At 45.4% G+C, this 72,089-nt stretch overlaps 2 protein-coding genes across 2 annotated transcripts; both read left to right on the top strand.

The window, feature by feature from the left end:
* The first annotated feature begins 30,270 nt into the window (after nucleotides 1–30,270).
* On the top strand, nucleotides 30,271–32,172 carry LOC125549567 (uncharacterized). The gene is made up of 2 exons (XM_048712948.2): nucleotides 30,271–30,464; nucleotides 31,106–32,172. The coding sequence occupies exons 1-2, from the start codon at nucleotides 30,399–30,401 to the stop codon at nucleotides 32,105–32,107; spliced, it is 1,068 nt and encodes a 355-aa protein (XP_048568905.1). The 5' UTR covers nucleotides 30,271–30,398; the 3' UTR covers nucleotides 32,108–32,172.
* A 19,357-nt stretch (nucleotides 32,173–51,529) lies between these two features.
* LOC147982539 (uncharacterized) lies at nucleotides 51,530–53,520 on the top strand. Its single transcript, XM_087545715.1, has 2 exons — nucleotides 51,530–51,734; nucleotides 52,376–53,520. Exons 1-2 carry the CDS (start codon nucleotides 51,669–51,671, stop codon nucleotides 53,375–53,377), a joined length of 1,068 nt encoding a protein of 355 aa, XP_087401841.1. The 5' UTR covers nucleotides 51,530–51,668; the 3' UTR covers nucleotides 53,378–53,520.
* Nucleotides 53,521–72,089: the final 18,569 nt, after the last annotated feature.

The raw sequence follows: 72,089 nt of genomic DNA, 5'->3' as shown, positions 1-72,089 counted from the left end.
TAGCCTTCCATGACTACACCGAATTACCACCCCACGCCGCCCAAAGTAGCTCCCAGGTCGGTGAAGCTAACGGAGCCGTCATGTTCAAAGCCTGCGTTGGCGAATCCTGAGATGAAAGACAAGTGCATGTTAGAGAAGCCGACGAAAGAGAAGGGCACGTCGGAGAAGCCGGCGAATCAAAAGATGAAAGCGAACGGCAATCGAGCCGGTCGCCATCGAGAGAATCCTCCGGTAACGATCGAGATCCTTGTATTGTGTATACACCCTCCTTCCCAAGTCTGCATGCAATTCCATTATTTACGGCACACTTCTTTTTGATCTCGTTTAGTTACAGCCATAACGAACTATCCCTATTTTACCGAAGGGAGATTGGTGTGTCTAGAAAGGCTTTCACGAATCTTAGCATAAAATCAATGACATAGGACTTAGATAAGCAATACTTAGAGCACATCTACATGTGCTTTAGCAAAACTTAAGGGAGATCATGGATACCTTCCTCTCTTAGTTTTTAGTCGTGAATGCCTCTCTCTGTAATGAAAATTGCGCTAATTTTCGTGCTGGAAAGTTCTACGTGCAACGATATGGAAAGGAAGGACTAGTAATTCAACTTTTTTTAAACCAGCAACCGAATCAACAAAATAATCGTAGTACTCCTAAATGCCTGATCAAATGCGCAGTAGAGAGAATACAAAGTAGTTTTGTACGTAAGTTGCACGCCTCACTTATTTGGCATTGAGATCATCAAATGTATGTACTATATTAAATTTTAGGTTGACGAGAAATAAAGGAGAAAACTAAAGAGAAAGATGGACAGTAGGATCACATGTTACATTCCTAGTATGGTGATTATCTATAAACTATTGATCTTGTGATCATGTATGCAATTATTTTCGTAAGCGTGACGCCTGAAACTTTAGTAGTGTACATAGAACAAAGTCTGCTCTTTCTACTAAAAATCTATACTATTATCAGTCAATTTGTGGACAGAGATAGCTTGTTTTTCTATGTCTGGTGTTCATTATATGGCCTAGAAGCTCTATAATTTCATGCAGCAATGTAGAGCACAATTTTGATATTGGCATAGATTACATCTAGTCTGTTCTATGCGTGTATAAATGAATACCATACAGAATCTAATCACACTATTTGTACATTCAGGGAACTCAGGTTGCTTCATTGTTGCAATACGAGAAGTTCATAAAAGATTTAAACGCACAGCAACTGACGTACATCAAGTTCATTGGACAGGGTGAACTTCTCAAGACTCCTGGCATGAGAATGAGACGTCTACTGTGCCAGGATTTCGCTTATTCATATGATGCAGAGCAGGATGCCTTTATAATTAATGGGAGACCATGTAGGATCACACTAAAACATGTGGAGCATATAACAGGCCTGCCCTGCATGGGGAAGAATCACGTCTCTTCAAATCACAACGATACTTTGGAGTTGTGGAAGGAACTGAAAGACCCCAATGACACAAAAGTAACTTTGAAAGGATTGCTAGCCAAGATGAAAGGCAACAGCACACCTAATTTTGTCAGGCCATTTGTCTTGTACACCATAGGCAAATATGTCTGCCCGACAACATAGCAGTATGTGGACAGCAGATACCTTGGGATTGTTAGAAATGTTGAGACAATAAAGAGCACCAATTTTGGACAGCTTACACTTGACCATCTTATGACTAGCGTCAGGAAATTTGTAAATGGTGGAGCAAATTTTCTAAGCTGTTTTTGTTGTAATGCAGACGTGGTACTATGAGAAGTGGAGGGTGCACCAATTGGACTCTACCATCTCGTATGCATCAAGGTTAAGGCCGCTGATCCAAAACTGGAGTGACGAGAAGGCACAGAAGGTTGACAACATAATCAACAAAAATTATATAGGGGTTGGAGAGGTAAAGTGTTGGTACTATGTGCCTGGATTATCTACCATATGTTTTGAATGATACTAACGACACTAACATATAGTATGTCGATGACCTGCTGCGGCCTTTCAATCCGCCACCAGTTGGGACGCCGGTCAAACCAAAGACTGGTGGTCAGGTAAATGATGAACATCAGACGCAAATATATATTGTAACTTTGCAAGTACAATCGAAGTCATATGCTTCTAACTGCTTGTAATTTGCAGGATAAGGCACTCATGGGCCGTGTATTGGCTGATTTGAAAGAAGTTGCCTCCATTGTGCGGGAAGCCAGTGCACAACAATTTGATAGGATGAGCACCCTTGAAAAAAATGGACGAGTGCCTTAGGCGTACACTTGCGAACGGCGGATGCACGGATGACCTCATCAAAGAATTCAATGTAAGTATACCATTATGAGTTTCTATAAATATTTTTACTATCAATACTCTCCACACTAACACATTTGTTTTAAAGAACCACCGCTATGGAATATTTGATGTTGATCGCCCAGGAGTAGAGGACATACAGCTATCTGACCTGGGAGTACCTGCGGACCCAATGGAGGTCCCAGGAGAGAATACTACTCACCAACAAAAACAAAAAAAAGACACGGAGGTCATTGCCAAAGGCATTTCTGCTAAGGGAATACAAAAAGATAACATGGATGCCCCCATGAAGAACGTAGCTGAAGATTTGCAGCCTGCTCCTAGTTTGCAATCGCGAAAGCATTCAGAAACCACCACAAGCCTTGAAGCTTTCATGGTGATACACATTTCACATCTAACTGATTTTGTTTTAAGTTAATGAAGATTCGTAGCTAACAAGTGCTTTATTTCGAATCACAGGATCCTCTGAATTTGAGGCACAATGAGAATGTGTGAAAGGCTGAAGAAAGAAGAGATCAAGATGATGAAGATGTCAGTATTGAGGTGGGGGAGAGGCAGGTACCAAAAGAAAACACCGGTCTGCCAAGGCTAAGGCAATAAGGTAGCCGGAAGAGACACATGTCTTCCCAGTTGATGAGGACAACTATGATGATTCTTTAGCAAAGTAGCGACAAGATAGCGTGGTTGATTCCATGCTACCAACTCATACAAACATTCGGAAAAGAGTGGCATCTTCATTATTGTGCAATGAAGATTATGTTCTATATGATAGTGATAAGAAGAGAAAGAGAAATAGGACTCCATCGGAGTCTACCAACGATTCCAAGGACACAAAGAATACAAAGAGGAAAAACTGTGCAAGCATTTTTTAAGATACAGACACAGGTGCTTCGAGGCTGGAGACCGACCTTGACAAGTTTCGACAGAATCACGTGGCCGAAATTGTCAACACCTCAGATCTTGATAAACAATTGGTGGTAATTGATGACATTGTTCTGCTACAGAAGTATTTGCAATGCCTTGCCATGACAGATGGAGTTTTAGATGAAAAATGGTTGGGTGACGAAGTAAGATATTTGCCAAATTATTTTATCAATTTTCTTTTGCACAGTACAATTAACTTGAATTTTGTTTTAGTTGGTTGATGCTGTGATTCAGATCGTGCGTCATGATCATCCTGAGGACATAAGGGACGGGCAACTGGTTTACATTGAGAAGGTGGCCGGCGTCGCTATGCTCAAAAGAGATGGTAAGGTAGAGAACTGCCACGAGGCCGCTTTGGCGGGCAGTCATGGAACAACAAAAGGAGACAACTACCTCAGACATGATCTGGTACCATCTAACCATGACATAAACACATTTATTTTTGTAATCATTATGCATGTTGATGTAATCATCTTTGCTGTCCATGTTTTTCTACCTACGAACATGGCGAACACCCACTGGTTCCTTGTGGTCGTAAACCCCAGAAGGAGGGAGATTCAGATTCTTGATTCACTTTTCAGCTACGTAGTAACACAAGTGGTTCACCTGGTGAGATTTTAAACGTCTTTCAATATAACACATCATTTAGCATCATACCTAACCTTGAACCGTGAGCAACTTCTCATACCATGGACTTTGGCAGATACGTGGGGTGGAAGCACATCTGAGAGCATCGCTGCGAATCAATGGACCACAAAGCCATGCATGGCAAGACATTAACGTGACCCAATGGACAGTAAAGCATGTTCCTGTGCCAAGACAAGATGACAAGTCAGTCAACAGTATTAGCTTCTCAATATGTTTTGAATTTTTAATACGTGAAATGGTGCTAACAGAATTAATTGTTGTAGTTCTTCTTGTGCACTCTACATGTGAAGAACATCGAATTCTTTACGGGAGAAGATCTTACTCTGCGTTATGACCAAGTACGTAGAGTAACACCTAAAATTCTGTCAATTTTGTAAACATATGGAACGATACTAACATATCCTCCCATGCAGGCATACATTGACAATTATAGAAGAGAGCTGCATGTTGCCCTTGTTACTTCGCCCTACAACAAATTGAAGTCCATGAAAAGGCTCAAGACGTACATTGCTAGCCTATCGGATGCAGCTGCGATTGAAGATCATGAAGATGCAAGCAGTTAGTCTAGCAGTGGTTGATTCTCAAATCTGGAGTGTACACTTGGTTATGAAGCGGTAGAGTAGGGTGTGGTTTGGTTTTAGTCCCGAAGAAGGTTTCCTAGCCATGTTCATAGTCCAGTGCGGATTAATCAAGTTGTAATATTTCACAGTACTGGTTCCAAATACTATTCTTGAAATAAATTTGGTCTGCATGGGAGACGCTGAAACATATATTTGCTTTTTACAACCAGAACTTTTGAAGCTTTTTTTAACATTGCTAGTTCGAAGTTTCAGAAAAATTTCAGTTAGTGCTGAAATATTTTGGCTAAAAGGCAAATATTGCAGTGAGTGCTTAAATGAATGAAGTTCGGTTATTGCATCGAAATCTCACCGAAGTGAAAACCATGGTGTCGTGCCATCTTGAGCAGCAACAGAAATGATTCAGCGTTATTAACAAAATTTGGTCTCACAGATACGAGGAAAAAAGGTATGATTTTGAACATGCAAGATCGGATGGGCAATAAAATAACTTCACAAGAGAGCCAAATACTATTCTTGAAGAAGGTTTCCTAGCCATGTTCATAGTCCAGTGCGGATTAGTCAAGTTGTAATATTTCATAGTACTGGTTCCAAATACTATTCTTGAAATAAATTTGGTCTGCATGTGAGACGCTGAAACATATATTTGCTTTTTTCAACCAGAACTTTTGAAGCTTAGGAAGGTTAACTAAATTCTTAAATTTATATTTAAGTGTCGTCAGAGTCTGGACAAGATTCCGAACAATTACATCGCTAGTTAGAAGTTTCAGAATTTTTTAAACATCGCTAGGTAGAAGTTTCAGAATTCTTTTAACATCGCTAGTTAGAAGTTTCAGAAAAATTTCAACAGTGCTGAAATATTTTGGCATTGCTAGTTAGAAGGTTTAGATTTTTTTAACATTGCTAGTTAGAAGTTTCAGAAAAAATTTCAGCGAGTGTCGAAATATTTTGGCCGAAATTCAGTGAGGCTGAAATATTTTGGCTGATTTTCAAAGAAACGGGAACGATATCTTTTTGATGATCGTGATTCTCAGGAGACCTAAGTGTTGTTATGCAACTTACCTTGGTTTTTTTAAAACCATAACTTACCTTTGCTAAACTCACCACACCCCCCCCCCTAATATTCAACCAGGTGGGTCCCCTCCCTTGATTTCCTCCAACCAAAGAAATCTATACGTAGATATATGTCTGGGTTGTTACGATCCCTATAAATAGGGATCCTTTGAAACCTCATAGATCATAGTTTGTCCTTCTACGCCGCCCAAACCAGCAAGACAGAAGGACGGAGCAACCCAGGAATCCAGCAAGACCGAACGACGGAGCCAAACATGGATCCTCTGGTAACTCCCCATGATCTCAGCCGCTGCTATTTTTCGTGCCACGATCTTCCTCGCATGATCTCTTGCTGCGACCCCACTCGTTATTTGCATATTCATGTAACTCCGCACGTTTTTAAACAAATTAAGTTGGGGGTGTTAGGGGAGGGCGCTAGGATTTGTTTCCTACCAGATTGGCAGTTCATTGATTAATTCCAGGCTAAATCTTAGCGTATGGTCTTGTCGATGCCAATTAGTGCAGCGGGCGCTTGCCTTCTTTTTTCCTTCCGCGTGAGTCATGGAAGGCATCGATGGCCCATGTTTTAATTCCATACTACTGACCATGATTAGCGCCTAGAGTTGAGGAGAGCATGGTTGGATAGTTTTTATTTTCCAATGTTTATTTTATTTCAGATAAGTGCCTTGCAATGGAGATTACCTTAGATGACCGTTCAAACATAACCAAGCTGAATCACATGATAGTACTTGCACATACATGGAACTCAGGATGCTTGTACCTCATGCAGTAGCGTAGAGCACAATTTTTGTGTTGGTATATATAAGTTGTATTCGTCTGTATGAGTGTTTAAATTGTATACCATGCTGAATCTAATCACACTTGCACATCCATTGAACCCAGGATGCTTCTTTGCCGCCGTATGAGGAGTTCATAAACGGATTAAACACGCAGCAAAGATATACATCCAGTTGATAGGAATGGGTGGACTTCTCAAGACACCTAGCATCAAATTAGACGTGTACTCTGCCTGGCCATCGCTAATTCATATGATGCAGAGCAGGATGCCTTTATCATCAATGGGAGACCATGTAGGATCACACTAGAAGATGTAGCGCATATAACAGGCATGCCCTGCCATGGGAAGAAGCACGTCCCTTCAAATCTTGATGATAATATGGAGTTGTGGAAGAAACTGAAAGACCGTAATCACACCAAAATAACTTTCAAAGGATTGCTAGCCAAGATGAAAGTCGACAACACACCAAATTTTGTCAGGCCATTTGTGTTGTACACCATAGGCAAATATGTATGCCGAACAAAAGAGGAGTATGTGGATAAAAAATATATTGGGGTTGTTAGAAACGTTGAGACGATAAAGGGCACAAATCTTGGACAGCTAACGCTTGACTATCTTATGGGTAGCGTGAAGAATTTTGTAAATGGTGAGGCAATTCTGGAGGGGAATCTACCACTGCTACAGGTAATTCGTAGTAGTACAATTATCATTTACCTAACATACATTACATAATGTACGGAAATGTTTGTAAATTGCTTTTGTTGTCATGCAGAGATGGTACTATGAGAAGTTCAGAGTGCACCAATTGGACTCTAGCATCTCGTATGAATCAAGGTTAAGGCCACTGATCCAGAACTGGAGCGAGGAGAAGGCAAAAAAGGTTGACAATATAATCCAGAATAATTATCTGGGAGTTGGAGAGGTAAAATGTCAGTACATTGCCTGGATTATGTAACATATATATTTTCTAAATCATACTAACGACACTAAACTGCAGTATGTTGAGGACCTAATGAGGCCTTTCATTCCAGCACGAGATGGTACGCTGGCCAAACCGAAGACTGGCGCTCAGGTAAATGAGTTACATAAGGCACAAATATATATTGTAACATTCCAACTAGTATGAAGTTATATGATTCTAACTGTTTCAAAGTCTCAGATTAAGGTACTCGTCGGACGTGTATTGACTGATTTGCAAGAAGTTGCCTCCCTCGTGCGGGAGTCCGGTACAGAAAAAAACCATAGGATGTGCACCCTTGAAAAGAAAATGGATGAGTGCCTTAGGCGTACCCATACAAATGGCAAGCTCAAGGAGGACCTCATCAAAGAATTGAAGGTAAGGCTAGAATTATGAGATTAGTCTATATAATTGGAAATTTACGTGTACAAGTTTTTTTCTAATTTAGTTTACTATCAAAACACCCCAGACTAACATGTATTTTTTTTAAACACAATGGAATATTTCCAGGAGTGGACGACATACATCTATCTGACCTCGGGGCACCTTCACACCCAATGGAGGCCTCTGTTGAGAATGCTGAGCAGGCTTCTGACCAGGGGAAACAAAAGGATATCACGGAGGTCGATGCTAAGCACGATTGTAAGCAGGGAATAAAAAATGATGACATGGAGCCCCCCATGAAGAACCTTGATGAAGATTTTGACGTACGCATGTTAACTTAATTATGAAACAATCATTGTCGTTTCAGAAATAACATTTGATCTTCCACGTACAGGATGAAGCATTCGAAAGAGCTGCTGCAAATATCAAACAGGATCTCAGTGGTATTCATAAGCTTTTGAAAGAGGTGGATGATATCCAGGGAGCTCCTAGTTTTGATAACCAAATGCATTCCAAAGCCACCACAAGCCTTGAAGATTTCCAGGTGATGCACATTTTACCTATAATTGAGCAAGAATCTACTAAAGGCTAACACACGGTTTATTTCGTCTGACAGAATCCGTTCAACAGACGGAGTAAGCAGCACTCTGTGAAGGCTACGGGATCGCGAGATCCTGAAGAGCCCCGTGCCTTCACAGATGATGACAATCATGATGAATCCTTTGAAAAGCAGCAACAAGTAAGTGTGGTTGGATCGACGCCACCAAATCATGGGGGCGAAAAGAAAAGGGTGGTATTGCAATTATTTAAGGATGACGAGTATGCTTCGTACGACACTGAGAAGAAAAAAAGGGAAAAAAAGACTCCATCAGAGTGTACAAATGATTCCGAGGACACGAACAGTAAAAAGAGGAAAATCGGCTCTAGCAACTTAAAAAAGAGGTCAAAAGTTCCTGAAACCCAGAGGGACCAGCTAGACGTGGTTCGACAGGATTTCATGGCGTCACTGATGAACACTACAAATCGTGAAAAACAAATGGTTTTAGTTGATGACATTGTCGTGCTATCAAAGCATTTGCAATGCCTCACCCATAAAGATGAATCTGAAGATGGCGTATGGTTGGGTGACGAAGTAAGATAGTATTTCACAAATTTGTTTATGAAGTTTCATTTTTGTACAATATAATTAACTTGATTATTGTTATAGGTGGTTGATGCTGCGATCCAGCTCATGCGTAATGATCAACCAATTGACACAAGGGACGGCCAACTGGTTTACATTGAGAGGGTGGCCGGCGTCGCTAAGCTCGAAAGGGATGGTAGGATAGAGGAGTGCTACGAGGACGCTTTGGCAGGCATTCCTGGAACAACACAAGGAACCACCTACCTGAAACATGATATGGTATATTAAGCTGACGTAGAACAGATTTTTTTTATTACTATGCACGTTGATCTAATTATCTGTGCACTCCAGGTTTTCCTACCTATGAAAAGTTTATACACCCACTGGTTCCTTGTGGTCGTAAACCCCATAAGGAAGGAGATTCAGGTTCTTGATTCACTTTTCCACTGTATGATACCCAAAGAAGTAAATATCATGGTGAGAATTTCAACATATTTAATTATAAGAAAGGATTTAACATCGTATGTAAGTATTAGTCGTAGGCAACTTCTCATCCCATTGGGCTTGCAGGTACGTGGGATGGAAGCACATCTGAGAGCAGCGATGCGAGTCAATGGGATTGAAACAATGCATGGGAAGACATTAACGTGACGCAATGGCCAGTACGGAATATTAATGTGCCAAAATCCGACGAGACGTCAGTCAACAATATTAGCTTTTGTTTTTGTTTTAGATTGTTAATATCTGAAATGCTGATCTAACAACATAAAATGTTGCAGTTCTTGTAGTGCATTGTACATGATGAAGAACATCGAATTATTTATGGGAGTAAAACTAAGGTTGCAATATGACGAAGTACGTAAAGTAACACCTAAAATTTTGTCATTTTCTGAAACATATGGAACGATACTAACATATCCTAGCATGCAGGCCTACATCGACAAATTCAGAAGAGAGCTACCTGTTGTGCTTGTCGATTCACCCTACAACAAAATGAACTACGGGACTAGGTTCAGGCAGTACCATGCTAGGAAATCAGATGCAGCTGCGGTTAAAGACGACGAGGATGCAAGCAGTTAGTCCAGCATTGTGGTTCATTCTTACATGTGGAGTGTACACTTGGCCATAAAGCGATAGAGTAAGGTGTGGTTGGGTTTTAGTCCCGAAGAAGGTTTCCTAGCCATGTTATTAGTCCATTGCACATGAGTCAAGTTGTAAAACTTTAATAATATTGGTTACTATATTTTGCTTGAAATAAATTTGGTCTCTACGGGATCTCGTAGAAATCTATATTTGCTTTTTACTACCATGTGACAATAATGGTGCCTGGGGCAACCCTAGAAGAATAATGGATTATGATATGTCTATTTTCATATGAGAGAAAAATTTATTAAAGCATGAGCATAGCCTCACAACAGAAGTCAAAAATACTGCCTGATTCAACACGCAATCCCAGGTATGTCTCGTAGGCAGGCCGCAAAGCCAAAAAAATAGAGCATAGGATAACAAGAGTAAAAGCACGTACCATAGGGGGCCTCTGCAGGTGCTGCAACGCTGAATTGAAGCGATCACCTTCAGGAGCACAGTGTTGTGGACATGGTACATCCATCCTGCCTCAGGGAATCACATAGCATGTTCTGTCATAGCCCTGCAAAACAGAGGAAAAATTACTACTTGTATTAACCTTGTCAAGTGTGTGCATGTAACAAATGTTGGACATAACTAAACACGGAAGAATGAAATGCAACATATGGAAGAATGGAATGCTCATTCCTTTCTCTCTGCTTTTTGCGAGGACCATTACTCTCCCTTTAACAAGGCTAAAACATCATTATAAGACTTAACAGCAATCTTGAAAAGGTGGATATGCCATGTGAATCTAATTTTTCATATAAAGCACATGCCAAGTCTGTTGATCCCAGTCCAGCAATTGCACAAGAAGAAGCGAGCATCATAAATATTGAGCAACATAAGCTATGAATTGTTTATAGTACATTCCAAAATTAATAGCTTATCATCTCCATTGATCTCCAAATCTCACCTATCAGCCAAATTGAAAGAATACATGTTGAATGCAACGATTGAACGTTCGTAGATCAAGCAGTCGGGGGTGGACGAATGGGGCTGGCCATCGAGGCCGGCGGCCGGCTTCATCTAGTCCCGTAGAACATGGTCCATACCCAACCACCTTGCCATCGGACGTGATGCATGGCCAGATAGAAGCTGCAGCCATGGCTGAGAAATGATATGTAGAGGACGTAAACAACCAATTGGGGTGTGGGAAAGAGGTTGCCTATAACCTTGTGGCTATAGGCACCCGCATGGAGAACTGGGAGGTGGGATGGCGCCGACTCTTCGCCGGCGGCCGCCGCGGGGAGGGCAGTGGGCCTCCTCTCGTGTTCGTTGAAAATGCGATGCGAGATCGCGAGGGAATTGGGGTGGAGGAAGGGAAGGGTCGCGACGCGCGGCTAGATCTTGCCGGCGATGAGGGAGGGAGGGGTCGCGACGAGTGGCTAGATCCTGCCGGCGACGAGGGAGGGAGGGGCCGCGACGAGCGGCTAGATCCTGCCGGCGAGGATCAAAACCGTAGCGGTGGCGAGGCATAAACCCTAGCGAACGGGATAAATATCGAACCGAAAATAGCCCTCAAATTCATACCGAGAATACCCTCGAAATATTTGGGAGGGAAAAACAGATCAGTTCGAAATATTTTTTCTCCCGAAAATGCCCCTCGGGGTCTGATATAATACACGTGACATCAGTGTATTGCATCGGATCTGGACCGTCGATTTTGCTCCGACGGACGGTCCATATCGTCCGGATGCACTGTAAAATGACTCTTAATAACTACATGTTGGGATTAGAAAATCTTACTTATAATTACTCGCTCCATCCATAAATGGATCTTATTTATAGATATGAGCATAACTTATGGAACACAACCTAATTTGCCATTACCTTCCTCATGCACATGCTAGTATGGTAAGGTATTTCAATTGCCAAAGATTATCTGATTATGAGATAAAAGGATGGATAAATCTGGCAGATCAACATATTTGGGCAGTGCAATTTCTTGGTGAGATGTTGTGATTATCGATTAATGTTCTGAGCCCTGAATGAGCACGGTGTAGTACATAATGTACCAGGCGCCAAACTGTGGATACTACAAGAATGGACAGTGACCCAACTTAATTATATTTTCTTTTTTTGTCAGTTTTTGTAAAACTCCTTTTGCAACGCAAGTCTACAAATGGACTCAATGTGAAACAAAGGGAATATATATATGGAAAACTCCAACCTAAGCTATCTTCTTATTTGTCATATTTCAAGACTTCCAAATGCCTTCACTCTTCTTCTTCCTTTCTACATACTCTTTAAGATCTCCTGAGGGCAACTCCAACGAGGGTCATCAAGTCGCTTGCAAATGTCCAGACACTTAAAGCAATCTCACATAGGTCAGTGAATTAGTATGGACCGGTCCGGACGTATGAAAACCCCAAATCGTAAGCTAACTTGGGGGGGGGGGGGGGGTTTAACTGATCCACTATTAGTTGGAACACATCTTCCCACAACCCATGTGTCCCACTCACCTCTTTTTTTTCGCTTGGTCCTCCTGGCCCACTGTTAGTCATAGCCCGTTGTCCGGATTTGGTAACTATGGTTGGATGGCTGGCACCTGCCCGTTGTCCATGGACATGTCCAGAAGTGTCTGCCTACATTGGGTGTCGTTCGTTTGGAGATCCCCGTTTGAGTTGCCCTAATATATGATTCTTCAATTAGCTTAAACTAATTCAGGTGCATGTTCCCTTATTTCAATCCCATATATGTGGCACATTATAAAAAAATTTCGGATTGTAAATAGGTCTACTTTCCTAAGAGTTTAACACGGTAGCTAAGTTGAGGAACAACCCTGAGTGGACATTAGTCTAGTGTGTACTGTGCTTTCAAGCAGTAAGTGCATAGTAATATATTGTATCATGGAAGGTGATCGATGTAATACGTCCACGTGCATTAGTTAGTTAACTGTTAACGCAAAAAAAAATTGAAGAGAGAGAAAACTAATTTTTGTCTCGTATTCATGGTGACTGTTTCATGTGATGGACCGCTATGAAGAATGCAAGAAGTCACTAACGTACACAAGCTGCAGTACCTATGTGTCCGGGTATGTACAGTGCCTGCAACTACCATAGCATGGACGAACAATTATACTTGCAAACCACCCGGCTTCAAATAAACACTTATTTCTTCACGTGGACAATCAACCCTCGAGTAACAGAAGAAGAAGTCTCTGCACACGAGCATGGACACAACCAAGAACACTGTCGTGCATATCGAACAAGGAATCAGACCCAATTACACGTCACTTTCTATCTCGATTTGAAATTGGAGACAAAAAACTTTTGTGCATACTGGAGGGGGGGGGGGGGGGGGGGAGGTCTGGTCCACCTGATCCACTGTTAGTTGGACCAGATCTTCCCACAAACCATGTGCCCTGCTCACCTTTTTTTTCACTTGGTCCTCCTGTCCCACTGTTAGTCATAGCCCGCTGTCCGGATTTTGTGACTATGGTTGGATGGCCGGCACCTGCCCGTTGTCCATGAACATGTCCAGACGTGTCTGCCAACATTTGGTGTCGTTCGTTTTGAGATTCCCCTTGGAGTTCCCCTGATATATGATTCTTCAACTTAAACTAAGTCAGGTGCATGTTCCCTTATTTCAATCACATATATGTGGCACATAATAACTTTTATGTTTTGCACCATAAATAAGTCTACTTTTCCTAAGAGTTTAACACGGTAACTAACTTGATAAACAACCCTGAGTGGACATTTTTTTTGAGGGACATTACTGTAGTGTGAACTGTGTAGTACTCCAGCTGTCAAGAAGTACGTACATATAGTAATACTCCCTCCGTTCCTAAATATAAGTCTTTATAGAGATTTCACTATAGATCACATACGGATGTATCTAAATGCATTTTAGAGTATAGATTCACTCATTTTGCTCCGTATGTGGTCCATAGTGGAATCTCTCTAAAGACTTATATTTAGGAATGGAGGGAGTATATTGTATAATGGAAGGTGATAGTTGGTTAAACGTTAACGCAAAGAAAATTGAAGAAAGAGAAAACTAATTTTTGTCTCGTATTCATGGTGACTGTTTCATGTCAAGGACCGCTATGAAGAATGCAAGAAGTCACTAACGTACACACGCTTCAGTACCTATAAGTCCGGGTATGTACAGTACCTGCAACTGTCATGGCATGGACGAACAATGACACGTCCAAACCACCTGGCTTCAAATAAACACTTATTTCTGCATGTGGACAATCAACCCTCGAGTAACAGAAGAAGAGGTCTCTGCACACCAGCATGCAAGAACACTGTCGTGCATATTGAACAAGGAATCAGACTCAATTGCACATCACATTCTATCTCGATTTGAAATTGGAGAGAAAAAACTCATTGCCCAACACAACTACCTCAACTGGTGGTTATAGTTTAATTTGTTACCATGTGCATTATGTGGTGAGCAATAAAAGTTCAAAATATTATGAAAAGGTAGTTTAATTTGTCTCTTAGATTTTCAAATTATATTAACCTAACATCTAGTAGTCAACAGATTTAGGGTTTGACCCTATTCATATCAGTAAGGTTGATAACATGCTTCATGGGGAATGCTCCTCCACCAAAGGGGCATACTCTGCCTTCTCGACCCAGCCGGTTGAACCAGTTCTGTAGATCATATGGGCCTCGCGTGTGCCAGCCAAAGTCAGGATATTCAGATGGTTCTTCTACTTAAACCGCCTTAACACCAAATCGAACATACACCGGAAGACCCTTCAAGACAATTTGACCTGCCCTCGGTGCTCTGCTGCCGAGGAAGACCGCCTGCACCTATTTTTCTCCTGCACCCAGCGTGCAATATTTGGGCCGCCATTGGCTTCACACCCTCGAGCTCACCCTTCGTGGACATCTTGTACCAGGCACACCGCCGGCTGCCTGCGTCACAACGTTTGTTGTGCTCATCGTTCTCTGGAAGGTATGGGACATTCATAATGCAAGTTCAGACAGTTTGACAATACGGCTTCCGAAGTCACCGAAAACATCGATGACGGCTTAAGCCTCTGGCCTCACGAACTGCGGTCTGCCGTGTAGAACGATAGAGAGAGAAAGATTGGCAGAATATGATGGATATTATATTGACCCTCACGGGAAAGTATAGATAGGAGTACAGACTTGGAGGGCAAGAAGGATCTCCTAGAGATATAAGGTAGGAGACCGATTACAAATCCTAAACTATCAAATACATGTAAACGCACTATATCTCTAACATCCATCTGCAATTGTAGTGGTAGCATCGTGAACAATAGGAACGTCGTAGATGGTCAGACTGGAGAGAAAACAAAGTATAAACCAGTGGGCTAACATCTCCCCTTTGTAGGAACGAGAACGTCATGGACAGTGTTGCGTCACGGTAGCTTGGACTGTAGAGGAAGCTCGTGACGTGCTCGGGCGAGGTGGTAGCCCTTTCTGTCAATGTTGAGGTAGCCGATAGCATGGGGCGGTAGCCTCGATTGAGGTAGCCGCGCGAGTGGTCGGCGTGGTCAATGTCGTGGTCGAGAGCCGGTGTCGAGGTAACCACACATGTAGCCGCAAGCATGCTACCTATTGAGCATGCATTGGTTTTCCCTTGAAGAGCAAAGGGTGATGCAACAAAGTAGCGTAAGTATTTTCTTAGTTTTTGAGAACCAATGTATCAATTCAGTAGGATACTACACGCAAGTCACCTAGTACCTGCACAAACAAACAAAAACCTCGCAACCAACGCGATAAAGGGGTTGTCAATCCCTTCACGGTCACTTACGAAAGTGAGATCTGATAGAGATAATAATATCAATATTTTTAGTATTTTTGTTGTATAGATTAAAAAGTAAAGATTGCAAAATAAACGACGACAGGAATAGCTAGTTGACGGGAAAATAATATGATATAAAGTAGACCCGGGGGCCATAGGATTCACTAGTGGCTTATTTCAAGATAGCATATATTACGGTGGGTTAACAAATTACTACCGAGCAATTGATAGAAAAGCGCATAGTTATGATAATATCTAGGCAACAATACAAGACGTGTCGGTTCCCTTTCTGTCACTGGGATCGAGCACCGCAAGATTGAACCCAAAGCTAAGCACTTCTCCCATTGCAAGAAATATCAATCTAGTAGGCCAAACCAAACTGATAATTCGAAGAGAGTTGCAAAGATATCAAATCATGCATATAAGAATTCATAGAAGAATCAAATATTGTTCATAGATAATCATAATCATAAACCCACAATTCATCGAATCTCGGAAAACACACCGCAAAAAGAATTACATCGAATAGATCTCCAAGAACATCGAGGAGAGCTTTGTATTGAGATCCAAAGATAGAGAAGAAGCCATCTAGCTAATAACTATAGACCCGAAGGTATGTGGTAAACTACTCACACATCATCGGAGAGGCTATGGTGTTGATGTAGAAGCCCATCGTGATGGAATCCCCCTCTGGCAGATCGCCGGAAAAGGTCCCAAGATGGGATCTCATGGGTACAGAAGGTTGCAGTAGTGGAAAAGTGGTTTCGTGGCTCCCCTGGATGTTTTCAGGGTATAAGAGTATATATAGGTGAAAGAAGTAGGTCGGTGGAGTTGCGTGGGGCCCACGAGGGTGGGGGACCCGCCTGGCCCCCTGGGCGCGCCGCCCTACCTCGTGGCCACCCCGTTGCTTCCTTGACGTCCACTCCAAGTCTCCTGGATTGCGTTTATTCCAGAAAATATTCTCGCAAAAGTTTCATTCCGTTTAGATTCCATTTGATATTCCTTTTCTGCGAAACACTGAAATAGGCAAAAAAACAGCAATTTGCACTGGGCTTTCGGTTAATAGGTTAGTCCCAAGAATAATATAAAAGTGCATAATAAAGCCCATAAACATCCAAAACAGATAATATAATAGCATGGAACAATCAAAAATTATAGATACGTTGGAGACATATCAAGCATCCCCAAGCTTAATTCCTGCTCGTCCTCGAGTAGGTAAATGATAAAAACAGGATTTTTGATGTGGAATGCTAGCTAACATAATTTTAAATGTATTTCTCTTTATTGTGGCATGAATGTTTAGATCCGAAAGATTCTAGACAGAAGTTTAATATTTGCATAAAAATAATAATACTTCAAGCAATGCTAACCAAGCAATCATGTCTTATCAAAATAACATAGCCAAATAAAGCATATCCCTACAAAATCATATAGTTTGGCCATGCTTCATATTCGTCACACAAAATGCTCCCATCATGCACAACACCAATGACAAGCCAAACAATTGTTTCATACTTTAGTATTTTCAAACTCTTTCAACTTTCACGCAATATATGAGCGCGAGCCATGGATATAGCACTATGGGTGCAATAGAATATGATGATGAAGGTTGTGTGAGAAGATAAAAAGGGAGAAGGTCTCACATTGACACGGCTAATCAATGGACTATGAAGATGCCCATCAATTGATGTCAATGCAAGGAGTAGCGATTGCCATGCAATGGATGCACTAGAGCTATAAATATATGAAAGCTCAACAAAAGTAACTAAGTGGGTGTTCATCCAACTTGCTTGCTCACGAAGACCTAGGGCATTTGAGGAGTCCCATTGTTGGAATATACAAGCCAAGTTCTATAATGATAAATTCCCACTAATATATGAAAGTGACAACATAAGAGACTCTCTATCATGAAGATCATGGTGCTACTTTGAAGCACATGTGTGGAAAAAGGATAGTAACATTGCCCCTTCTCTCTTTTTCTCTCATTTTTTTGGGCCTCCCTTTTTTATGGTCTTTCTCTTTTTTTTCGAAGAACTTTCCTCACATGGGACAATGCCCTAATAATGAAAATCATCACACTTTTATTTACTTTACAACTCAAGAATTACAACTCAATACTTAGAACAAAATATGACTCTATATGAATGGCTCCAGCGGTGTACCGGGATATGCAATGAATCAAGAGTGACATGTATGAAAGAATGATGAAGGTGGCTTTGCCACAAATACGATGTCAACTACATGATCATGCAAGGCAATATGACAATGATGAAGCGTGGCATAATAAACAGAACAGTGGAAAGTTGCATGGCAATATATCTCGGAATGGCTATGGAAATGCCATAATAGGTACGTATGGTGGCTGTTTTGAGGAAGATATAAGGATGCTTATGTGTTATAGAGTGTATCATATCACGGGGTTTGGATGCACAGGGAAGTTTGCACCAACTCTCGAGATGAGAAAGGGCAATGCACGGTACCGAAGAGGCTAGCAATGATGGAAGGTTGAGAGTGCGTATAATCCATGGACTCAACATTAGTCATAAAGAACTCACATACTTATTGCAAAAATCTACAAGTCATCAAAACCAAGCACTACGCGCATGCTCCTAGGGGGATAGATTGGCAGGAAAAGACCGTCGCTCGTCCCCGACCGCCACTCATCAGGAAAGCAATCAAAGAACACCTCATGCTTCAAATTTGTCACATAATGTTTACCATATGTGCATGCTACGGGACTTGCCAACTTCAACACAAGTATTTCTCCATTCCATAATTACTCAACTAGCACAACTCTAATATTACCACCTTTATATCGATATCTCAAAACAACTATCAAGAATCAAACTTCTCATAACATTTAATGCACTCTATATGAAAGTTTTTATTATACCCATCCCGGATGTCTATCAGATTAGGACTAATTTCATAACCAAAGCAAATTGCCATGCTGTTCTAAAAGACTCTCAAAATAATATAAGTGAAGCATGAGAGATCAATAATTTCTATAAAATAAAACCACCACCGTGCTCTAAAAAGATATAAGCGAAGTACTAGAGCAAAGTTATTTAGCTCAAAAGATATAAGTGAAGCACATAGAGTATTCTAATAAATTCCGATTCATGTGTGTCTCTCCCAAAAGGTGTTGAGGGAGTTCCGGATAAGGGGGTCTCCGGACAGCCGGACTATATCCTTTGGCGGGACTGTTGGACTATGAAGATACAAGATTGAAGACTTCGTCCCGTGTCCGGATGGGACTCTACTTGGCGTGGAACGCAAGCTAGGCAATACGGATATATATATCTCCCCCTTTGTAACTGACCTTGTCTAACCCTAGCCCCCTCCGATGTCTATATAAACCGGAGGGTTTTAGTCCGTAGGACAACATACAATCATACCATAGGCTAGCTTCTAGGGTTTAGCCTCTCCGATCTCGTGGTAGATCAACTCTTGTAGTACACATATTATCAAGAATAATCAAGCAGGACGTAGGGTTTTACCTCCATCAAGAGGGCCCGAACCTGGGTAAAACATGGTGTCCCCTGCCTCCTGTTACCATCCGCCTTACACTACTAGGGAAAAGGCTAGCAGCAGCGCGGGTTTTAGGTGTATCAGTAGCTCGGGGACCGGCGCTACTAATAAAGCGCTACAGCTAACACGCAGCAGTAGCGCGTGCTCACCAGCGCTACTGCTACACAAGTGTAGCAGCAGCGCTCTTAATGGAAGCTCGCTACTGCTAATAGCTATAGCGCGCTTCTCCTGTGCGCACTACTACTATTGGAAACAAACCAGCGGTACTACTAACGAAATAGTAGTAGCGTGTCTAGAATACCAGGCGCTACTAGCATTCTAGATACTTGTAGCGTACCATTTATTCCCACGCTACTAGTAACTAATTAGGGATTAAAAAATAAAAATAAAAAATGCTGCACAAAATGCTGCAGCACAGAAAATAGTCTAGGCAAGCAACTCAAATCCAACACTCAGATAGGATTTTGGAGCGTATTGTGAAGAACGTTAATTGCAACTCAAATCATCAATAGTAACAACACTTAGAGGACACCTTTCAAGGCTACACATATATTGGCACAATGTGACAGTTGTCCTCATGGTACAGAAAATGTGAAGTAATAAATCATACTATTTCCATGCAGCGATTGAGATAACACTAAAGTGCAGGAACATGGCAGTGCTCTTCAGTGCTTGTGATTACGATCATGGTCGTCGCCGTCACCTGTTTCAAAGTTTTCAGTATTTGTAGCAATTAACCCTATGTGCATCTCTTCACGATAACCAAATCCGCACGAAAAAAGTCAACTTAGCATCTAGATTTTATCCATTGCCCTGAGTCCCTGAGCATGTTGAAGAAACACTAAATTAGAACATTACTACTATAAATACATGAGGCATCAGGACATAAAAGATATTCAGTTAAATACATGGGGCATAAAAACCTACGACTATCGGCAAAAAAGATGTTCAGTTAAACTTAGGTCTCGCTAGGAAGGGCCTTATTAGATATGCACTGTAAGTACATAGATATTTCAGTTACAAAAAGATATTCAATTAAAAAGTGACAAATAACTCGATGAAACTTGGACTATATATTTAAGTTACAAAATATATTTCAGCTTAGGAATGCAGTGTATAAATCAGACTACATAGATAACACTACCGAAGATAGAATCTGCCATGCATACAAAATACATATGTACATTCGAGAAAATCTGCAGCTAAGCATTATAGTTGCTATAAAAAAGACATTGTAAACCTATCTTCGTTGTAAATTACTGTGATGTAAGATGCCGCCAAAAAATGCATCTCCATGTGGTAATTTAGATCTTTGTTGACACTATACATAGGTTAGAGAAAACACTAACATTCAAGAAAAAAACAATAGCTTTGTTTAAGAACATGATACTGAGTACTTGCAATTTATCTTAAAATTTCAGGATCAAGAAGCTGATGGAAACGAAGGTGAAGTAAGAATGCGAGGACATGAGTCACACCTGCAAGATGAAGAGGATGCACCCCTTCATGTAAGCCAAATTAGCTTCTTGTGGGAAAGAAAACAAAGATCATGTTGTTGTATCTAAATGGTTTGTAAAATATTGTATTTACATAATCGGACATACACGTTTACTGAATTTCTTTAGAATGGGGCACAAAACTAACAAGAATGCAAAAATATTTAGGTAAACTAGAAGTGACACATTACTGAAAATTAGAGTCCAACACCACTTTAAATTCAGGCCACCATAAAGATAAGGAATACACATTACTGTGCAAAATGCACATTAAATTACACTATAATTACTGAAGTGGTAGTTTCAGTCTTTCATTAGTCTATCTTACACTGCACTTTTACATTGCAAGCACTAAGATTACAAAGGGAATTCACCGAAATTACATAGGGGTTTACACTGTAAGTATCAATATTAGATTGACTGAACTTATTCTTTGCACAAATGAGAAATCTGAAACCCTTCTTGTACTTGTTCCGCGGCTACTAGTACAACCTAAGTACAAACAACAATTGAGCAAGAAATATAGTGCAAGACGAAACGAATACAGCCATCTATCCAGTTGAAATGACAAATTGCAACCTATCAAATGTACAGAGAAGAAAGGGGTTCAGTTTTCAGAGTAGGGAGCAGAGAAGTTAGAGATGTGACCTTACAAGTGGATGAGCGGGCAGACGAGATCCATGTCATCTTCTCGCGGCCGAGCATAGATGCAGTGGCCTTCCTCCACCTTCGTTCATCAAGGGTCCATGGCATGGAAGCGTGCTGGATGTCTCATGTGGAACATTCACGAGGATCTGACCCCTTCAATAAACATACAGCAAGGGATTGTAACAGACTTGCAACTTCTTATTCTTGAGTACCACATGAATAAGATCGAAATGCTAACTACATTCACAAACCGTTTCAGACTATGGACTTCCAAGAGCAACATGACAAAGGAAACCATCATCAACTAGTTTGTAAACCTAAGGAGTAAGATGATAGAACATCCAGTATGCTGAGCTGAATTCAAGTGTTCATTCCACGAAATAAAATTTGGCTAACACTTTTAATATAGTTGAATTAGCACATATACATGAACCTACTCTTGTGTAAGATATAATCACTAAATCTACTCAAATATTTGACAAGCTAGTTATTGTCTATGAGAGCATCATTTCCTAGTCAGCAAATATTTTACAAAAACAACTACGGCAACAGCTTCAAAATAGAGTAAATACATACTTCCACAAAGCATACACGTTGAACTTAATATAGATGTCATAGATAGAATTACTGATATGAATTGTTACATAGAGAATAACCAGGGTCGGAGGCTATTGAGCACCCATATCACTATATGGGTTGCTCTGCAGCAGCAAAAGAAGAAGAAGAGACAGAGGAGATGGGCAATAGAGGTACCTTCCATCCATGGCTTCAGAGTCGGAGCCCGCACCTAGCAGCTTCTCCATGGCCCGCCCCCTTCCTTCAACTGCCTGCACACAACCACGCGAACACACACATGCATCAGATCCTAGGAAACACATTTTTAGTGAAGCTAACACATTTTCTACAGAGCATTCCTTGTGGTAACGTCCGACGACAGAAGCAATTGCCTTGGAGCAGAGCATGTACGGCATGCCTGCCTAGTTTCTTTAATTGAGCAGAAACTAAACTATAGAGGGCTAGGATTGTTATCAAATTAGCACAGGAGCACAAATTAAATGTATGTAGCAGGTAGTGAATGGATGGATAACTAAGCGAGCATGGGCTCTTAAATAATGGGATTAATAAGGACCAGAACAGAAGTAATTGAGAAACTAAGGGGTCCAGCGAAACCCTAGCTACTAGCAAGCTCTTACTGAATCAGCATTCAGCAACCCTAGGCTAGGCTAGGAAGAACAAGCAAGTGATCCCCGCCTGAATCCAGCGAAACCCTAGCAAGAAAGGAAGCAAGGAAGGGGGTGCTCTGCTCTGCCCTGCTCACCGGATATGGAGACGGAGAGGGTCATGGGTGGCGGAGGCATGGGGATGCGTGGGGGCGCAGTGGAGGAGCCAATGCTGGTGATGGTGCTATCAGGGCTCCTGTGCTTGGCCTTGGCCTTGGTCCATCTCCGCGAAGTGCCGGCTCCAGCGGGTCCAGTCCCACGCTGACGCCGATGCCGCGGGGGAGGAGGCCGCGGTGCAGCAACATGCCATAGCGGAGGAGGAGCTGGCGGGGGCGGGCAGCGGTGCGAGGCGGGGAGCGGCGGGCGTGCGGCCGCCGGCATGGCGCATGCGGCGGGGGGCATGCGGGCAGACGAACGGAGGAGAGGAGGTCGAAGGGAGGCCGGCGGCGAGTTGGTTGGGAGAGGAGAGGAGGTTGGGGATATGGATCGGGCTGCGTGGTTTTTTTTTGAGACAGACGGGGGGTGGGTGGTGTGGGACGGTTGGTGGGGTGGGAGTGTGGATCGGGCAAGGGTGGACACGCTTAGTAGTAGCGTGGGGGTCTTACCTGCGCTACTACTACTTATTTAGTAGTAGCGCCGGTTTTATACCCCTCGCTACTACTATGGCCTATCCCGTGGGCATTGTTGGAGACCATTTAGCAGCAGCGCGGGTTTATACCCCTCGCTACTACTATCAACTTAGTAGTAGCGCGGTTTTTATACCCCTCGCTCCTACTAATTAGCAGTAGCGCCCATTTTTAAACCGCGCTACTGATAAACTTCTGTGTATAAGGTTTTCCCTAGTAGTGTTAGACGCACAGTTCGGGACCCCCTACCCGAGATCCGCCGGTTTTGACACCGATAGCTGTGTACAGCAAGGATGATTATGGTAAACTAAAAAGCAAAGACTTAAATCATACAAGACGCTCCAAGCAAAACACATATCATGTGGTGAATAAAAATATAGCCTCAAGTAAAGTTACCGATAGATGAAGACGAAAGAGGGGTTGCCTTCCGGGGCAACCCCAAGCATAGGCTTTTGGTTGTCCTTGAATTTTACCTTGGGGTGACTTGGGCATCCCAAGCTTAGGCTCTTGCCACTCCTTTTTCCGAAATCCATCAAATCTTTACCCAAAAACTTGAAAACTTCACAACACAAAACTCAACAGAAAATCTCAAGAGCTTCGTTAGTATAAGAAAACAAACCACCACTTTAAGGTACTGTAATAAACTCATTATTTATTTATATTCGTGTTAAATCTACTGTATTCCAACTTCTCTATGTTTCATACCCCCGATACTAGTCATAGATTCATCAAAATAAGCAAACAACACATGAAAAACAGGATCTGTCAAAAACAGAACAGCCTGTAGTAATCTGTAGGTTTCGAATACTTCTGTGACTTCAAAAATCCCGGGAAATTAGGGAATCCTAAATAATTTGCATATTCATCTACTTCAGTTGGAATTAGTATTTTATCGCTCTCTGTTTAAAAATGAAAATTATTCTCGTGAGCGCATACTTTCTGTTTTTTTCAGCAAGATCAAATAACAGTCATCCAAGAAGATCCTAAAGGCTTTCCTTGGCACAAACACTAATTAAAACATAAAAAACACAATAATAACAGAGGATAGATGATTTATTTATTTATTACTAAACCGGAACAAAAAGCAATGAACAAAAATAAAATTGGGTTGCCTCCCAACAAGCGCTTTCGTTTAACGCCCCTAGCTAGGCATAGAAACAAGAATATATCTAGGAATTATCATATTTGCTCTTTTTAATAGGGTTTTGCTCGGATCGGGGAGGTTCCTTACGTTTCCCTTCATACTCAGTGATCTTTAGATCTAGAGCATCCAACCGCTTATTACAAAGAGTGATCAACATATTCATGCGGTGAAGGTTCCCACTAACATTTTTAAGGGGTTCGAGAGATTTTGGCAAAATTTTAGTTACTTCGCATATTTTCTCAAAAACTTGGGTTCCCTCTTGAGTATGATGGAGTCCCTTTTGTGGGGGTAGTATACCTACTATTCCCTCTATAATCTCATACGCAATATTGGGATCAACGTCAATAAAGCTCCCTTTGGCGGAAAAGTCCAAGAGTTGTCTATGGGACATGGTTCGCCCAACATAAAAATTGTGAAGCAAAATCTTGAAATCCCCCCCCATAGTGCAATTACGATAGGATTCTATCATCCTGTACCAAGCATCTTTTAAGTTTTCTCCTTGTCTTTGTTTGAAGTGAAGAACTTCAAAATCAGGAGACAAAGGAAGAGAAGGAGGGCTCGCCATGAAGACGAAACAAACAATCTAACACACGGACACACAAGAGGCAAGCGAAAAAAGACAAACGGAAAAAGGGCAAACAAAAAAGAGGCAAATAAAACGGCAAGGGTGAAGTGGGGAGAGGAAAACGAGGCAAATGGCAAATGATGTAATACGAGGGATAAGAGTTTGTGATGGGTACTTGATATGTCTTGACTTGGCGTAGATCTCCCCAGCAACGGCGCCAGAAATCCTTCTTGCTGCCTCTTGAGCATGCGTTGGTTTTCCCATGAAGAGCAAAGGGTGATGCAATAAAGTAGCGTAAGTATTTCCCTCAGTTTTTTAGAACCAGGGTATCAATCCAGTAGGAGACTACACACAAGTCACCTAATACCTGCACAAACAAACAAGAACCTCGCAACCAACGTGATAAAGGGGTTGTCAATCCCTTCACGGTCACTTACGAAAGTGAGATCTGATAGAGATAATAAGATAAATATTTTTGGTATTTTTGTTGTATAGATTGAAAAGTAAAGATTGCAAAATAAACGGCGACAGAAATAGCTAGTTGACGGGAAAATAATATGATATAAAGTAGACACGGGGGCCATAGGATTCACTAGTGGCTTCTCTCAAGATAGCATATATTACGGTGGGTTAACAAATTACTACCGAGCAATTGATAGAAAAGCGCATAGTTATGATAATATCTAGGCATGATCATGAACATAGGCATCACGTCCGTGTCAAGTAGACAGGAATAATTCTGCATCTACTACTATTACTCCACACATTGACCGCTAACCAGCATGCACCTAGAGTATTAAGTTCAAAAGAACAGAGTAACACATTAGGCAAGATGACATGGTGTAGAGGGATAAAATCAAGCAATATGATATAAACCCCATCTTTTTATCCTCGATGGCAACAATACAATACGTGTCAGTTCCCTTTCTGTCACTGGGATCGAGCACCGCAATATTGAACCCAAAGCTAAGCACTTCTCCCATTGCAAGAAAGATCAATCTAGTAGGCCAAACCAAACTGATAATTCGAAGAGACTTGCAAAGATATCAAATCATGCATATAAGAATTCAGAGAGGAATCAAATATTGTTCATAGATAATCTTAATCATAAACCCACAATTCATCGGATCTCGGCAAACACACCGCAAAAAAATTACATCGAATAGATCTCCAAGAACATCGAGGAGAACTTTGTATTGAGATCGAAAGAGAGAGAATAAGCCATCTAGCTAATAACTATGGATCCGAAGGTCTGTGGTAAACTACTCACACATCATCGGAGAGGCTATGGTGTTGATGTAGAAGCCCTTCGTGATCGAATCCCCCTCCGGCAGATCGTCGGAAAAGGTCCCCAGATGGGATCTCATGGGTACAGAAGGTTGCAGCGGTGGAAAAGTGGTTTCGTGGCTCCCCTGGATGTTTTCAGGGTATAAGAGTATATATAGGCGAAAGAAGTAGGTCGGTGGAGCTGCGAGGGCCCCACGAGGGTGGGTGGCGCGCCGCCCTACCTCGTGGTCGCCTCGCTGCTTCCTTGACATCCACTCCAAGTCTCCTGGATTGCGTTTGTTTCAAAAAAAAGATCCCCGTGAAGGTTTCATTCCGTTTGGATTCCGTCTGATATTCTTTTTCTGCGAAACACTGAAATAGGCAAAAAAAACAGCAATTTGCACTGTGCTTTCGGTTAATAGGTTAGTCCCAAAAATAATATAAAAGTGCATAATAAAGCCCATAAACATCCAAAACAGATAATATAATAACATGTAACAATAAAAAATTATAGATACGTTGGAGACGTATCAAAGCACATGGTTTTCGTAAAGAGTGACATGAACGCGTCGAAGCAATCGTCGAGGAAGCCGATGCCAAGGGAGACGTAGTCCGACTCCTCGAGGACAAGGTGTGGCCGTAATTTTTCCAGAATCAGGCGTACGATCGTGGATGAAGGCATACTCTAGTTTTGTCAGAACCAAGTACGCAAAGAAGAACTCATCGGTGACACGGTCGAGGCAGACATAGAGGAGGATGTAGATGCCGATGAAGACGTTTCTGATGCTGATGAACACGAGACGCCGATTCGAGCTTGCCAGACTCGGGAATGTCTGCAACGAAGGCATGTATTGATGTGCCACTACCGGGCGTGCGAAGGAAGGGACCATCATGAATTGTGTGCCATTGTCCTACATACAGGCAGAGAGGCCTCTGTGACGGTTGTGAGGCACAGAGTGACGAAAAAGAGAAGTGTCTGTGCAGTCGCGGTTGTTAGAGTAGACGAAGTAGTCAAGGACGAGATTAGATGTCGACAAACTCGTGGAGGATGAAGACGTACGTAGAAGGTGGCGAAACCAACAGCGACCTGAAGTGGTCATGTTCGATGCCTAGACTGGTGAAGATGTGGTCGGTGGGACATATGGGGGCGATAAGTTGTCATGCAGGTTACATGTAGATGTGCGACGACGGTACTCAAAGTAGGCGAGGAACAACCCGACGGACTGACGAAGACCATGCGCGGACGGTGGCGACGTGCGCCATAGGACGTGGCGCGGTGGGAGCCGGGAACGTCGGTTTGCAAGGACGGTGAAGAGGGCCGCATGCAAGGTCCTTCCGACCCGAGTGGGGGTGGCAGAACTATAGGGCGCGAGTCGGTCCAGTGGCTGAGACTGCTAGCGACGTCCACATCAAGGAAGGCGCATTGGAAGCCCGTAGCATTAAACAAGGGCGGTGACGCTGCGCCCAAAAGGGGCGACGCAGCGGCAGCCTGATGCTTAATCGGTGGTAGGCGCGTGCTCAGGGACGTGCTTGGCAAAGACATGAGCGGGGTTGGTTGATCGGACCGATGGTGGCGTTGTACCCATCATGGCATGGACGAATGCGATGTTGTCAGTGATGTCCCGGGCGATGACCACAAAGACGAACCAGCGATGGAGACCATGCGGACGACAATGTCTGGTAGTGACGCATGAAGGCGTCCCTTGTGTGGTGTGTCCAGCCTTGTCGTACAATTGATGATGAACTGGCCGGTGTAGAGTCAATGCGGTGGGCGACGCAATACGATCTATGATCGGTGAACCAAAATATTAGACTGGCCAAGTCACTGCCGGAGAGAAAACCGATCTAGAGGTCGGAGGCGCGGCCACCGATGGCGATCATGGAGATCAACCGCCCCCGGGGCGGCGCGTTATTGAAGCGGCGGCGGCTAGGGTTTTGGACCGGGGTTAGTCTGATAACATGTACTCCCTCCGTCTCAAATTACTTGTCGTGGAAATAGATGTATGTAGTAGTAAAATACAGCTAGATACATTCATTCATACGACAAGTAATTTCGGAAGGAGAGAGTAGAACAATAGAGGGAGAAGGATTAGAGGAATATGATGGACATTGTATTGAGCCTCACGGGCTAGTATATATAAGAGTACAGATTTGAAGGGTAAAAAGCCTCTCCTAGAGATAAGGATATGAATTACAAATTCAAAACTACCAAATACATGTAAAGAAAATATATCTCTAACATGCCGAGTTTAAATCCAGTGCCATGTTATGACGAGACTATCTTGCCTCTCCTTGAGTGTGTGCTTCCTGAATCTCTTGTAGTATGAATTATATGCTTGTTTTGCCACTTTAAAACAAATTGAATATTTATATTTTTCAGGTGGGGAGCCCTCTGGCCCTCCCCAGTTTCAAAATAAAACATGGCGGATATTTTGCACACGTAGCAACCATGTCAACCTGACAAACATCAATAAATAATTAGGAATTGATATATTATATTCCGGAAGGTGATTGATGTTATATATGCACGTGCATTAGTTTTTAACTGTTAACATGCAAAAAATATAACGCGAGAGAAATTTAGTTGTCATGTCATATTCACGGTGACTATTTCATATCATCGATGTATATGAAGATGAGAAGAGCGCGTATATATCCAGCTACATACAGTACCCGCAACTCTCATGGTACAAATCAACAGTGGTACTTGCAAACCACCTGGCATCAATTAAGCACTTGTATGTTCACACCAATGATCATCCCTCAAGTAATAAAGTAGGGGGTCTTAATTTGCTCTCTGCACCCAAGATGCACACAACCAAGAACACTGTCATGTGTATTTACCATGCAGTGGATTGCTCAAGTTTGCCAACTCGCTCATGTTGGAGAGAAACCTCTAGCTTGATGTAAAAGTGGATGAAAGATCTGTCGCCCACCTCACCTATTTAACTATCAGTTGCTGTTTTACCTCCTAGATTTTGAAATTTGACAAGTTTGACCCTAAACTTCTGATATATAGCACATTCTATCCTTGACCCAGTCAAAACAATATGGTTGCTAACATGCCGGCGATTTTGCACACATAGCAATCGTGTAATATGAAAAATCAATAAAATAAATTAGACAAGTTAAACCCGCAGTATTCCTAGAGAAACAAAATCATTTTTTTAAAATAAACTTCAAGAGTATTATGATAGACTACTCATGAATGTTCATAATTTATTTATGAGTTATCCACAGTTTCCCAATTTTGGTTCAAACTTATAGATTTATTGCGCTTCTATTTTTGTCCTGATATTCACATTTATTTTTGTTTAGTAATAAATGTATGTTTATTTTTATCTTGTTTTTGTGCCGATTGGTGTGTGCGCAAAACCACCACCGCATCACTGGTCGTATAAATTTCACTAGGTTGGCGATCAAATCATCCAACCTTTAAGTTATAGAGAATTTTTATACAAATAAACTTAACTAACACTTGAGTTGTGAAATATAATGTTAGTCCCTTCCCATACAAAACTAAGTTGTATATCCACCACAAAGACTAGAGGTCGCTCGGGAGAAAAAAAATACTGGAAATCGCTGTGAATTTTTCTCTATGTATACAGGACATGCATGTGTCAAGATTGAAGTTCATCTCGCTTTGACATATCCCACATTTTATGACATCTTTAGGACGCAATATCATGAAAACATAGAATTAGAAAAAAAAACATATGATGAAAATGACACGACATCTTGGTTCCTACTAAAAATGACAGCACATGACTGTTGAGAAGAAGTGGTTGTCTCGAAACAGAGTGAGTGATATGACTTGCTAGTGTTCAAACAACAAATATATGTAGGCCAACCAAATTGCTAGTACCATTTAACTCTATGGAGTGGCCTGCATGATTAATTATGCGGTGGCAAATTAGCTATCAGCTTAGCTAATCAGAGTACACTAACTAATTTATTGCAAACTGTAGCTAGCATGGGTAGCACTCTGAGCCACGTCCGCATATACATTGGAGAAGGAAATGTGTGCAAATGAAGGAAAACAACAACAACATGGGTCCTCTTCTTTTTTCCTCCAAATCTCCACAGGCTATATATCTAGAGAGAGTGTGTGTCCCTTCTCTCTCATCTATTTGGGTGCTGCTAGCTAGCTACCTTGCTCTGTCCTTTTTATCTCTTCTTTTTCCATTCCTTTCCTTGGTACTAGTACTCTTCCGCTTGATTTCCCCAGCTGCTGCTAAGTTTCTTCCTCCCATTTTCTCTTCTCTCTAGATCACCGGCTATGATCTTCCTTCCTGCCTTCCTTGATTCATCAGACTTCTGGAACACCGACCACAATCAGCTTCAGGTATGCATCGTCGTGCTTCTAGCTTGCTAATTAATTGCATATTCCCTCATGATTTTGTTCGCATAAGAAACAAGTATATATATCTAGGAATATACTCCATATCAGGGTTTTTTTTCTGGTCGAAATTTACAGTAACCGACCAGTTACCTGAAATTTCATAGACACAAGAGGTACCACTGTTTCTTGGGTTGTGATACCAGAAAGGTAAAAAATGAATTTAAACAGAAAAGCTAAATCAAATAGGGTCTCTATAAATGAAAATATAGTGTTCTATAGCAAAATAGCACCATCCTTAGCATGCTATACCGCACTATGGCATGCTATTAGTGAGACATCTTAAACTAATTTATTTAACGGGCTATTTTTTCCAGTGGTCTTTATAGTCCCAAGAGGTCACGGGGTCTCCTTTTGAAGAGGGAACTTTATGTCCGATGTAGCTCAAACATTATATGTTATTACCTGAAATAAATGTAAAATCAAAATTCATTTGAACTATTCGAACCAAAAATCCAAAACTTCCGAGATTTACCAAAAACTACTTCATCCTGCCCATCCCGGGGACGAATGGAGAAAAAAAATAGCTCCATATATATATTGGCCGATATGGTTAATTGATTACTCATCACCTTGTTGATTTGCAGCTGCAACAAATCGGCACTAGCACTCATAGTACTACCATTTCTTCACCCGATGGTCCTGGTGATGGAGGATGCAACAACAATAATCCCAAAGGGTTCATGGCCACAACCGGGGCCGACTACGGCGTTGCAGGGGGTGGCGATGATGGTTGCGGTGGTGCTGGGGACGGCGATTGCAGTCACGGCAGAAATAACAAGTCGATTTCCATGTCGAAGCGAGCACGGCTGGCGCGGTTGCCGCATCCACTTCCGGGGATCAACTGCCCGCGATGTGAATCCACCAACACCAAGTTTTGCTACTTTAATAACTACTCTCTTACCCAGCCCCGCCACTTCTGCCGCTCCTGCAGCCGCTACTGGACCCGCGGCGGCGTTCTCCGCAACGTGCCCGTCGGCGGGGGGTATCGTCGCCATGCCAAGCGTAGGGCCAAGCCCAAGGTGGTGTCAGCCACCTCCCGAGCCTCTACGGTAGGGAAGTCGTCCGTGACACCAACCATGTCTAGTAGTACCACTTATGCCACTGGCACCGACATTTCACCACCAAGATTGCAATACCCCATTTTTGGCAGCACGCCATCCCACGACAGCCAGTTCAGCGACATATTCGACCCAGCTAACCTTGGTCTCGGCTTCCCTGTCAGGCTGCTCTTTGCCGAAAGCGATGCTTACACGGTGGATGGCTGTGCGCACCACCACCACCACCATGCCCATGGGAACGGGATGGAGCAGTTGTTGGAAGCACAGAATAGCTTCCCATTCATGCACGCCATGGATCATCATATGTCTGGACTCCCAGCTGAGGCAATGCCCATCACAATGGCTACGATGCAGGGCATGTTCCACCTAGGGTTACAGAGCGTCCGCGGGGGTCATGGCGACGAGATAGCAGGCCAACAGTTGCACTACCCGCCGGCCAAGAGAAACCACAAGCACCAGGACTACGCTAGCAGCAGGGGCATGCACAGGGATGTGGTCAATGGTAATGGCACCGGCGGCTACATTTAATGTTCTAGTACTCGCAATGCAACTTGTAATTAGCTAGCTAGTTTAGATCAACATTTGTTCTTAGATTATGGGACAGGCTACTGTAGTCATGTGAACTTTCATGAAATATATGGGTCTATCTACTTGTTAATTATGTGTTATTTTCTGAACTTGGTAATGCTGGATATGTACGCTCAAACATGTTAATGCTTGGTATGGTAGCACTAGAATGTGCCTTGTTCACTCTTCATACCCTACTGCCAGCTTAGTAAGTGGTGCGCATGGAGTGGGACCATCGGTGCCTCTGGAGGTAGGGTCCTAGCTACCCCAAGGCCTTCTCTTCTTGAAGGTGGCACCGATTGGGGCGGTAGGGCATGAGACCGTACTGCCTAATAAGTCAAGATGGTGCATATTGTGGCGTAATACACGGACAAGGAACGAAGCCGTACAAGTATAATCATATGCAAGAGGAAAAGCTTCATAAAAGAAGCCTCCAAATAAATGGGGTATTTGAATTTGTGGGTCACAAACAAAGTTTGGACAAGGAATTTTTTTACAAACAACTTTTTTCCAAAAAAAAGTATAATGCTTGGTCGAAACGAACACAAGTTAAAAATTTAAAACTTTGAGCATGAAGGCAACTAAGCTGGTTAATGTGTTCGGTATTGACGACGCAGTCCGAGCTTGATGCGGGACAAGGTTCCATCCACCAAGCCGGTCCCGAGGTGGCGGAGCAAAGAGCTCGGCACTCCGAAGTTGTGACATAGCACGGTCAATGTAGGCCGGCAGAGTGATGCCGAAGTCCCCGGCATGGGGTAATGAAGTGTTGACGAAGCCCCCCGTCCAGCCGAGGTGACACCAAAGGATATAGTCCGGCTGGATCATTTTCCTGTGCATAAAAAATAGTGCAAACTGGAGATAATAGTAATAATAAAAAAATCGTTGCATAATAAATAATTTATGCAAAGTGAGTAATAAAAGAAATATGGCCTGGCGCCGAAGTCAATGTCGATGCAGGGCACCGGCGTGATGCGATAAAGGCGTGGCAAAGTCTGAATTCACAGATCGGTCCGAGCTCCGGATGCGGCGTTCGCCGGACTATGTACGGAGACTGACCGAACCACCATGCGACCGTCGTTAATACGGCCACCATTTGATAGACCTGTGTACATATGATGGACAAACCAGAGTAATAATTCTTGGGAAAAATGAACCCAAACAAGCAAAAAATACTAGGATTAATAGCATCTGGTTTATTTGTTGTAGCAATCCGAAGGAAGGTGATTCCAAAAATTAGGACTCGATCCGCACACCCATTGCCTGATGGGCGATAAAGCGACGGTATGGCGATACTGGCAAAGGTTGGCTCGCCGAGGCAAAGCCCTCGGTCCAGCTAACGCGACGGAGCTGTTCGGCTAGTAACGCCGAAGTCTCCGGAGTAGGTTGATGAAGAGATGGCGAAGCCCCTAGTCCAGCCGAGATGTCGAAGTCTCGATGTCAGCCGATGAGTCGAAGTAGGTCGGCGTGATGGACACCAGCTTGAAGAAGCAATAGTGCGGCCCTTCCGATGCAGGTCGTGACGTGGTCGATGCCGGCTTGATGAAGTGACTGTGCGGCAATGACGGTATGCCCGTTCCGTGTAATCTGTGGGGCGGCGATGTTGTGATGATTTATCCTTTGCGATGCCGGACTCTTGTTCGGCTTGCCGGGATGATGATCCGAAGAAGTTGAGCTCGGCTCAACAAAGTGACGACGTGTCTAGCGCAGGTCGGCAGCCGTGGAGCAATATTGCCTGACTGGTTTAACACCAGCATGATGTTGAAGATCATGTTCAAGAGATCTTAAAGTTGGTGGGATGTATTCGGGAACAAAACACAATACCCCATACAAAACTTCCTTTAAAAGGGATGTCCGAAATGCCGTTCATAAAAAAGACGAACTCGGCTCGGATTCGTTTTCGCACAGAAAATAGATCCGAAAAGTGATGCACTAATTGGAAGATTCTCGGAGTTTGAACGGTTGGATCGAGCTCAAATTTTGAGAGGTGGTAGATATAGGAATTCCGCAGCCGATCAACGGTTGGATTTTCCAAAGGACGTCTGAGCTAGAAGCTGGACAACACGCCCTAAACTCATCCAGATTCCCGTCCAGATTTGACAGGGCTCCGGTATAGCGTGGATTGCCAGAGATTCCTCCATCGGAACTCGACGAAATTTTCCAGGGTTGTTGTAGACTCAATTCCACACAATTCCACCGAAGCAATCGTTAAAAAGACACTTGAGGAGGCGGTGGCGGCGGATACAAGTTTGCTGTCCAGAAAAACAGCACGGTCGCCCGAGGGCAGTGTTGACGTTGAGCCCCTGGGCTCCCTGGATGATTCCTCCATGATCTTGATAGAGATCGGAGTTGATGTTTATAAAGGCCCTCATCCGAACATGACGATCGGAGGTAGGGCGCAGTCCTTGGTCGAACCAAGGTGACCAGTCGAGCTGGTGACGAAGATGTCGAAGTCGCAGTTGAGCTGCAGGCAGCCATCAACCTTTTGCCGAACACACAGCGAAACTCTCAATGAAAGCACCAATGTCGGTGTCAAAACCGGCGGATCTCAGGTAGGGGGTCCCGAACTGTGCGTCTAAGGCGGATGGTAACAGGAGGCAACGAACACGATATTTTACCCAGGTTCGGACCCTCTTGATGGAGGTAAAACCCTACGTCATGCTTGATTTATTATTAATGATATGGGTATTACAAGAGTTGATCTACCACGAGATCGGAGAGGCTAAACCCTATAAGCTAGCCTATGGTATGATTGTATGTATATGTTCTCTATCGACTAGCCTGGTCTCGGTTTATATAATGCACCAAAGGCCTAGGATAACAAGAGTCCTAGCCGAATACGCCGGTGGGGAGGAGTCCTTGTCTTGATCACCAAGTCTTGTGGAATCTTCCATGTATGCGGCAACTGTCCGAACTGGCCCATGAGTATACGGCCATGGGGGTCCTCGGCCCAATCCAACAGATCGGGAGATGACGTGTTGAGTACCCCCTAGTCCAGGACAACGTCAATGAGAAAACCTTGATATAAATAAAATCAAATAAAATTCAAGAGTAAGATAACATGGCACACACAAATCTATGCCACGACCTCATTGTCGGGCATGGCACATGACTAACCAAACACTAGCCAGATCCCCTCCGCGTTCGTCAATGAAGAGCAACCCCACGCCCCCCGGAGAAAACACTCGACTGCGCCACAAATGTCTTGCCAAACTATCGCCGGAGAGATTCCTCTGCCAGCTCACTATGGTCTGAGGTGCGTCGATCTTGCTAGTGAGTAGTACAAGCTGATGGTGATGACGATATGGTCACATTTAAAAGATATAAGATTCAACCCAGATTGGCCCATGCTGAAACCCAAGAAGCAACATGCTAATAGCCAAGCCTACCTAAATAAGTCAGAGTTGAAGGTTCCTGAAGTGCAACATGTCACCTCGTCGAGTATCAAGCAACATATCATGGTTTTCACCTAGAGCCCTCGCACGTGGAGGAGAACCACAATGACACTCTCAAGAGGGACACAACACACACATGCATCACCATCATTGATGCCAAAGCACAAAGCTTTCACTCAAACCTGCCTGCGCCAATAGGAGGCACCTAGGACAATAATGTCACCCCAAAAGGAGGCACGTCACGATCCAGTCAAGGCCTCCAGATCAAGATCTGGGCTACACAACCCATCAATGACCTTTTAAGGACCCCGTGATGCCACCCCACTCGCCACCCACTCGGTCAAGAAAAGCAACCATCAGTGTCGCCATGGTGATCACGGAGAGTCAACCATGCAACCTACCATCCAGGGCCGCCACCCTGGTATCCAAAACCGAACTCATAAACGCCACAAGAACTCGTGGGCATCACCCACTAGGGGAGAAGAAGAAGCATCCTAAACCTTCCCACAAGAATCTGACTCAACATGGCCAAAGGTGTCCTAGTGCAAGGTCGTGCCGCCGGACATATCCTACACTACGCCCACTCTTCAATGGTCGGAGAAGGACATCAAAGGCACCTAGTGATCGAGCACAAGCACATGCTCAAGGGTCAAAATGCGGCTTAGTGCATGAAAAGAGGACCGCGGTGCTACTTGGTCCGGTCAGCCGGCGGCCCGTCGAAATGGCATCTCGGTCAGGGAACGGACAGGCCTAGACCATGTCCACCCTTACTCGAGGGGCTTCCCATCACTGACGTGAGATGGATCTCGCCGTCGACCATCCCCACACCATCAGTCATAGCCGACATGCGCCATAGGAGGAGAAGCTACCGCAACATACGGAATCTAGTCTGTCTATATCCGGGCAGAGGCAACTCACTGCAGCTCGACAACACCAGCTGCAGCGTGGACTAAACCGCACCATCCAATGCCTCCTCCATCCTCACGTGTATGCTGCCGTTCGCCCCCACTGCCACCCACTGAGGTCTTTCCAATATTGTCGAATCCCACGCCACACGTTCACAGGGAATGAGACGACCGCCACCGGGAGGGCCCACCACCACTATTGACCACACGAGATTTGCCCATGGGAGGGGGGAGGGGATGGGTTTAGGCTAGAGTTCGCTAGCCACCGCGAGTAGAGTTGACACATGGTAGGACCTTTTTCCCTTTTAGCCTCATATTCTTGGCGACATATGTACACTCTGACTTGTTGTAACGACGACATATTTGATTGAATTTACTCTCTATGTCCCGAAAAGTTTGTCTTAGATTTGAATAGATACAAATGTCCAAGTGTTAGATTCATCCATATCTAGATAAATCTAGGACAAGCTTTTCAGATGGAGGTAATCTATCCCTAATATATAATAATAAAGCATGGATTGACTCCGTGGGTTCACCATCACAATACGCTTTCTTCATGTGAATTTACGCCTTCAGTTTGAATTTAAAACATATATGCAAGATTGGTACTAAAGCGTAAGAAAAAAATAATTTGATTCCTCAAACACTTGTTCGCCCAGCAGTCCGTCCCGGTTAGGCTGGTCGCCCGCACCTCAGTATCTATATGGTTCGCATAGGCTGGTCGTTCCCACCTGGGCGTTAGCCCATCTATCCCCCAATACCGCACCGTAGCCCAACTATCACCAGAGACTTGCCAGCTCGCTACGCTGCTGGGCCTTATGACCGGCAGCCACGCCTCAACTTACAAAGGCCGCAAAAAATAGTTTGTTGCCTGCTTATTATTTTCTCAATAGTCCCACCTCGTCATGTTAAATCGATTCTCATCAGTTTATATACGTTTTGAAGTTCTTTGTAACATCAACCAGCCGCCCCATGAAACAAACAATGAGCTGAGAAAGAGAAAGGAAGCACAGGAAAACAAGAGAAATGAAGCATGGTCGGTACTACGTGCCGGAGTTGTAGCCAGACACGTGCCCTCTCCAGGCGTTTTTATCGCGCCGGCGCCAAAAAAACGGCCCAGTCGCGCCCCCAGAAGCCCGTTTTTCGCCGGCTCGGGCCAAAACCGGTGCCGGCAGACCCAGGCCAAACCCGGCGCTCTGAGGGGCACTTGGGGAGCCGGCACAAGCGAAAAAGGCGCGTGGGTCCGCCCTGGCGGCGACCCGAGGACCTTCTCCCGCCAAACCCCCTCCCAGTCGCCGCCATGCCGCTGAAGAAGTACGCCATGCCACGCGCGGCGGCAACCACGACTGGCACCGTGGCCCAGCCGAAGCAGAGGAAGCCGAGGGCGCCGCCATTGAAGCCACCGGGCATGTCGAACGCCGAGTGGAGGGTGAAAGTTCAGCGACGCGACGCAGTCACCGCCGACCGGCAGAACAGGGCCATCGCCAAGAAGGCCCGCGACAACGCGGCGCGCGCGGCGGCGTCCTCCTCATCGGTCGACCACGCGGGGATGATGAATCCCTCCATACAACTACTCGCCGCCCGCCTACGCGTCCACACCGATGCCCCATCTCCGCCGTGGACCGTTGCCCTTCTCGCACCTCGGCGACACCGACGACACAGGAGCCGACATGGACGACATCATCGCGACAAGATCGACCGCGGCCGCCGCGTCTCCCGGGTTCGCCACCCAGGACGAGGTAGTGGATCTCAGCGGCGACATGGAGGCCGAGCTCGGCTACGTCTACGGCGAGGACGCGCACGAAGCGCAGGAACCTGAGGAGGAGGAGGACGACGAGGAGGAGGAGGAGGAGGAGGAGGAGGAGCCGGCTCCTGATCCGACGAAGGGGCGCCAGAAGAAGAAGCGGGCGGCTAGGCCAGGGGAACCGCGCATCAAGTGGGCGTCCAAGGAGGAGGAATGCCTCGCCGAAGCATGGCAAGTCGTCTGCCTCGACCCGACCACCAGCATGAACCAGAGCTTCGAGACGTACAAGGACCGCATCAAGTCCGAGTTCGACGAGCGGAAGCTCGTCGACCCCTACTTCAAAGGCGTCTACATGCAGCGCGGCTCCAAGGCGATGGCGAACCATTGGGGGCGTATCCAGGGGGCGTGCAACAAATGGCATGGAATCGTCGAGGAGGTCGCGGCCCGCCCGGAGAGCGGTGCCAGCGTTGAGGATCAGGTACGCACGCCGTTCGCCCGCATCTCTTCGTCGTCTACGCCCGCTGCCCGCCAACTGTTTGTTCCTCCGCGCAGTTGCTGCGCATGTTCACCATGTATCGGCGCGACAACCTCAACGCCGACTTCAAGTACGTCCACGTTTACAAGCGCATTTACAAGTGCGAGAAGTGGGCGGAAGTCCGACGTACCCTCGACAAGGCCAAGGAAACATACAAGCCGGACGCGACGACTCCGGGCGCGTCAGAGGGGCGGCCGGACGGCCACAAATTGGCAAAGAAGGGGAAAAACACCGACACGGCAACCGCGCGAGTGCAGGAGTCCATCGAGCATTGCCTCGCCGACGCCCAGGCCCGGGCCGTCCTACGTGAAGAGAAGACCGAGGCCCGGTGGTCGTCGCTGATGACGAACAGCGCCATCAAGCTCGACCTGCTCCGGACCAACGTCGACCTGCTCCGGACGAACGTCGCCGCGAAGAAGAGGAACACCGACATGGCTTTTCTGATGGGCGGGGCGGACATGCTCCAGAGCAACGACGAGCAGCTCAGGGCGTGGTACATGGCGGAGCGCGGCCTCATCCTGAACCAGATGCAGACGGCAACGCCGACGACGCCAGCTCCCGCGCCCACGGCTACATGGACGCCAAGCCCGAACGACGCCTCTACATCGCCGCCCAGCAGTACCGAAGCCGCGCCGACACGGCCCAGCACCGAAGCAGCTCCGACACCGCCGAGCCCGCGCACGCCGACTCCGCCAACGCCTGGAGCCGACCCCGCCGAGTGATTCGTTGCGCACGCGAACTTGCGGCATGCGGCGCTCTGTTTTTTGTAACGCCAGACTACGTCCGATCGCCGGATTTGTGGCGTCTTTTGTGAGCGGGAACGACCTAGTTCAAATTTCCCGCATCCTGGGGCCGGCGCTTGGGGGCGTGACTGGGAGCTAGGTCGCCCCCAGGGGCCGAACTAGCGCCGGCACGCCCCCAGGCCGCTCTATTTAGGCGCCCTGGGGGGCCGAACGGCTGGAGAAGCCCTTACGATACCGAGGTCACATGCTCCTACATGAACAGTACAATCCCAAAAATATAAAAAAATCTGATACTTTTGTGATGAACATTGATGAATGTTCTAACTGCGTGCAAAATTTCATGTTGAAATGACATTCATGGAGGTCTAGTCAAAAAAATAAAATAGATGTTCCAAAAAGACTATTGTTGGAAGCATTTTGGAGCTCATGGAACCGAACTAACGCACATTGAGTATTACTCCCTCCGTTCCTAAATATTTGTCTTTCTAGAGATTTCAACAAGTGACTACATACGGAGCAAAATGAATGAATCTACACTCTAAAATATGTCTATATACATCTGTATATGGTAGTCCATTTGAAATCTCTAAAAAGACAAATATTTAGGGACGGAGGGAGTAGATACCGAGCTCACATGCTCCTACATGAACAGTACAATCCCAAAAAAATAAAAAAATATATGATATTTTTTGTGATGAACATTGATGAATGTTCTAACTGCGTGCAAAATTTCTTGTTGAAATGACATTCATGGAGGTCTAGGCAAAAAAATAAAATAGATGGTCCAAAAAGACTATTGTTGGAAGCATTTTGGAGCATCGATTTTGTTATTTTTGCCCAGACATCCACGAATGTCTTAAACCTGAAATTTTGCACGCACTTAGAACATTCATCAATGTTCATCACAAAAAAATCATTTTTTTAATTTTTTAGTATTTTTTTGGATTTTATTGTTCATGCGGGAGCATATGAGCCTTGATCAAAAGAGCACTTTCGCAAACTAACCTCGTTCCAAGCAAAAGTATAGCTATCCAAATTACCATTCAATTGTCCTAAAAAATACTACAGTACAACATAAAAAACAGATTCAGACTTCACATAAATTCAAAGCTTGTAGGAATAAATGGAACATAGAATAGTGTGTTAAAGAAAATCACGAGGCAGATGTAATTTGTGACACTTCGTTGTGATGAATGTTTGAATAATATTTTTATCATGATCTAGCTTGGATAAATTTCAACGGGTTGACCTTAAAATATACACCCTAATTTATCCATCCCTACGGGGTTGTTGGGATAACCAGTATTTGGAGCAAGTTTTTACAAAACCAGTTTTAAGAGTATTTTTAGGAAAACCAGTTTTAAGTTGTTGTTTTATTAAAACTGGTTTATAGAATATTTTGTGTGGATCGACATATCTTTTGGATCATCCTCAACCTTGAGAAAGATCACAATCCGTTCACGTGAGATGTGAGGGGGTCCGAGTGGAGGCACCACCCCAGCACGTCGGCCACTGCACAGTTCGTGCTGATCCCAAGGGGTCATCATGGTTCATGGACACGGAGCTGGGCGCGCTTGACCACGTGATGTCTATCAACAAGCGGGGCGCTTCTTGGCATGGTGCGCGCGGCCGCCGGGGAGCTCGGGCGCCACACCAGTGAGCTACGCCCTGGTGGCCGTGAATGCCGAGGACCCAGCTTAATCTGATTACGAAGAAGGAACGAGTAGGCAAGGTTGCAAGCCGTTCCTGCCTTCCCCAGGACAGATCCGCTCATCCTGCCGCCGGCCATGCGCCGAGGCCAAGGCCAGCCTCCGGCCGCCGTCGCCGGGTTGTTTCCGCGTGATAGGCAGTAGAAGCCGAACGGCACAGGTGGAGGCGAGCGATCAGCGTGCGCGAACAAACTTGTGGTTGGATGATTAGAGGGACTGTGGTATCCCAGCCCATCAAGGTCCAAATCCTGATACTCGCATTTTTTCTGAATTTATTTCAGGATTTCCGGTGATATACATTCAATGGGAGGAGACGTTCCCGTTGACGACGAGGTGTCTACGGTAACTTCATAAATTTCAAGATGATATGCCGGGTCAACCTTTCGGAAATGCTCATAGAAGTAGCATATACGTGTGTGCGTTCATAGAGATAAGTGTATGCACGTGTATATGTGCGTTTGTGTTTGTACTATGTTAAGAAAACTGCCTAACGTGTGTGCGTGTCAACCTAGCGATTAACCAACAGCAGAACGTGGCTTGCTAGGCCTAGCTTTACAAAGCCCATTATCAAACGAAGCCGGCCCAACACAATTCTGTGCGGGAAATCACGGTGCGTACATCAATTTTTCAGCTGTCGCAGGACATCGTAGAGAGTACGTGTAGGCATCGAGCCCGGCCAAGTGCCCAGGGTGGCGAAGACAACATGTTGATGCAATCCTGCACACCAGAATTATAGCCGGACACGGCAAGGACAAGACGTTGGGCTGCTCGGACATAGTGGCGAAGACAACATATTTGATGCAATCCTGCACGCCGGAGAGGGTGGGACGCCGGGCTGCTCAGACATCCTGCGCGCTCGGACAAGACACCGGGCTGCTCAGACATCGTGCACGCTCGGACACGACGCCGGCCAAAGTTGTGTAGGCGGACACGGCAAGGACGAGGCACCGGGCTGCACAGATACAAGTGGATGCTGCATACCTGAGGTTATAGGCGGACTCGACAAGGATGAGACGACGGGCCTCCTCGGACAGGACGGCGAAAATGAAGTACTGCACGCCGGAGTCGTAGTCGGCTGTACAAACTTTGGTTGGCTGCCTAAACACGTACGTACAACAATGTCCTATATACAACTTCTAATCATCTGCTTCTCCAATTAATTTTCTCATCCATTCAAAGTGTTCCTTTACTTATTTTGTCTAAAAGTTCTTAATTAAAAAATAGTACATCAGACCCTCTTAGTTCATTAAAAATAGATAATTAGCTGCCTAGAATCATCTTATGTGCATATATCAGTTGTGCCATCATAAGCATTTCTTTATCCAAAAATCCAAAAGTATCAATGCATTCTCTATGAAGAATTTTTACCACGCTATTTTCTGTGTATATAGCCCTAAAACAAATGGCTATTTTTCTTGGAGATTGCGTTATTGGGCAGCAAGCTTGTGCTCTTATGCATAATTAGTTTTTTCTAGAGAATGTGCTATTATGGAGTGTGCTTATTTTACTTAAATTTTGTGTTAAAACAAGTAAATATCTAGCTGTTTGCTCATAACAAAGCAGCCCTAGCGATGAAGTCAGACAACTATGGTTGTGTGAGCATCAACGCCAGTGGAAATGAAAGTTTCCAGTAGAAGATTTGGAGCACTAGAACACAGCTAGACTATGTTCGACCTGGCCAATTTTGAGTCATAAGAACCAGTATTTTCTTCCGTTGCAACGCACGGGCATTTGTGCTAGTATAAGCTAAGATAGGATAGTATCTCTTTTTGTCGTGGTTCAGAGTAATGATCAGAACCAGTGTACTCTGTCTAAAGTGGCAGAGGAATACGCAGAATTTATCTATATGTTTCGTTTGATATCATGGTATATGAATAAATGTAGTACATTACACATGCATGCAACTAGTTGGGCCTCGGCGCTCTCATATCAGGCTTATAGTCAACGTTCTCTGGTATTCCTATTCTTCTTCTTCACCTAGTCTGGAATCCTGTCCCCAAGCTCTAGTTTGTATTTTTAAGTGTTTTCTTTGTACCTTTTTTTGGTCTAGTTTTCCTTGTAAATCATGCAAATTTCCCTACCTATATGAAATGTAGGAACACTTTGTCCTCGAAGTTTGTCAAAAAAAAAACAGACAAGTCTCTCATCATAAACATACATGAATGGACACCTAATTAAGCATGTGTTTTTCTACAACACAAAGTTGCATCAATCCAAATGTACACGCAATGAGTACGTAGCTCGCATCTACTCTTGAGTAAATTGCAAAAAAAACCATCACAATTGTGGACCCTAAATCAAAAAACCACCATCATTTGTTTTTTGTGTGTGCAGAAACCCACTACTATTGTGCTGCAGTTTACAGAAAACACTGATAGGTCAGTTAGAGAAATTTGATTGAAAAGCTGACGAGTAGGTCCCACCGGCAGGCCCCGTCACCTCTGCTCCTTGCGCCTGCTGCCCGTCACCCTTTTTTCCTCATCCTCTCCTCTTTCCGTGCGCGTCCGCAAGCTCATAGCTGTGGCCATGGCTCGGTCGGAGGTCAAAGCCGGTGGATCTTATGCCGCACGATCTCCAGCTCCGGTTAGCGCCAGAGCACGTTCTTTGCTTCCTCGCGTCTCTAGGACGTTCCTCGGGTGCCGCACCGAGCTGGGCAAGATCGGGAGCTTGGAGACGACGAGCACCAAGCCATGGAGCGAAGCCGTCGAGGTGAGCCTCATCAACGCCGGAACCCGTCGTCGTTCGCGCGTGAATACATACGCACGTACAGGTGTACAACAAGCTGCTTTATTGATTCATACAGAGGCTAGCCAGCTATGTACATGTACAGGCGGATGGATTGAACGACCTGGCCACCTCCGGGAGCACCCGTGCGCCAGCTAGTTCGGATGGCGCTGCATGCGCATGGCCAACGCCGAGCCCGGCGCTCGGACGCGTGCAGCGGGCCAGCGGCCCGGAGCAGCACGATGGCCAGGGCGTGAGCCGAGGTCTCGGGCCTGCACGGCGGCTCGGACGCAGAGGCGGCGCCGTAGTGGCCACCACACGGCGGTGACAGCTCGGCCGAAGTATGCAGCCAGCACGGTGATGCCCGTGATCTGAGAGGAACAGGAGCATGGGGTGGCCGTGGACATTGTTAAGAACCTTGAAGACCCAGTGGCGCACTACCCCGGCGGCGCGGCCGCCTCTTGCCACGCTGCCTGCTAGGTGTTCGATCAAATGCAAGGAGACAGAGAAGGGCCTCTGGGAGCTCGACCATGGCGGAAAGGAGGTGTCCGGGCTACTGCTAATCCATTTGAGCATGTAGGCGGTGCACGTGCACAGCTTGCACGAGATGGAGCAGCATAAGAACTCCGCGGTCCAGTGCCGGCGCTGGTTGGCTTCCGACGAGCCGAGCATCATCCGGAGCGGCGTCCATGTCGGGCAGGAGCTGCAGCGGCGGGCGGTGCGCCATGTCTGACCGAGGCGCGGGGCTCGGGCGGTGGGCTCGGGGGACCCAGCTGCACCGGCGGGCATGCGTGCAGGCAGATCGCGCTGCCGCGCGAGTCAAAGCCCCTATCCACTTCACAGTATAGGCTAACGGTGTGACATTTGACCACCACGTCAGCATTTACAACTGGGTCCCATCTGTCAGATTCTGCGTTAAAAGCTACTTATTGATCAATTAGTGTTTTTTGCAAAAGGATTACTGAATGCCGGGTGGTTTTTGCACAAAAAAAAAACAAATGGTTGTGGTTTTTTATTTAGGGTCTACAATTGTGATGGTTTTTCGCAATTTACTCGTAACTCTTGCATGTGCATGTACACAGAATTAATTAAGTGCCCTTATTAGGTAAGATGTCTCCATCATAACATTTTTAGTCTGGGAATCAAAATGAAGCATGTACTTATTTTCGTAGTACTCCACATATATGTTCTTCCCAATGTTTAATAACTACATGTTCGAATCAGAAAGTCCTGCTTATAATTACTCACTCCATCCTTAAATGGATCTTATTTTTAGCTATGAGCATAACCTACGTAACACAACCTAATTTGGCATTACTTTTCTAGTATGGTAAGGTATTTCAATTGCCAAAGAATACCTGATTATGAGAGGATGGAGAAATCTGGCCGATCAACATGTTAGGGCGGTGCAATTTCCTGGTGAGATGTTGTGATTATCAATTAATGTCCTGAGTCCTAAATGAGCACGATTTAGTACATAATGTACGAGGCGCCAAACACTAGATACTACAAGCATGGACAGTGACCCAACTTATTTTTTTCTTCAGTTTTGGTAAAACTCCTTTTGCAACGCAAGTCTACGAATGGACTCAATATCAACCAAAGGGTGTATATATAGGGCAAACTCCAACCTAAGCTCTGTCTTCTTATTTTTCATATTTGTAGACTTCTAAATGCCTTCACTTTTCTTCTTCCTTTCTTCATACTTTTAAGATCTCCTGAGGGCAACTCCAATCCACTATCAGCTAAGTGGAGGGGGGGGGGGGGGGGGGGAGGTTTTGGTTCACCTGATCCACTGTTAGTTGGACCAGATCTTCCCCCAAACCATGTGCTCACCTTTTATTTCACTTGGTCCTCTTGTCCCACTGTTAGTCATAGCCCGCTGTCCAGATTTTGTGACTATGGTTGGATGGCCGGCACCTGCCTGTTGTCCATGAACATGTCCAGGCGTGTCTACCAACATTTGGTGCCGTTCGTTTGGAGATTCCCGTTGGAGTTCCCCTGATATATGATTCTTCAACAGCTTAAACTAAGTCAGGTGCATGTTCCTTATTTCAATCACATATATGGGGCACATAATAACTTTTATGTTTTGCATTATAAATAAGTCTACTTTTCCTAAGAGTTTAACACGGTAACTAACTTGAGAAACAACCCTGAGTGGACATTTTTTTGAGGGACATTTGTGTAGTCTGTACTGTGTAGTACTCCAGCTGCCAAGAAGTACGTACATATAGTAATATATTGTATGATGGAAGGTGATCGATGTGATATGTCCACGTGCATTAGTTTGGTTAAACGTTAACGCAAAGAAAATTGAAGAAAGAGAAAACTAATTTTTGTCTCGTATTCATGGTGACTGTTTCATGTCATGGACCGCTCTGAAGAATGCAAGAAGTCACTAACGTACACACGCTTCAGTACCTACATGTCCGGGTATGTACAGTACCTGCAACTGTCATGGCATGGACGAACAATGACACTTGCAAACCACCTGGCTTCAAATAAACACTTATTTCTTCACGTGGACAATCAACCCTCGAGTAGCAGAAGAAGAGGTCTCTGCACACGAGCATGCACGCAACCAAGAACACTGTCGTGCATATTGAACAAGGAATCAGACTCAATTGCACGTCACTTTCTATCTCGATTTGAAATTGGAGAGAAAAAAACTCACTGCCAAACACAACTACCTCAACTGGTGGTTATATTTTAATTGGTTACCATGTGGATTACGTGGTGAGAAATAAAAGTTCAAAATATGATGAAAAGGTAGTTTAATTTGTCTCTTAGATTTTCAAATCTATAATACATAAATAGTTGATCCCCACTACTTCTAATTGTCTCAACATCCAAGCCATCCACCTCACCAAGTGTGCCACGTCAACATCCACTAACAATATTTTTCAGCCCATGCAAACCTTATTCCATTATCACTAATTCTCTCAACATGCAAGTATCCCCACTTCATCATACACTCACATTTTTTCCAGCCCATGCAAACCATTCCAATATGTTTATTTTTGTTGTGAAATGCCATGATTTACATAGAATGCAAGTACAGAATATTTATATGTTAAAAATCAGAGCTTTTGATTTAGATCTTTTCCTAAATATATAAGTCATATGTAACTAATCTTTATATATTCCCGCAGCAACGCACGGGAAAATTACCTAGTTATATATATACGCGTGAGCGCATTATGCCTTATCATGCGCTCCGGTCTTATCATGCTGCCACCGAACCAACCAATCCACGTACCATCCACCATATTCTTCATTAGTTCATAACAACCACTACTTATCTATACCAATATAAAAAGACCCAAAGGGGCAGATTCAATTAATCTCGGTCATCAAATCATGTCAATCCAACGACCTAGACTGCTTCAATGTCGAGCTCTCAACACGTTCAACGTGTAGTTAATTTCATGTCAAAAATAGTGCTAATCACATAATAACACGCAAATAATATCTTACTTAATATCTGTATGTAGTTAATATACTTTCAAATTAACGTGCATTGCACGTACACGTTGACTAGCTAGTCTAGTAAAATGCTTACTGGATGCATGCATGAGCCCCCGTCCTGTCTAACTATGCTAGTAAAATCTATGGTAAACATAGTAATACAACTATAAGAAGAGTAGCGGTTGCATGCACGAATCTCCTGCTCTGCCTAATGACCCCACTAGTAAAATTTCTAGTGAACATAGTAACACAATTAAAATGGTACTGGCTGCATGCTAGTTTGTTACTATGCACACAGATGACTATTCTACATAGGGTGTATATGCACGACAATGTTTTTCCTACACAAAATGTAGACTTTTAGTATTAACTATCATGGATTCATGGACATGTGCATCTAGTACATATAGCTTGATTACTATCGAGGGCTACAAATTACACTTGGTTAGTAATGCAATGTGGGGTAGCTTTGTGCGCACGCCAGGAAATACTATGACCAACCAAAAGGAGATAGGTTTTCACAACACTGTACACAATTACTATAAATAAATAGGTTGTTTACTAGTGAGCCCTCAATACATATTAACAGCTTGATAGTAAAAACCATGCAGTATATAGTAAGCCAATTACTTTATAGTAAAAATTAGGTAATACTTAGTAAAAGCAGCTTCTTTATAGTAATAGTCAATCACTGGAAGTAAATTTTCCTCTCACGATCTGTACAAACTTTTAAGATATAACTTACTAATTATCATTTTTGCCCTAATCACTAGAGATATTACTTTGAAGTGCATAGCAGTTTTACTACATATGCATCAGGTTTACTAGTTGTTCCATGCAATTACTATCAAATTTGTTGATGTGCCACTACTGGGCGTGCGAAGGAAGGGACCATCATGAATTGTGCGCCATTGTCCTAGGTACAGGCAGAGAGGCCTCCGTGATGGTTGTGAGGCACAGAGTGGCGAAAAAGAAAGTGTCTGTGTAGTAGCGGTTGTTAGAGTAGATGAAGTAGTCAAGGACGAGATGACGTTGGCGACAAACTCATGGAGGATGAAGACGTAGAAGGTGGCGAAACCAACGGCGACCTGAAGTGGTCATGTTCGATGCCTAGACTAGTGAAGACGTCGGCGGCGAGACCTATGGGGGCGAGAAGTTGTCATGCATGTTACCTGTAGAAGTGCGGCGGCGGTACTCAAACTAGGCGAGGAAGAACCCGACGGAGTGACGAAGACCATGCGCGGACGGTGGCGACGTGCGCCGTTGGAGGTGGCCTGTGGGAGCCGGGAACGTCGGTGTGCAAGGACGGCGAAGAGGGCCGCATGCAGGGTCCTTCCGGCCCGAGAGGGGGTGGCGGAACTATAGGGCGCGAGTCGGTCCAGCGGCTGAGACTGGCAGCAACGTCCATGTCAAGGAAGGTGCATTGGAAGCCCGTAGCATGAAACAAGGTCGGTGATGCTGCGGCCAAAGGGGGCGACGCAGTGGCAGCCTGATACTTGATCGGTGGTAGGCGCGTGCTCAGGGGCGTGCTTGGCAAAGACATGAGCGGGGTTGGTTGATCAGACCGATGGTGGCGTTGTACGCGTCGTGGCATGGACGAATGCGATGTTGTCGGTGATGTCCCGGGCGATGACCACAAAGACGGACCGACGATGGAGACCATGCGGACGACAGCGTCCGGCAGTTACGCATGAAGGCGTCCCTTGTGTGGCGCATCCAGCCTTGTCGCACTGTTGATGATGAATTGGCCGGTGTAGAGTCAATGTAGATGTCAGAGTAGAGGCTTGTGAGGATGACGGGCGGTGGGCGACGCAATACGATCTATGATCGGTGAACCAAAAAATTAGACCGGCCAAGTCACTGGCGGAGAGAGAAAACCGATCTAGCGATCAGAAGCACGGCCACCGATGGCGATCATGGAGATCGACCGCCCCGGGGGCGGCGCGTTATTGAAGCGGCGGCGGATAGGATTTTGGACCAGGGTTAGTCTGATAACATGTACTCCCTTCGTCCCAAATTACTTGTCGCGGAAATGGACATATGTAGTACTAAAATATATCTAGATACATCTATTCATGCGATAAGTAACTCCGAATGGAGAGAGTAGAACAATAGAGGGAGAAGGATTGGCGGAATATGATGGACATTGTATTGAGCCTCACGGGCTAGTATATATAGGAGTACAGACTTGAAGGATAAGAAGCCTCTCCTAGAGATAAACTAGGAGATGGACTACCAAATACATGTAAAGAAAATATATCTCTAACATGCCGAGTTTAAATCCAGTGCCATGTTATGGCGAGACTATCTTGCCTCTCCTTGAGTGGGTGCTTTCTGAATCTCTTGTAGTAGGAACTATATGCTTGTTTTGCTACTTCAAAAAATTGAATATTTATATTTTTCAGGTGGGGAGCCCCCTAGCCCTCCCCAGTTTCAAAAGAAAACATGGTGGATATTTTGCACACGTAGCAACCATGTCAACCTGACAAACATCAATAAATAATTAGGAATTGATATATTATATTCTGGAAGGTGATTGATGCTATATATGCACGTGCATTAGTTTTGAACTATTAACATGCAAAAATAATAATGCGAGAGAAATTTAGTTGTCATGTCATATTCACGGTGACTATTTCATATCATCGATGTATATGAAGATGAGAAGAGTACGTATATATCCAGCTACATACATCCCGCAACTCTCATGGTACAATTCAACAGTGGTACTTGCAAACCACCTGGCTTTAATTAAACACTTGTATATTCACACCAATGATCATCCCTCAAGTAATAAAGTAGGGGTTCTTAATTTGCTCTCTGCACCCAAGATGCACACAACCAAGAACACTGTCATGTGTATTTACCATGGAGTGGATTGCTCAAGTTTGCCAACTCGCTCATGTTGGAGAGAAACCTCTAGCTTGATGTAAAAGTGGATGAAAGATCTGTCGCCCACCTCACCTATTTAACTATCAGTTGCTGTTTTACCTCCTAGATTTTGAAATTTGACAAGTTTGACCCTAAACTTCTGATATATAGCACATTATATCCTTGATCCAGTCAAAACAATATGGTTGCTAACATGCCGGCGATTTTGCACACATAGCAATCGTGTAATATGAAAAATCAATAAAATAAATTAGACAAGTTAAACCCGCAGTATTCCTAGAGAAACAAAATCATTTTTTTTAATAAACTTCAAGAGTATTATGATAGACTACTCATGAATGTTCATAATTTATTTATGAGTTATCCACAGTTTCCAAATTTTGGTTCAAACTTATAGATTTATTGCGCTTCTATTTTTGTCCTGATATTCACATTTATTTTTGTTTAGTAATAAATGTATGTTTATTTTTATCTTGTTTTTGTGCCGGTTGGTGTGTGCGCAAAACCACCACCGCATCACTGGTCGTATAAATTTCACTAGGTTGGCGATCAAATCATCCAACCATTAAGTTATAGAGAATTTTTATACAAATAAACTTAACTAACACTTGAGTTGTGAAATATAATGTTAGTCCCTTCCCATACAAAACTAAGTTGTATATCCACCACAAAGACTAGAGGTCGCTCGGGAGAAAAAAAAATACTGGAAATCGCTGTGAATTTTTCTCTATGTATACATGACATGCATGTGTCAAGATTGAAGTTCATCTCGCTTTGACATATCCCACATTTTATGGCATCTTTAGGACGCAATATCATGAAAACATAGAATTAGAAAAAAAAAACATATGATGAAAATGACACGACATCTTGGTTCCTACTAAAAATGACAGCACATGACTGTTGAGAAGAAGTGGTTGTCTCGAAACAGAGTGAGTGATATGACTTGCTAGTGTTCAAACAAAAAATATATGTAGGCCAACCAAATTGCTAGTACCATCTAACTCTATGGAGTGGCCTGCATGATTAATTATGCGGTGGCAAATTAGCTATCAGCTTAGCTAATCAGAGTACACTAACTAATTTATTGCAAACTGTAGCTAGCATGGGTAGCACTCTGAGCCACGTCCGCATATACATTGGAGAAGGAAATGTGTGCAAATGAAGGAAAACAACAACAACATGGGTCCTCTTCTTTTTTCCTCCAAATCTCCACAGGCTATATATATAGAGTGTGTGTCCCTTCTCTCTCATCTATTTGGGTGCTGCTAGCTAGCTACCTTGCTCTGTCCTTTTTATCTCTTCTTTTTCCATTCCTTTCCTTGGTACTAGTACTCTCCCGCTTGATTTCCCCAGCTGCTGCTAAGTTTCTTCCTCCCACTTTCTCTTCTCTCTAGATCACCGGCTATGATCTTCCTTCCTGCCTTCCTTGATTCATCAGACTTCTGGAACACCGACCACAACCAGCTTCAGGTATGCATCGTCGTGCTTCTAGCTTGCTAATTAATTGCATATTCCCTCATGATTTTGTTCGCATAAGAAACAAGTATATATATCTAGGAATATACTCCATATCAGGTTTCTTTTTCTGGTCGAAATTTACAGTAACCGACCAGTTACCTGAAATTTCATAGACACAAGAGGTACCACTGTTTCTTGGGTTGTGATACCAGAAAGGTAAAAAAATGAATTTAAACAGAAAAGCTAAATCAAATAGGGTCTCTATAAATGAAAATATAGTGTTCTATAGCAAAATAGCACCATCCTTAGCATGCTATACCGCGCTATAGCGTGCTATTAGTGAGACATCTTAAACTAATTTATTTAACGGGCTATTTTTTCCAGTGGTCTTTATACTCCCAAGAGGTCACGGGGTCTCCTTTTGAAGTGGGAACTTTATGTCCGATGTAGCTCAAACATTATATGTTATTACCTGAAATAAATGTAAAATCAAAATTCATTTGAACTATTCGAACCAAAAATCCAAAACTTCCGAGATTTACCAAAAACTACTTCATCCTGCCCATCCCGGGGACGAATGGAGAAAAAAATAGCTCCATATATATATTGGCCGATATGGTTAATTGATTACTCATCACCTTGTTGATTTGCAGCTGCAACAAATCGGCACTAGCACTCATAGTACTACCACTTCTTCACCCAATGGTCCTGGTGATGGAGGATGCAACAACAATAATCCCAAAGGGTTCATGGCCACAACCGGGGCCGACTACGGCGTTGCAGGGGGTGGCGATGATGGTTGCGGCGGTGCTGGGGACGGCGATTGCAGTCGCGGCAGAAATAACAAGTCGATTTCCATGTCGGAGCGAGCACGGCTGGCGCGGTTGCCGCATCCAGTTCCGGGGCTCAACTGCCCGCGATGCGAATCCACCAACACCAAGTTTTGCTACTTTAATAACTACTCTCTTACCCAGCCCCGCCACTTCTGCCGCTCCTGCAGCCGCTACTGGACCCGCGGCGGCGTTCTCCGCAACGTGCCCGTCGGCGGGGGGTATCGTCGCCATGCCAAGCGTAGGGCCAAGCCCAAGGTGGTGTCAGCCACCTCCCGAGCCTCTACGGTAGGGAAGTCGTCCATGACACCAACCATGTCTAGTAGTACCACTTATGCCACTGGCACCGACATTTCACCACCAAGATTGCAATACCCCATTTTTGGCAGCACGCCGTCCCACGACAGCCAGTTCAGCGACATATTCGACCCAGCTAACCTTGGTCTCGGCTTCCCTGTCAGGCTGCTCTTTGCCGAAAGCGATGCTTACACGGTGGATGGCTGTGCGCACCACCACCACCACCATGCCCATGGGAACGGGATGGAGCAGTTGTTGGAAGCACAGAATAGCTTCCCATTCATGCACGCCATGGATCATCATATGTCTGGACTCCCAGCTGAGGCAATGCCCATCACAATGGCTACGATGCAGGGCATGTTCCACCTAGGGTTACAGAGTGTCCGCGGGGGTCATGGCGACGAGATAGCAGGTCAACAGTTGCACTACCCGCCGGCCAAGAGAAACCACAAGCACCAGGATTACGCTAGCAGCAGGGGCATGCACAGGGATGTGGTCAATGGTAATGGCACCGGCGGCTACATTTAATGTTCTAGTACTCGCAATGCAACTTGTAATTAGCTAGCTAGTTTAGATCAACATTTGTTCTTAGATTAATGTCTGGTGAAATGGGACAGGCTATTGTAGTCATGTGAACTTTCATGAAATATATGGGTCTATCTACTTGTTAATTATGTGTTATTTTCTGAACTTGGTAATGCTGGATATGTACGCTCAAACATGTTAATGCTTGGTATGGTAGCACTGGAATGTGCCTTGTTCACTCTTAATACCCTACTGCCAGCTTAGTAAGTGGTGTGCATGGAGTGGGACCATCGGTGCCTCTGGAGGTAGGGTCCTAGCTACCCCAAGGCCTTCTCTTCTTGAAGGTGGCACCCATTGGGGCGGTAGGGCATGAGACCGTACCGCCTAATAAGTTGGGAGTAGGCTTACCACTCTATCATCAACATTGACACGGTAGGGTCCTGTTGTGTGTCACCTTCAACAAGATAATGTTTTTTTTGGGGTAGCCAGGATTCTACTGTCAGAGACGGCTGAGGTACCATTTCAAGCCTAACACATATTAAATTGGTCATAGATTTAAGTAACGCCAGAGTGGGCGGCGGTAAGGTTACAAATGAAAACATTCCCATGTTCAAAAGATAAATAACACATGCTTCTCAAATAAAAGTTCATGGCATTAGGTAGTACAAGTCCCAAATAGAAGACTATCAAGTTACATGGTGCCATTTCCCCTTCTTGTCACGTGCTTCATCTTAGTCTTGTGCAAGGCAAGTCCGTTCACGTTTCCTCATCCTCTCCGCCTCATGAGCCTCCTTCCCAATGCACCCCCTCCCCGCCACACAGTTTCGTGCTTGCTTCCTCAAAAGCCCATGACGCTCCTCCTCCGCTATATGCAGAGACTCGTTGAACCAGTGATGTGGCTATGCACCAATCACTCTATAGGTCATCTCAGATATGTTTTGGTACCTCACGGTCTATGCATGTATAGTATCCCAAGGAGGAGGAGACTACAAAGAACATGTTAGTGTTATCATATGTACCACAAAATGAGATTTCTTGATGTTGTATTTAACGTTCCAGCTAACAATCATAGGTGTTAGTTGGACGTGCACGATCGTGTTCATATTTGGAATGCATGAAATATCTTCTACCTTCTATCCATGACTTCTTCCAGTCTGTGGACTCCTTCACAACACAAGGGTCATCACACCAACATGTAGGGATTTTCACATCTATGTCCTTCCTCTTTTCCAACTCGCCCCCACTACACTTATTCCCATGTCTTCTTGGTCGGTATAAGGCGGCCTAGTCATGGAACCGGATGAAGCTATGCCTAAAATGGGAACAATTGTTAGCAAAAGACATCAACTTAGCAAATGTTTAAACACAATTAAACAAGAAGTATCAAAAAAGATGTATAAATGCAAAAGTAACAAGTTCTTACGATAGGATCAGTGACACCCTTTTAAGCATCATCATTGATTAGTGTGTTCATATTTTCGAGATTATTCGCTCTTGCTAATCTTTTCGCTCGGTCTAAATGTGTGGGACAATTTTATTTTGTCAGTTGGTGTTCTCATACTATCAATCACCATCCAAATAACCTTTTTCTAGTTAAATAAATGGAACTTACACTATTGTGGTGAGTATGCGCCGTAGCGCAATTGTAGTTCACATTGTTAATCTTTGATTAACTATTTGTCGGTTTGATTGTGTACTAATATTAATAGTTTGCTAGTTAACATTAAGAAACATTTTTGCTCTAGAACTCTAATGTCTATCATTGCAAATGCGTTTACTATATACTAAATCATATTTTGTGGTGGGCATTTTCTTAGATTTTTGATATTTTAACAACCAACATATGCCTTTTCATTAAATTCAAATCCTCTCAACATCAGCAAAACAAAGTGAAGAGAATAAAATTATGTCAAGTTGTAATATAGTTGATGACATTTACATGTAATAGATGTGTTAGCACTCATTATAGTTCCCTTAAATATCTAGGTAGAGGGTTGTTGAGAGTAGGAGTAAAATTTATAAGGTCGAGATTTCTAGAGTATATGATTGCATACCATATGTTTAAACAACACGAAACTTGTATGATATGCGGCCAAGTGATTTGCAACATCATACCCTTTCCTTGTACTCCTGCTTACTAGCATCGCTCATTTCTCGCACAAATATAGCCTCGTATTCTCTTGAAACAGGCATTCGCCCCTCTTGAAATAAATCCACACGGCCCAACAATATATGTTGATGAGTGTCGGTGTCAAAACCGGCGGATCTCGGTTAGGGGGTCCCGAACTGTGCGTCTAAGGCGGATGGTAACAGGAGGCAGGGAACACGATATTTTACCCAGGTTCGGGCCCTCTTGATGGAGGTAAAACCCTACGTCCTGCTTGATTTATTCTTGATGATATGGGTATTATAAGAGTTGATCTACCACGAGATCGGAGAGGCTAAATCCTAGAAGCTAGCCTATGGTATGATTGTATGTATATGTTCTCTATCGACTAGCCTGGCCTCGGTTTACATAATGCACCAAAGGCCTAGGATAACAAGAGTCCTAGCCGAATACGCCGGTGGGGAGGAGTCCTTGTCTTGATCACCGAGTCTTGTGGAATCTTCCATGTGTGTGGCAACTGTCCGAACTGGCCCATGAGTATACGGCCATGGGGGTCCTCGGCCAAATCCAACAGATCGGGAGATGACGCGTAGAGTACCCCCTAGTCCAGGACACCGTCAGTAGCCCCCTGAATCGGTCTTCAAGTTAGGGACGCTCCTCGATTCTTCCGAACTGTTCTTCATCTTCGGTTGTCGGTCTTGAAAACTGGTTCAACAAATCTTCTCATCTTCGATCTTGAGGATCGCCGAAATGCATTCGACGAGTTTATACGTCGGGTATCCGAGGAGCCCCTTTAAGTTTCCGGCCTTTATCAATGCCTTGTTATTTTTATGCCACACCTCGGGGTTGAAGTTGTTCCCGCGAGGCAGTGTCCTCTTGCGTCCGAGCTCTAACGCCGGACTGCATCCGAGGTATCTTTTGCAGCCGAGCACTAATGTCAGACCGCTTTCGAGCTCCAACGCCGAAATGTATCCGAGCTCCAACACCGGACTGTGTCCAAACTCCAACGCCGGACTATATCCAAGATGTCATAGATCATCTTGGTCCAGAAAAGTTGAAGGAGTTTAGCCGAGCTTAATGCTGGAAATGCCCTCTATGGAGCCAGCCACTAGCGCCCGAGCTTTATGCCGGACTGCTTCCGAGGTGGTGCACCACACCGACTGAGGCCAATTTTTTGTCAATATTTTTGATTGGTGCAATTTATTCTCTGCCGAGATATATAGCCAGTAACCCTCAACGTGTGTATCGGTTTAAAACCCGAGATGTACTTGAAGGATGATGTAAGACCACTGATCCCAGTAGCCGCTGAGACTCGGGTTGATTTGCAAAATCTGCCTGAGGATCAAGTCCTAGCTCGGTAGAACACTTCGGGATACAAAAAGCGGCATGCTCAGTCCTCGAGACTCAGGTTGGGTGCGGCCGACCAACCTGAGGATCATAATCTCCTCGGAAACTATATTGCACATAAAATTTTCTGCATTGGACAGGCAATGCAGTATCCCCCGAGACACTGGTTGGGTGGCAACACCAGATCAGGGAATCGATGTGCCCTTTAATATTTGGAAATAATAAGCCCGAAGCCCAGTAGCCCCCGAGTCTTAATGCGGGCACGGGTGGCCGATTTAAGGATCGATATCCATAGTAAAATCACAAATTATGTGTAATGACTCTATGTATCCAAGTACTTTACATCCTTAATGCTCGGATCCGCATTGTACAAAACTTTATTGACCGACCATCGGCTTCCACCTCCTCGGCTAGTAGCCGAGGAGTGTTTGTCCTACTTTATAAAGCCTTTATGAGGGCAAAGATTTACGACAAACAAGGCAATCTGGCCATACGGTTTTATAAACAAAGGTACGCAGAGAGATATGTTATATTATTTTTTAACATAAGAAATGTCTTCCAAAGAATGTCAGTAAAAACTTGACGTCCGAACAAGATCAAGTGTTCGGTGCCAATCCGAAAATTGGTCGTAGAAAAAAAAGAGTGCTTCTGTCGTGCTTTAACATGACACATCCTATCTCAAGACTTCAAGCGGGTTAGCGTACGACTTCAACCTCCTATCCCGAAGGCGGAGTACTTCTCATTAGGCCAGTTTAGCAAACCAAACTCTAGCGGCGTTTGAGAGAGAAATTAGGCTCCCCGGCTAGTGACCACACACTCGTGTCGAAAAAAGGAGTGATGAATAATAATAGTAATAAAAACTTTGCAACAACTAAGAAGAAGAACACTTATTATAAAACGGCTCATATAAATTTAAGTGCCGCCAAGTGACTTGGGTAAACGAATTTTATGTATAATGATTGTATGTACCGAAGTACTAATATCATATCTTTGTTCACCCGAACTTTAAACGCGTCTTAACCGACCGTCGGCTTCTCCCTCTTCGGTCAAGGACCGAAAAGTGTTATGTACTCCACCTATCGAGAATATCGACCGTGTTTCCGATAACCAGGCAACCGGGCCATAAGGCTGTAACAGACAAAGCGCGCTCATGGAACTTATGCTATATTACAGACAAAGTGTAAGAAGCATCTTCGAACAAAATAGTACCCCCACCGATACCTTTCTTCGGTGCTCATTATTACTATGAGACTTGTGCAATAGATTTTTTTGTACTCATGGGTTCCGTTGTGTGCCGACCATGATTGAAAACAATAAGAGCGCTAGCTTTCGGATTCACCCAGTCTGAGGTCAGAGCTCGGAGGACCCGGTCGTGACAATCGCAGAGGTGCTCCCTTTACTCCCTAGCCGAACAATCGGGAACGTAGGGGTAAGCACAGGAGCCAGGCAACCCAGCTTGCAAATCGCTTAAGTCAAGATGGTGCATATTGTGGCGTAATACACGAACAAGGAACGAAGCCGTACAAGTATAATCATATGCAAGAGGAAAAGCTTCATAAAAGAAGCCTCCAAATAAACGGGGTATTTGAATTTGTGCGTCACAAACAAAGTTTGGACAAGGAAATTTTTTTACAAGCAAATTTTTTCCAAAAGAAGTATAATGCTTGGTCGAAGCGAACACAAGTTAAAAATTTAAAACTTTGAGCATGAAGGCAACTAAGCTGGTTAATGTGTTCGGTATTGACACGCAGTCCGAGCTTGATGCGGGACAAGGTTCCATCCCCCAAGCCGGTCCCGAGGTGGCGGAGCAAAGAGCTCGGCACTCCGAAGTTGTGACATAGCACGGTCAATGTAGGCCGGCAGAGTGATGCCGAAGTCCCCGGCATGGGGTAATGAAGTGTTGACGAAGCCCCCCGTCCAGCCGAGGTGACGCCAAAGGATATAGTCCGGCTGGATCATTTTCCTATGCACAAAAAATAGTGCAAACTGGAGCTAATAGTAATAATAAAAAAATTGTTGCATAATAAATAATTTATGCAAAGTGAGTAATAAAAGAAATATGGCCTGGCGCCGAAGTCATTGTCAATGCAGGGCGCCGGCGTGATGCGATAAAGGCGTGGCAAAGCCTGAATTCACAGGTCAGTCCGAGTTTCGGATGCGGCGTTCGCCAGACTATGTACGGAGACTGACCGAACCACCATGAGACCGTCGTTAATACGGCCACCATTTGATAGACCTGTGTACATATGATGGACAAACCAGAGTAATAATTCTTGGGAAAAATGAACCCAAACAAGCAAAAAATACTAGGATTAATAGCACCTGGTTTATTTGATGTAGCAATCCGAAGGAAGGTGATTCCAAAAATTAGGACTCGATCCGCACACCCATTGCTTGATGGGCGATAAAGCGACGGTATGGCGATGCTGGCAAAGGTTGGCTCGCCGAGGCAAAGCCCTCGGTCCAGCTAACGCGACGGAGCTGGTCGGCTAGTGACGCCGAAGTCTCCGGAGTAGGTTGATGAAGAGATGGCGAAGCCCCCGGTCCAGCCGAGATGTCGAAGTCTCGATGTCAGCCGATGAGTCGAAGTAGGTCGGCGTGATGGACACCAGCTTGAAGAAGCAATAGTGCGGCCCTTCCGATGCAGGTCGTGACGTGGTCGATGCCGGCTTGATGAAGTGACTGTGCGGCAATGCCGGTATGCCCGTTCCGTGTAATCTGTGGGGCGGCGATGTTGTGATGATTTATCCTTTGGGATGCCGGACTCTTGTTCGGCTTGCCGGGATGATGATCCGAAGAAGTTGAGCTCGGCTCAACAAAGTGACGACGTGTCTAGCGCAGGTCGGCAGCCATGGAGCAATATTGCCTGACTGGTTTGACACCAGCATAATGTTGAAGATCATGTTCAAAAGATCTTAAAGTTTGTGGGATGTGTTCGGGAACAAAACACAATACCCCATACAAAACTTCCTTTAAAAGGGATGTCCGAAATGCCGTTCATAAAAAAGACGAACTCGGGTCGGATTCGTTTTCGCGCAGAAAACAGATCCGAAAAGTGATGCACTAATTGGAAGGTTCTCGGAGTTTGAACGGTCGGATCGAGCTCAAATTTTGAGAGGTGGTAGATATAGGAATTCTGCAGCCGATCAACGGTTGGATTTTACAAAGGACGTCTGATCTAGAAGCTGGACAACACGCCCTAAACTCGTCCAGATTCCCGTCCAGATTTGACAGGGCTCCGGTATACCGTGGATTGCCAGAGATTCCTCCATCGGAACTCGACGAAATTTTCCAGGGTTGTTGTAGACTCAATTCCACACAATTCCATCGAAGCAATTGTTAAAAAGACACTTGAGGAGGCGGTGGCGGCGGACACAAGTTTGCTGTCCAGAAAAACAGCACGGTCGCCCGAGGGCAGTGTTGACGTTGAGCCCCTGGGCTCCCTGGATGATTCCTCCATGATCTTGATAGAGATCGGAGTTGATGTTTATAAAGGCCCTCATCCGAAGATGATGATTGGAGGTAGGGCGCAGTCCTTGGTCGAACTAAGGTGACCAGTCGAGCTGGTGACGAAGATGTCGAAGTCGCAGTTGATCTGCAGGCGAGCCATCAACCTTTTGCCGAACACACAGCGGAACTCTCAATGAAAGCACCAATGTCGGTGTCAAAACCGGCGGATCTCGGGTAGGGGGTCCCGAACTGTGCGTCTAAGGCGGATGGTAACAGGAGGCAGCGAACACGATATTTTACCCAGGTTCGGGCCCTCTTGATAGAGGTAAAACCATACGTCATGCTTGATTTATTCTTAATGATATGGGTATTATAAGAGTTGATCTACCACGAGATCGGAGAGGCTAAACCCTAGAAGCTAGCCTATGGTATGATTGTATGTATATGTTCTCTATCGACTAGCCTGGCCTCGGTTTATATAATGCACCAAAGGCCTAGGATAACAAGAGTCCTAGCCGAATACGCCGGTGGGGAGGAGTCCTTGTCTTGATCACCAAGTCTTGTGGAATCTTCCATGTATGCGGCAACTGTCCGAACTGGCCCATGAGTATACGGCCATGGGGGTCCTCGGCCCAATCCAACAGATCGGGAGATGACGTGTTGAGTACCCCCTAGTCCAGGACACCGTCAATGAGAAAACCTTGATATAAATAAAATCAAATAAAATTCAAGAGTAAGATAACGTGGCACACACAAATCTATGCCACGACCTCATTGTCGGGCATGGCACATGACTAACCAAACACTAGCCAGATCCCCTCCGCGTTCGTCAATGAAGAGCAACCCCACGCCCCCCGGAGAAAACACTCGACTGTGCCACAAATCTCTTGCCAAACTATCGCCGGAGAGATTCCTCTGCCAACTCACTATGGTCTGAGGTGCGTCGATCTTGCTAGTGAGTAGTACAAGCTGATGGTGATGACGATATGGTCACATTTAAAAGATATAAGATTCAACCCAGATTGGCCCATGCTGAAACCCAAGAAGCAACATGCTAATAGCCAAGCCTACCTAAATAAGTCAGAGTTGAAGGTTCCTGAAGTGCAACATGTCACCTCGTCGAGTATCAAGCAACATATCATGGTTTTCACCTAGAGCCCTCGCACGTGGAGGAGAACCACAATGACACTCTCAAGAGGGACACAACACACACATGCATCACCATCGTTGATGCCAAAGCACAAAGCTTTCACTCAAACCTGCCTGCGCCAATAGGAGGCACCTAGGACAATAATGTCACCCCAAAAGGAGGCACGTCACGATCCAGTCAAGACCTCCAGATCAAGATCTGGGCTACACAACCCATCAATGACCTTTTAAGGACCCCGTGCTGCCACCCCACTCGCCACCCACTCGGTCAAGAAAAGCAACCATCAGTGTCGCCATGTTGATCACGGAGAGTCAACCATGCAACCTACCATCCAGGGCCGCCACCCTGGTATCCAAAACCGAACTCATAAACGCCACAAGAACTCGTGGGCATCACCCACTAGGGAAGAAGAATAAGCATCCTAAACCTTCCCACAAGAATCTGACTCAACATGGCCAAAGGTGTCCTAGTGCAAGGTCGTGCCGCCGGACATATCCTACACTACGCCCACTCTTCAATGGTCGGAGCAGGACATCAAAGGCACCTAGTGATCGAGCACAAGCACATGCTCGAGGGTCAAAATGCGGCTTAGTGCATGAAAAGAGGATCGCGGTGCTACTTGGTCCGGTCAGCCGGCGGCCCGTCGAAACGGCATCTCGGTCAGGGAACGTATAGGCCTAGACCATGTCCACCCTTACTCGAGGGGCTTCCCATCACTGACGTGAGATGGATCTCGCCGTCGACCATCCCCACACCATCAATCATAGCCGACATGCGCCACAGGAGGAGAAGCTACCGCAACATACGGAATCTAGTCTGTCTATATCCGGGCAGAGGCAACTCACTGCAGCTCGACAACACCAGCTGCAGCGTGGACTAAACCACACCATCCAATGCCTCCTCCATCCTCACGTGTATGCTGCCGTTCGCCCCCACTGCCACCCACTGAGGTCTTTCCAATATTGTCGAATCCCACGCCACACGTTCACAGGGAATGAGACGACCGCCACCGGGAGGGCCCACCACCACTATTGACCACACGAGATTTGCCCATGGGAGGGGGGAGGGGATGGGTTTAGGCTAGAGTTCGCTAGCCACCGCGAGTAGAGTTGACACATGGTAGGACCTTTTTCCCTTTTAGCCTCATATTCTTGGCGACATATGTACACTCTGACTTGTTGTAACGACGACATATTTGATTGAATTTACTCTCTATGTCCCGAAAAGTTTGTCTTAGATTTGAATAGATACAAATGCCCAAGTGTTAGATTCATCCATATCTAGATAAATCTAGGACAAGCTTTTCAGATGGAGGTAATCTATCCCTAATATATAATAATAAAGCATGGATTGACTCCGTGGGTTCACCATCACAATACGCTTTCTTCATGTGAATTTACGCCTTCAGTTTGAATTTAAAACATATATGCAAGATTGGTACTAAAGCGTAAGAAAAAAATAATTTGATTCCTCAAACACTTGTTCGCCCAGCAGTCCGTCCCGGTTAGGCTGGTCGCCCGCACCTCAGTATCTATATGGTTCGCATAGGCTGGTCGTTCCCACCTGGGCGTTAGCCCATCTATCCCCCAATACCGCACCGTAGCCCAACTATCACCAGAGACTTGCCAGCTCGCTACGCTGCTGGGCCTTATGACCGGCAGCCACGCCTCAACTTACAAAGGCCGCAAAAAATAGTTTGTTGCCTGCTTATTATTTTCTCAATAGTCCCACCTCGTCATGTTAAATCGATTCTCATCAGTTTATATACGTTTTGAAGTTCTTTGTAACATCAACCAGCCGCCCCATGAAACAAACAATGAGCTGAGAAAGAGAAAGGAAGCACAGGAAAACAAGAGAAATGAAGCATGGTCGGTACTACGTGCCGGAGTTGTAGCCAGACACGTGCCCTCTCCAGGCGTTTTTATCGCGCCGGCGCCAAAAAAACGGCCCAGTCGCGCCCCCAGAAGCCCGTTTTTCGCCGGCTCGGGCCGAAACTGGTGCCGGCGGACCCAGGCCAAACCCGGCGCCCTGAGGGGCGCTTGGGGAGCCGGCACAAGCGAAAAAGGCGCGTGGGTCCGCCCTGGCGGCGACCCGAGGGCCTTCTCCCGCCAAACCCCCTCCCGCTCGCCTTCCAGTCGCCGCCATGCCACGCGCGGCGGCAACCACGACCGGCGGAACAGGGCCATCGCCAAGAAGGCCCGCGACAACGCGGCGCGCGCGGCGGCGTCTTCCTCATCGGTCGACCACGCGGGGATGATGAATCCACCCGTCGTCAGCCACGCCCAGTACGCGCCCTGGGGACAGCAAGGCGTCGGATCTCCATGGGGATCGTCGTCGCCCGGCTATGCCGACAGCAACGCGCACGGTGGGTTCAACCCAAACGTGACCTTCACCCATGGCCACCCCGCGACGCGCACACCCTCGCCCGCCTTCGTCGGCGTGCAGTACCCTCCATACAACTAATCGCCGCCCGCCTACGCGTCCACACCGACGCCCCATCTCCGCCGTGGACCGCTGCCCTTCTCGCACCTCGGCGACACCGACGACACAGGAGCCGACATGGACGACATCATCGCGACAGGATCGACCGCGGCCGCCGCGTCTCCCGGGTTCGCCACCCAGGACGAGGTAGTGGATCTCAAGGGCGACATGGAGGCCGAGCTCGGCTACGTCTACGGCGAGGACGCGCACGAAGCGCAGGAACCCGAGGAGGAGGAGGAGGAGGAGGAGGAGCCGGCTCCTGATCCGACGAAGGGGCGCCAGAAGAAGAAGCGGGCGGCTAGGCCAGGGGAACCGCGCATCAAGTGGGCGTCCAAGGAGGAGGAATGCCTCGCCGAAGCATGGCAAGTCGTCTACCTCGACCCGACCACTGGCATGAACCAGAGCTTCGAGACGTACTGGGACCGCATCAAGGCCGAGTTCGACGAGCGGAAGCTCGTCGACCCCTACTTCAAAGGCGTCTACATGCAGCGCGGCTCCAAGGCGATGGCGAACCATTGGGGGCGTATCCAGGGGGCGTGCAACAAATGGCATGGAATCGTCGAGGAGGTCGCGGCCCGCCCGGAGAGCGGTGCCAGCGTTGAGGATCAGGTACGCACGCCGTTCGCCCGCATCTCTTCGTCGTCTACGCCCGCCGCCCGCCAACTGTTTGTTCCTCCGCGCAGTTGCTGCGCATGTTCACCATGTATCGGTGCGACAACCTCAACGCCGACTTCAAGTACCTCCACGTTTACAAGCGCATTGACAAGTGCGAGAAGTGGGCGGAAGTCCGACGTACCCTCGACAAGGCCAAGGAAACATACAAGCCGGACGCGACGACTCTGGACGCGTCAGAGGGGCGGCCGGACGGCCACAAATTGGCAAAGAATGGGAAAAACGCCGACACGGCAACCGCGCGAGTGGAGGAGTCCATCGAGCATTGCCTCGCCGACGCCCAGGCCCGGGCCGTCCTACGTGTAGAGAAGACCAAGGCCCGTGGTCGTCGCTGATGACGAACAGCGCCATCAAGCTCGACCTGCTCCGGACCAACGTCGACCTGCTCCGGACCAACGTCGCCGCGAAGAAGAGGAACACCGACATGGCTTTTCTGATGGGCGGGGCGGACATGCTCCAGAGCAATGACGAGCAGCTCAGGGCGTGGTACATGGCGGAGCGCGCGCGGCCTCATCCTGAACCAGATGCAGACGGCAACGCCGACGACGCCGACGACGCCAGCTCCCGCGCCCACGGCCACACGAACGCCAAGCCCGAACGACGCCTCTACATCGCCGCCCAGCAGTACCGAAGCCGCGCCGACACGGCCCAGCACCGAAGCAGCTCCGACACCGCCGAGTCCGCGCACGCCGACTCCGCCAACGCCTGGAGCCAACCCCGCCGAGTGATTCGTTGCGCACGCAAACTTGCGGCGTGCGGCGCTCTATTTTTTGTAACGCCAGACTACGTCCGATCGCCGGATTTGTGACGTCTTTTGTGAGCGGGAACGACCTAGTTCAAATTTCCCGCATCCTGGGGCCGGCGCTTGGGGGCGTGACTGGGAGCTAGGTCACCCCCAGGGGCCGAACTAGCGCCGGCACGCCCCCAGGCCGCTCTATTTAGGCGCCCTGGGGGGCCAAACGGCTGGAGATGCCCTTACGATACCGAGGTCACATGCTCCTACATGAACAGTACAATCCCAAAAAAATAAAAAAATCTGATATTTTTTGTGATGAACATTGATGAATGTTCTAACTGCGTGCAAAATTTCATGTTGAAATGACATTCATGAAGGTCTAGTCAAAAAAATAAAATAGATGGTCCAAAAAGACTATTGTTGGAAGCATTTTGGAGCTCATGGAACCGAACTAACGCACATTGAGTATTACTCCCTCCGTTCCTAAATATTTGTCTTTCTAGAGATTTCAACAAGTGACTACATGCGGAGCAAAATGAGTGAATCTACACTCTAAAATATGTCTATATACATCCGTATATGGTAGTCCATTTGAAATCTCTAAAAAGACAAATATTTAGGGACGGAGGGAGTAGATACCGAGCTCACATGCTCCTACATGAACAGTACAATCCCAAAAAAATAAAAAAAAATATGATATTTTTTGTGATGAACATTGATGAATGTTCTAACTGCGTGCAAAATTTCATGTTGAAATGACATTCATGGATGTCTAGGCAAAAAAATAAAATAGATGGTCCAAAAAGACTATTGTTGAAAGCATTTTGGAGCATCGATTTTGATATTTTTGCCCAGACATCCACGAATGTCTTAAACCTGAAATTTTGCACGCACTTAGAACATTCATCAATGTTCATCACAAAAAAATCATTTTTTAAATTTTTTAGTATTTTTTTGGATTTTATTGTTCATGCGGGAGCATATGAGCCTTGATCAAAAGAGCACTTTCGCTAACTAACCTCGTTCCAAGCAAAAGTATAGCTATCCAAATTACCATTCAATTGTCCTAAAAAATACTACAGTACAACATAAAAAACAGATTCGGACTTCACATAAATTCAAAGCTTGTAGGAATAAATGGAACATAGAATAGTGTGTTAAAGAAAATCACGAGGCAGATGTAATTTGTGACACTTCGTTGTGATGAATGTTTGAATAATATTTTTATCATGATCTAGCTTGGATAAATTTCAACGGGTTGACCTTAAAATATACACCCTAATTTATCCATCCCTACGGGGTTGTTGGGATAACCAGTATTTGGAGCAAGTTTTTACAAAACCAGTTTTAAGAGTATTTTTAGGAAAACCAGTTTTAAGTTGTTGTTTTATTAAAACTGGTTTATAGAATATTTTGTGTGGATCGACATATCTTTTGGATCATCCTCAACCTTGAGAAAGATCACAATCCGTTCACGTGAGATGTGAGGGGGTCCGAGTGGAGGCACCACCCCAGCACGTCGGCCACTGCACAGTTCGTGCTGATCCCGAGGGGTCATCATGGTTCATGGACACGGAGCTGGGCGCGCTTGACCACGTGATGTCTATCAACAAGCGGGGCGCTTCTTGGCATGGTGCGCGCGGCCGCCGGGGAGCTCGGGCGCCACACCAGTGAGCTACGCCCTGGTGGCCGTGAATGCCGAGGACCCAGCTTAATCTGATTACGAAGAAGGAACGAGTAGGCAAGGTTGCAAGCCGTTCCTGCCTTCCCCAGGACAGATCCGCTCATCCTGCCGCCGGCCATGCGCCGAGGCCAAGGCCAGCCTCCGGCCGCCGTCGCCGGGTTGTTTCCGCGTGATAGGCAGTAGAAGCCGAACGGCACAGGTGGAGGCGAGCGATCAGCAAACGGAAACATTGATTAACCAACAACCAAACGTGCGCGAACAAACCTGTGGTTGGATGATTAGAGGGACTGTGGTATCCCAGCCCATCAAGGTCCAAATCCTGATACTCGCATTTATTTCTGGATTTATTTCAAGATTTCCGGTGATACACATTCAATGGGAGGAGACGTTTCCGTTGACGACGAGGTGCCTACGGTAACTTCATAAATTTCAAGATGATATGCCGGCTCAACCTTTCGGAAATGCTCATAGAAGTAGCATATACGTGTGTGCATTCATAGAGATGAGTGTATGCACATGTATATGAACGCGTGTGTTTATACTGATGTTAAGAAAACTGCCTAACGTGCGTGCGTGTCAACCTAGCGATTAACCAACAGTAGAACGTGGCTTGCTAGGCCTAGCTTTACAAAGCCCATTATCAAACGAAGCCGGCCCAACACAATTCTGTCCGGGAAATCACGGTGCGTACATCAATTTTTCAGCTGTTGCAGGACATCGTAGAGCGTACGTGTAGGCATCGAGTCCGGGCAAGTGCCCAGGATGGCGAAGACAACATGTTGTGCAATCCTGCACACCAGAATTATAGCCGGACACGGCAAGGACAAGACGTTGGGCTGCTCGGACATAGTGGCGAAGACAACATATTTGATGCAATCCTGCACGCCGGAGAGGGTGGGACGCCGGGCTGCTCAGACATCCTGCGCGCTCGGACAAGACACCGGGCTGCTCAGACATCGTGCACGCTCGGACACGACGCCGGCCAAAGTTGTGTAGGCGGACACGGCAAGGACGAGGCACCGGGCTGCACAGATACAAGTGGATGCTGCATACCTGAGGTTATAGGCGGACTCGACAAGGATGAGACGACGGGCCTCCTCGGACAGGACGGCGAAAATGAAGTACTGCACGCCGGAGTCGTAGTCGGCTGTACAAACTTTGGTTGGCTGCCTAAACACGTACGTACAACAATGTCCTATATACAACTTCTAATCATCTGCTTCTCCAATTAATTTTCTCATCCATTCAAAGTGTTCCTTTACTTATTTTGTCTAAAAGTTCTTAATTAAAAAATAGTACATCAGACCCTCTTAGTTCATTAAAAATAGATAATTAGCTGCCTAGAATCATCTTATGTGCATATATCAGTTGTGCCATCATAAGCATTTCTTTATCCAAAAATCCAAAAGTATCAATGCATTCTCTATGAAGAATTTTTACCACGCTATTTTCTGTGTATATAGCCCTAAAACAAATGGCTATTTTTCTTGGAGATTGCGTTATTGGGCAGCAAGCTTGTGCTCTTATGCATAATTAGTTTTTTCTAGAGAATGTGCTATTATGGATTGTGCTTATTTTACTTAAATTTTGTGTTAAAACAAGTAAATATCTAGCTGTTTGCTCATAACAAAGCAGCCCTAGCGATGAAGTCAGACAACTATGGTTGTGTGAGCATCAACGCCAGTGGAAATGAAAGTTTCCAGTAGAAGATTTGGAGCACTAGAACACAGCTAGACTATGTTCGACCTGGCCAATTTTGAGTCGTAAGAACTAGTATTTTCTTCCGTTGCAACGCACGGGCATTTGTGGTAGTATAAGCTAAGATAGGGTAGTATCTCTTTTTGTCGTGGTTCAGAGTAATGATCAGAACCAGTGTACTCTATCTAAAGTGGCAGAGGAATACGCAGAATTTATCTATACGTTTCGTTTGATATCATGGTATATGAATAAATGTAGTACATTACACATGCATGCAACTAGTTGGGCCTCGGCGCTCTCATATCAGGCTTATAGTCAACGTTCTCTGGTATTCCTATTCTTCTTCTTCACCTAGTCTGGAATCCTGTCCCCAAGCTCTAGTTTGTATTTTTAAGTGTTTTCTTTGTACCTTTTTTTGGTCTAGTTTTCCTTGTAAATCATGCAAATTTCCCTACCTATATGAAATGTAGGAACACTTTGTCCTCGAAGTTTGTCAAAGAAAAAAACAGACAAGTCTCTCATCATAAACATACATGAATGGACACCTAATTAAGCATGTGTTTTTCTACAACACAAAGTTGCATCAATCCAAATGTACACGCAATGAGTACGTAGCTCGCATCTACTCTTGAGTAAATTGCAAAAAAAACCATCACAATTGTGGACCCTAAATCAAAAAACCACCATCATTTGTTTTTTTTGTGTGCAAAAACCCACTACTATTGTGCTGACAGTTTACAGAAAACACTGATAGGTCAGTTAGAGAAATTTGATTGAAAAGCTGACGAGTAGGTCCCACCGGCAGGCCCCGTCACCTCTGCTCCTTGCGCCCGCTGCCCGTCACCCTTTTTTCCTCATCCTCTCCTCTTTCCGTGCGCGTCCGCAAGCTCATAGCTGTGGCCATGGCTCGGTCGGAGGTCAAAGCCGGTGGATCTTATGCCGCACGATCTCCAGCTCCGGTTAGCGCCAGAGCACGTTCTTTGCTTCCTCGCGTCTCTAGGACGTTCCTCGGGTGCCGCACCGAGCTGGGCAAGATCGGGAGCTTGGAGACGACGAGCACCAAGCCATGGAGCGAAGCCGTCAAGGTGAGCCTCATCAACGCCGGAACCCGTCGTCGTTCGCGCGCGAATACATACGCACGTACAGGTGTACAACAAGCTGCTTTATTGATTCATACGGAGGCTAGCCAGCTATGTACATGTACAGGCGGATGGATTGAACGACCTGGCCACCTCCGGGAGCACCCGTGCGCCAGCTAGTTCGGATGGCGCTGCATGCGCATGGCCAACGCCGAGCCCGGCGCTCGGACGCGTGCAGCGGGCCAGCGGCCCGGAGCAGCACGATGGCCAGGGCGTGAGCCGAGGTCTCGGGCCCGCACGACGTCTCGGACGCAGAGGCGGCGCGGTAGTGGCCACCACACGGCGGTGACAGCTCGGCCGAAGTATGCAGCCAGCACGGCGATGCCCGTGATCTGAGAGGAACAGGAGCACGGGGTGGCCGTGGACATTGTTAAGAACCTTGAAGACCCAGTGGCGCACTACCCCGGCGACGCGGCCGCCTCTTGCCACGCTGCCTGCTAGGTGTTCGATCAAATGCAAGGAGACAGAGAAGGGCCTCTGGGAGCTCGACCATGACGGAAAGGAGGTGTCCGGGCTACTGCTAATCCATTTGAGCATGTAGGCGGTGCACGTGCACAGCTTGCATGAGATGGAGCAGCATAAGAACTCCGCAGTCCAGTGCCGGCGCTGGTTGGCTTCCGACGAGCCGAGCATCGTCCGGAGCGGCGTCCATGTCGGGCAGGAGCTGCAGCTGCGGGCGGTGCGCCATGTCTGACCGAGGCGCGGGGCTCGGGCGGTGGGCTCGGGGGACCCAGCTGCACCGGCGGGCGCGCGTGCGGGCAGATCGCGCTGCCGCGCGAGTCAAAGCCCCTATCCACTTCACAGTATAGGCTAACGGTGTGACATTTGACCACCACGTCAGCATTTACAACTAGGTCCCATCTGTCAGATTCTGCGTTAAAAGCTGCTTATTGATCAATTAGTGTTTTTTGCAAAAGGATTACTGAATGCCGGGTGCTTTTTGCAAAAAAAAAACAAATGGTTGTGGTTTTTTTATTTAGGGCCTACAATTGTGATGGTTTTGTGCAATTTACTCGTAACTCTTGCATGTGCATGTACACAGAATTAATTAAGTGCCCTTATTAGGTAAGATGTCTCCATCATAACATTTTTAGTCTGGGAATCAAAATGAAGCATGTACTTATTTTCGTAGTACTCCACATATATGTTCTTCCCAATGTTTAATAACTACATGTTCGAGTCAGAAAGTCCTGCTTATAATTACTCACTCCATCCTTAAATGGATCTTATTTTTAGCTATGAGCATAACCTACATAACACAACCTAATTTGGCATTACTTTTCTAGTATGGTAAGGTATTTCAATTGCCAAAGAATACCTGATTATGAGAGGATGGAGAAATCTGGCCGATCAACATGTTAGGGCGGTGCAATTTCCTGGTGAGATGTTGTGATTATCAATTAATGTCCTGAGTCCTAAATTAGCACGATTTAGTACATAATGTACGAGGCGCCAAACACTAGATACTACAAGCATAGACAGTGACCCAACTTATTTTTTTCTTCAGTTTTGGTAAAACTCCTTTTGCAACGCAAGTCTACAAATGGACTCAATATCAACCAAAGGGCGTATATATAGGGCAAACTCCAACCTAAGCTCTGTCTTTTTATTTTTCATATTTGTAGACTTCTAAATGCCTTCACTTTTCTTCTTCCTTTCTTCATACTTTTAAGATCTCCTGAGGGCAACTCCAATCCCCAAACTATCAGCTAAGTGGAGGGGGGGGGGGGGGGGGGGGGGTGAGGGAGGTTTGGTTCACCTGATCCACTGTTAGTTGGACCAGATCTTCCCCCAAACCATGTGCTCACCTTTTATTTCACTTGGTCCTCTTGTCCCACTGTTAGTCATAACCCGCTGTCCGGATTTTGTGACTATGGTTGGATGGCCGGCACCTGCCTGTTGTCCATGAACATGTCCAGGCGTGTCTACCAACATTTGGTGCCGTTCGTTTGGAGATTCCCGTTGGAGTTCCCCTGATATATGATTCTTCAACAGCTTAAACTAAGTCAGGTGCATGTTCCTTATTTCAATCACATATATGGGGCACATAATAACTTTTATGTTTTGCATTATAAATAAGTCTACTTTTCCTAAGAGTATAACACGGTAACTAACTTGAGAAACAACCCTGAGTGGACTTTTTTTGAGGGACATTTGTGTAGTCTGTACTGTGTAGTACTCCAGCTGCCAAGAAGTACGTACATATAGTAATATATTGTATGATGGAAGGTGATCGATGTGATATGTCCAC

The sequence above is a fragment of the Triticum urartu genome, chromosome 3A, assembly GCF_056163025.1.
Source record: "Triticum urartu cultivar PI428250 chromosome 3A, HENAU_Tu73, whole genome shotgun sequence".
Classification (NCBI taxonomy): Eukaryota; Viridiplantae; Streptophyta; class Magnoliopsida; order Poales; family Poaceae; genus Triticum; species Triticum urartu.
This window is presented reverse-complemented; position numbering and strand designations above follow the sequence as displayed.

What these genes read in the sequence shown, in the direction of transcription:
- LOC125549567 (XM_048712948.2), top strand. Translation starts at nt 30,399, where the DNA reads ATGATCTTCCTTCCTGCCTTCCTTGATTCATCAGACTTCTGGAACACC. An exon ending in CCGACCACAATCAGCTTCAG is followed by an intron (nt 30,465 to 31,105) that starts GTATGCATCGTC and finishes GTTGATTTGCAG; the next exon opens with CTGCAACAAATCGGCACTAG.
- LOC147982539 (XM_087545715.1), top strand. Translation starts at nt 51,669, where the DNA reads ATGATCTTCCTTCCTGCCTTCCTTGATTCATCAGACTTCTGGAACACC. An exon ending in CCGACCACAACCAGCTTCAG is followed by an intron (nt 51,735 to 52,375) that starts GTATGCATCGTC and finishes GTTGATTTGCAG; the next exon opens with CTGCAACAAATCGGCACTAG.